Source organism: Pelobates fuscus, chromosome 5 (genome assembly GCF_036172605.1).
Source record: "Pelobates fuscus isolate aPelFus1 chromosome 5, aPelFus1.pri, whole genome shotgun sequence".
NCBI lineage: Eukaryota > Metazoa > Chordata > Amphibia > Anura > Pelobatidae > Pelobates > Pelobates fuscus.
The window spans coordinates 227,511,894-227,583,982 of NC_086321.1; the positions used below are offsets into that span (position 1 = coordinate 227,511,894).

Sequence of the window (72,089 nt, forward strand, 5' to 3'; positions counted from 1 at the left end):
GTAGGGACCAGGTTGATGACCCATGGCTTAAACCAACCAATCAGAGCACTCTGAGCCTAATTGCAGGGTGTGGGAAGGCTTTATACGATCATTCTGCGCCAAGCCCTCACTGTGTCTGCATATTTTTATTGTTTTTTTTTTATTTTAGCATTTGCGACAGGTATTATGGATTTTTATATGGCCTTTTTTGGGGCTGAAGAAAGAAAAGAAAAGAAGAAAGAAGATATCTAATGGTAAGTATGACATTTTATTTTACAGGGTTAGTTTATTGCCCCCCCTCACTATTATTAGGGTAGGTAGGGTATTTTAATTATGGGAGGGAGTGACTAGGGACTTGGGGATGCCTAGTCACTTTATTATTTGTGGTCCCCACCTGCCGGCCTAATGTCCCCCCCCCCATTAGTTATTTAATTAGGGTCCCCACCTGCCGCTCATATTTATTTAGGGGTCTGCAACCACCGCTTATGGGTGGGGACATTAGGTCCCCCCTTTAATTAATTAGGGTCCACACCCACTGCTCATGGGATTGGGACCCGGGGGGGACATTTGGACCCCCCATTATTTTTTAAGGGTCCCCACCTGCCACTCATGGGTGGGGATTAGGGAGGACATTAGGTTCCCCCTTTAATTAATTAGGGTCCACACCCACCGCTCATGGGTGGGGACCTGGGGGGGACATTAGGTGTGTCCCCCATTATTTATTTAATTAAGGTCCCCACCTGACGGTCATGGGTGAGGACAGTAGGTCCCCCCTGTTTATATTAATAGCCTCCACCCCGCGGGTCACAGGTGGGGGTACTATGTCCTCCCCATTTTAGTTATTTGTGTTCCCCACCATGGGGGGACCTGTGCCAGGTCCCCACTCATTGCACTAGCAACTGGGCAGCACTAGTAGCTTTACATTTATTTAGGCGACATGCCGCAAGTAGGGGCATGTGGGAGGATTTAACCTACCTTTTATTACTATGGGGGTCATAGTGACCCCCATAGATTTTAATGAGGAGGGGGGCTAGGAATTAATATTATTACAAGAAGGGAGCTGGTAGCGCTGCCGGCTCCCTCCTATTTTTTTGTGGGGGGGGGGGGTTCGTGCATGCGCAGTGTTATTTCCTCCGTGCTGTGGGGGTTAATTCCCCTGCAGCACGGAGTCTATTAAAGGAACAAACATTGTGGATATTGATTAAGTGTTTCTAGTTCAGTATGCTTGCTTTTGATTTAAGGGTGCAAAGGCTATACTGGACTACAAAATACATTGCAAAGGAGTACCACATTAAAATACGAGGATGTGACCTCATTCAACAACACATTTCAGACACACAAAACATATTTACAAAATGCACATAAAACTATGATCCCTAAATTATACTATTAAAAATTAAAGTTAGCTTAGCCCCATAAATGGTTTAATTAGTCATTGGACATAATACAAGATTGAAAAAGAGAAGTTGATTACCAGGAGCAGGGTATTGTGAGGTTTTTTCTAAACTTTTGAAAATTTTATTTCAAATCAAAGGTTCTGTCCTAGTGTACTTAAAGGGTTATGATGCTAGGAATACACAGGCACTCTTGCCCGGTAAAAAACATTCAGTCCTCTTACCACCTGGTGCTGAAGCCCCTGCTGTTCTGCCGGGTGACATGCATTCAGCTTCTGTAGACCAGTGGCTCAACCAGTGGCAAAACTAACAAAGAAAGAGCCCTGTTGCAAGAAAATTTTTGGGTCCCCTAATCTCAAGGGTGGTCAAAATGTAGATCATGTATCGTACAACGCTTTCAATGCTTTGCCAGTTGGGTCTCTACCATTTACCCATCCTTGCAGGGTTATATTTAGCACAGAGTATTGGAGAAGTTAAATGTAAGCATGTTTTTGTAAGGGGTGTGTGTTAATGTAGCGTGTTTGTATGTAGTGTTGGCATTTGAATGAAATCATGCCTTTTTGTGTATTGTTAGTGTCTTAATACAGACGTGTACATTATTATTATTATTATATTTATAAAGCGCCATCAAATTCTGCAGCGCTTTACAATGGGTGGAGGAACAGACATGCAGTTGTAACCAGACAAGTTGGACACACAGGAACAGAGGGGTTGATGGCCCTGCTCAATGAGCTTACATGCTATAGGGAGTGGGGTAAAATGACACAAAAGGTAAGGATAGTATTAGACTAGTGACAGTTGCAGAAGAGGAATCAGTCAGGAGCTAGTAACAGTTTAATTGATACGCTTTTATGAAGAAGTGGGTTTTTAACAATTTTTTGAAGGAGTGGAGACTGGGTGAGCATCTAACAGAGGAGGGAAGCAAGTTCCACAGGAACGGTGCAGCCCTCGAGAAATCTTGAAGGCGAGCATCAGAGGTGGGAGTACGGACAGAAGATAGACGTAAGTCTTCAGCAGATCGTAAGGGCCTAGACGGGACATACTTGTGTATAAGGGAGGATAGATAGGTGGGAGCAGTACATGTATGTAACATTGATGTTTAGATGCAGGGATGTATTTGTGTGTAATATGGGCATTTGAATATAGAGATGTATGCACATATACGCATACACTATGATACACATACACACACAGATATACAGGCACAAAGATACACAGGCACACATACTGACACATGCAGAGACACACACTTTTAACAATTAATATTTCCACCTATCCTCAATGGCCAAGCTCCTCCCCCTTCCTCTGATCACCGGAACCTGGTGGTTCAGCTTTTGCATTCAGTTAAAGAAAAGCCCCGAGTGGGCTGCAGACATTGGTGCATAATTCACCGGGATGGTGGAGTTGTGGGATCTTGGAACGCTCCACTGTGGCGAGTCAATCAGACCTCATCGTGGCCCATGCATCATTCTCTGAGAGAAAAAAAAAGGAAGCAGGAGCCCCCGACCGACGACCCACTTCTGTGTACAGTTGCAGCACCATCCACATGGCCCATCAGGCCAGTGGGTGTATAAATCAGTAGTGGAACTCCAGGCCCTGTGCTGAGCCCTCCTATGGCTCTAGGCCCTGGTGCTATTGCACCAGCTTCGCCACTGCTCATAACAAATGCAGGGCCGCCACCAGAAATTTTGGGGCCCCTAACTCAGCTCAGGGTCTGGGCCCCCGGTGACCCACATCCAAACCCCGCCCACAAGAATACACACACACACACAGACACAAACACACGCACTAATACAAAAGGACACAGATACACACACAGACATACATACTGAAACAGATATACACGCATATAGGCATACATAGTGACAGACAAACATACTAACATACATACAGACACACACGCATACACACATACATTCATTCATTCATACATACATGCATGCATGCATACAGACACCGACAGACATTGATACTGGCATACATACATACTGACATACATACACTGACATTCATACAGACAGAGCACTTGAGATGCAGCTGCATTTTTTTTGTTTAAAGGGGCCAGGTCGCGCTCTTACACGGCCACTGCGCTGACTGGACCCCTGAAGATATAGACACGTGGGGCCCTGTTTCTATGCACAGAATTTAAACTTTTGTTCTGGGATGGTAAATGACACCTCAGTGGAGTTACAGCTCCAGCAGCAAAGGGGCTTAAACTCTGTATGAACAACGTTCCATAGTGAAATGCTGCACGTACAGACTTCAAGCACCATGACCACTTCAAAACACAGGTGATAACCCTTTAATATATTGATTTGTAATTTATTTTCAACCGAATGCAGTGAAAAACTGCTCTCTAGTCCTAGAAAGAATCCGTGCAATTTCAATTATTTAAAAAAAAATACTGAAAGACAATTTATTAAGCTATTGATGAGCACAAATACAATTGAATACATACATTTGGCTAGTATAAATATTTTACAAAGGGCTTCCTGTCATACAAAGTGTCATACAATCACGGCCTGCCGGTATGGCAAAGCGCCCCCTTGCTTCCCCACACCTCCAGTACCCTTGCCTTGAAGCCCAGAACCCAGTCAGTAGAGAAGATAGTGACAGGGGAAACACAGGGCAAGCAGAAAAACACAGATAAAGCAATATTAAACCAACATAACGGGTAAAGCAGGGAGAAGGGGAGCAGGGGATAAATAATACACAAATGTTCAAATAAAGTGCCAATAGCTATTACAATAAATGAACAGTGTGGAGCAAATTACTCTGACCTGTGCCTTGGCTGGAGCAGCAAAGAAAGAGGAAGTGATACAGGGGGAGGGGCCTTTTATACCTTGTCGCAATGTTTTTTCCATTAAACTTTATTGTTAAATCTGTGCTGTGCTGCTGGTGTTTTAGGAAAGAGATTATGCAAAATACTCGCCTCCTATCCTTAAAAAAATTTAAGATTATAGGTACACTGCGTTAGCATAATCTACAATTATAACCAAGGCGCAGTAATATTCCATTTCAGGTTGGGCTTTATGTTGAGTATTATCCGCTTGCTGTGACTCACCTTATTAACTACTAGTGGTTTGGTCAGTGACTTTCTGTGCAAGCATTCTTACAGAAAGGATTACAAGAACACATGCTAGTAAACTATTTCTTGATGCTCCATGTGAAATACCCAGTTGCCGAAAGTTTGAAATGACAAAATAAATAAATAAATAAATGGCTTTCCTGGGGAGCATGATCATTTTGGTCACATACTAAAACAGAGCAGTGTAAAGGGACACTCCCATCTTCTAAAGCAGTTTTCACCATTCCGTGTGAGGAATCAGAAGCTCGGTCAGTGTATGGATGGAGAGACACATTTATCCATATAGCTAAACATGTAATATAGTAATAATAATAGGGGTAGTAAACACAGGAAACGGTCTTTCAGCATTTCAGAAGATGGCTGTGGCGGAACATGCCTTTCCTTTCGACTGATTTAACTTTTCATACGTTCGGGAGTTATTGTACCTGAACCCACTTAGTTCAACTCACGAACGAGGACCACCCCTGTACCTCATTAGAACCTTGGAACAGCAGTTAACATACGTGCAAAACCGCAAGGGAAATAATTAATGAGTGCTTCCCTCGGTCGAGAAAAGGATGGCGACCATTTTGTCTCCCGAACAAAGGCAGCGGTACTTGGTCATCGAGTGCCTGGAACTCTTTTTGGCTATGTACCCACACGAACCCCGGCAAAGTGCCCGTCTAGCTATACAAATGATGTTCGGAGACAAGAACTTCCGACTGGCGGGGAGCATTCTAATGAAAGTATTTAGAAAAATGGGCCGAATGGTTCTTATCTGCCGTCACATTCTATGTTTCTATGTTACATACACACACACTCAGTCATAGAGATACATCGTAAACAGACAGCTATACAGGCACACATGCACACTCATACAGACACACTAGCACATTCAGACACAATCATGCAGAAACAAACATCTTTATGAACTACCATGCTATTGCCATGGCACCTGTTCCTATGAGGTCCGTATATACACCACAAGCACTGCCAATGTCCTTCAGGCATCCTACCAAAACCGGCTGCTTCACGCTAGAGCCTTTTAAAGTCTTCCGTCCACTCAGACAGAGTTAATTGCAAAAATGTGCGTGCATCATCACGCCAGAGACACACGCACATCCTGGTATCACATGGGTCAAAGTGAACAATGGCTGCTTTCTCAAAGCTATACAATATCTTTTTTGGTTTAGTACTGTGCCCTGGTTATTCAGAGAGCATATTATCCTTGTATATCTTTGGCTTTTATGACCTTTGCTTGCTCTTGACCATCTATCGATTGTCCCTGACCTTTGGCTAGTTCTCTCGTTTATGCTACTGTCTTCCTGACCTTGTCTTGTACTGCAAATTTATTTTTTTTGCGTTAATTCTGGCCACTATAAGGCACATATGCTTTAATCCAATAACATACATATCATTGTTTACTTAAGTTCTGCGTGTCAGGTTAGTGAATCGTGACAGCTAAGCATTGCCAGCAGGGCTCTGATCTTTTGTAGAGCGTGGGCAGGATGGCTAGCATTTTATAAATAAGGTGATGGGGTTGGTGTATTGCCAGGGTCTGGCCTGGTGCTGCTGGTAGGCCTTTGGTTAGCTCTCCTTGCTGGAAAGCATTCTTTACCAAATTAGAATTCGTACTGATGGTGGAGGCCATAAAACGGTAAACTTGGGCCCTTAATATAATATTTTTGTCTGAGCTTTTCAAATGTTTAAAATCTGTTATCTTAATTCTAGCTATTTAGTCTAGATGTTCACCAGCAATCTTCAAGTTGCATCATATACTGCAAGAACAAATTCTTTCTGGGTTGTATTGCCTAGCATTCATCTTTAACTCAAAAATACAGTTGTCCAGTGGTAACGGCCAGTATCTGAACACTGGCTATAATATTCTTAATACCAGCACTCACAATTATCTTTAAAGTAATTCTGCACCAAAAAAAACCTCAGGGGTTGAGTTTTAGGGCAGAATGCTGGTCTTAGTAAAAAGTAGAAAGTAAAAACAAAACAATTTACAACCAGGAAATGACTGCCTATTTCAAGTACAGAAAGCTTTCTGTAATTAAGTTGTTCCTTAGAGTTCTGCATGCGTGCATATGGGTAGAAATAGAATATGCCATGTAACAGTTAGGACATGCACTGGGTGTGTCCCCACAGCATACTCACAACCATTATGATAATTGTAGTAACAAAGCTGTGCACTTTTGCTAATCTTTCTGACATTTTTTTTAAAGTAATACTTATCCCGATCCTGTAAGTTGCATCATACTGAAGAAATATTGCCACTGGGTTGGTAGAGGCGTTTTATTTATACATATAAAACATTATTACAGTCTTTCTCTGGGTACATGGGAAAGGTTAACACTTTCCCTGCCAAGGTGGTTGTGCAATGCATTGGTATTACATACTCCTGGGGTACAAAAAGGGATAAAATCTTAACAAGACATAAAACAAGCAATCACTAGGGAGAATTCAACTTTTCTATTAAGGCATCAATTGCTTTTGTATTTATAGAGTCTTTTGTTTTCGACACCAAATTCTTGAGTCCAGTTTTTACTTTACAGGAAAGTTCTTCATCACAGCTCTCAAGAAGGCTAAAGGAGATTTAAAAAAAATATATAAACTGTATGTAAATAAAATCAAATACAGTATTAACACTAGTAAAAATGACGGTATCATAATAATGAACAAGCCGTGTCCTTTTCATAAATGGGTTAAAAATAAAACTCAAGGATAAGACGAGATTTTCAATATAAAATACAGTTTTGTTTAAGTCAATTTGTCCAACAATGCCATGTTGTGTTATCAATAATGGAGCACAAGTATTGCCTCCAACACTACCAATTTGCATCTAGTTCAGCTAAAGACTAAAATGTGGTACACACACCATGCCAATATCGACAGATTGGGAGGAAAAGAGAGAGAAAACACACATTTAATCCTACTCTGGCTATTTTGCTTTTCTGCAAGTGTGACAAGCAAACACAGCTGAACAGAAAGCAGAGCAAACAGTTACTGGATATGAGGAATGAGAAAACTAGCATGAGTGAACAAGAATCATCAGGGTCTGTCTGACCGTGTGTGCTTCACCAGACATATGGTGCATTAAAGTGACAGCAGAAAAAAAGGATATCTAGAAATATCTACATAAATAATATAAAGACTCTCTCCAATTTCTGATCTCCTATTCAACCATATTGGGAGGAGGAGAGGGGGATTTACATGAACGTTTGGGAATTCCTCACAAAAATTAATACAATAAGAGCCCAAACACGTTGGCAAAGATGAATGAGCCAAAGAAAAAAAAAAAAAAAAGAAATAAAAAAAGTTACCTGCGCTCTCTCCTTAATTTCCATGTATATTTAGACAAATGGAGGTCATTTAGTTACTCCAATGGCCATTGGAGGGAAGGCCCGCCTGCCAACGTCAAGGCAGACCCCCTAAGCAAGTCCTACACTGACCCTTCAGCCTGCTTCCTTGAGATAGATAGGGGTATTTTTTATATACACCCCTATATACTTATCAACCCTTAATAGTAACATATGTGTTCCCTATGAAGGGTTAATAAGTATATAGGGGTGTTTATTAAAAATACCCCTCTCTGTCTCATTAGAGACATCTTTGCCAGAAGCTCAAGGAAGCAAGGTGAAGGGTGAGAGTAGGACCCGCTTAGGGGGGGGTCTGCCTTGACGTTGGCAGGTGGGCATTCCCGCCATTGGAGTAACTAAATGACCTCCATTTGTCTAAATATACATAGGGATTGATTAAGGAGAGAGAGCAGGTAGCTTTTTTCCCCCTTTGGTTCATTCATTTTTTACTATATATTGGGGCTGATGTGTACTGTGGTTGTTTGCTGCCGCCCAGGAGTGATGGGAGTGAGCGAATTACTTTTCCTTTTTTTTTTAAAAAGATGAATGAACACCTGGGTACAAGATACTGGAAACCGCTTCAGCTAACATTCACTTATGCATGCAGTTCTCACTTTAAGGCCTGCATCATACTTTAAAAAGCGTAGCTGTCCATGGTAAAATATGTCACAGTGCCACAAAATAGTAAGTAATTCCCTTTATTCTTCAGATGTCGGTACTACTTAATATTGTAATATCTGTAACTGTTCACAGTGCTTTTGCTGCAGTTCAAGGTACTATATAGTTATTGCGCCGTTTTCTATACCTAATATTACTTTCACTTATCTTTACAATAAAGTGATAGTTGTATATGACCTCTTTTACAATTATATGCCTAGTGTACATCTCTAGGGTATTGCTCATGATCAACCCTTTAAAAAGTGCAGCATTCTCAACATGTCCTGTTTATTTTTATTAATCTCCTCTCTGACCACTATGCAAGATATTGTTACTCTTCGCATGTTTTTACTAAGTTACTTAAAAAAATGCAGTCACTCTCTATTATGCTTATTGTTACTCTGTATATGTATGTTATCTACTGAGTTACTAACTCATATCAAATCTCTCTGTGATGTAATATATATATATAAAATACAGTTTAATATAAAAAAAATCTATACACTGTGGTCATGGCACCCACATATTAAAACATCCATTTATTATATTTGATACAGCACCAATATATTATTCAGCTATTTAGAAAAGGCATGTTAACTCACTAAATAAACAACACATTGATAGGGCATACAAACAATCTATTTCAAGCAAAATAATGAACAACAACGTTTTCCTTACCAGCACAGGACGATTGCTCCTCTGTTAACCTTGGCCCAACAGCTGAGGTTTTCTATGCCTACATGTTCCACCAGCGTTCTGGAAAAACAGCCTGTGTTGGATAGAAAGCATCAAATGAATTATATACTAAGCAGGTTGCCCATAGACTTACTCATACTGTAGAAACATAATGACTGAAATATGCCTTAAACAAATATAGTCAAATATAGATTGGAACTGTAAACAGACAGCAGATTTAGTCAGTGACACATAGAAATCCAATAGTTATGTGAGCGGTAGAACACAGTTTGGCACATAAAAAAAACCCCTGTAATTTCCTTGAATAAGTCAGGCTGAGTCCAACATGACCCATAGTGTCTTATCAGAGAGCAAAGCAATATATGACAATTGTCAGGAAGCCAGGTAACTGCATGTTTCAACAAATACACACAATGTAACTCGGGCAACTTCAGACATGTAAATGGACATAATGAATGTTATGTTAAGAAGGAGCATTCACACTTGAGATAAGAGTACAACTGAGGCCAGAGAGAGAAACTTTTTTTTTTTTTTTTTAAACTTTATTTTTAGATGAACAGGTCCACATAGTTTATCATTACGATACGATACAATTCTGCAAATGGCCAACACAAGGCAATAAATGTCAATTACGTTTGTTTACTCCAATGATCATCTGGTATAATAAAATTGTGTCAGTATATGTGATTTGCTCATTTTTGAATTTATAAACAGCTTTCTCAAAATACTCAATGGGAGGACCAACTTGGAAATTAGCAAAATAAACACACTGATACAATGTGATTGTACCAGGGATTGTGGGAAATCTAATTTTCAGGAAATGCCTCACGGCTTATTCGGAAGGGAAAATCTGATATATAAAATTATTTCTTAAAAGGACAATAAAGCTGTGTTGGTAACTCTGAAGCTGCTCATTTCTGTGGTTGTCATTTTGTTCCAACAGTTAAGCGGTTAATTGGCTGCCAACACAATTAAGACAGAATGACTGCAATGCATATTTTTGAAAGATATTTTTCGTCATGGACTGTGTTTTACATCACCTCTTTAAAAAGCTATTAAAGCAAATACTGTCAAAAACGGTGTAGCTAAGGCAAGTGGCATGATGACACTTTCATTCACTGCCTATCCAAATGGTCAGCCAGTTTCTACCATGTGACATGCACACACATGAAATTTTGAGACATGCAATTTAAATCTAGGTCAAGCTATGTCAGGGCAGCCTTTCATTTTATATAATTGCAACAAGAAAACAGAGGCTTTGTGAAGAAATAATTGCAAAGACGGATCAACATGTACCATACCTTCTTTGCCGTTTTCTTTCATGTCTTTATCTTGCTTTATCAACCATTTCAACACCAGGTGACCTGCAGGATGTTCTGCAATGTGAAGCTTTAAAGAAAAAGAATCAGGACAGTATCAGTCTCATGTTTTGTAAATGAAGCACCCATTATACAATCGCATTCTAACAGAACACCCCCTCAGCGAAACTTGCATCACAATAATGCTGAGAATTGGCAAGGAATCTTGTAAACCTCTTATGTCCTACTGTGCACCATTCTGAATATAGGTACAGAGCAGACGTTTTTCTCCTTAGGGAACCACAGATAGATACACCAGTTATCCAACTTCCACAAAGATCAGTGGCTGTATATATGAATAAGCCAGGTGTGTGAGATGGGAAACAATACAGTAGGCAACCGCCAATTGTAAAGTAAATAATCCACAATTCCCTGTTTAGCAAATAACCCCTTATGTGAAGGGTTTTATGGAAAAAAAGGATGCAGTGAACATAATAATGACAATGTTTAACGAGTGACATTACCTCTCCATTCTTGCCCCCAGCAACAAACTCCTCTGCTGCCATATTGGCTATGGCAGACATGGCAGGCTCTGGATCCCCTGCTGCGTACAGCACAATGCTCGTGACCAAAGCACATAAGGCATTCTGGAATACCAAATCTTGTGTGTTCTCCTCAAGATGTTTAAGTAGAGGTGGAGAAATTACATCCAGCAATTCACGCTGCCTAACTGCTGTATTTTTCTTGCTAAAAAGAGAAAAAAATAATAATAAAAATCTTATGCAAAAGTGTTGTACGATCAAAGCAACAAGTAACATTTCTCACAACACTAACTGAAAGCTTAAACAACAGTTTAAAATTGAGTTGCAATATTACAAATTCCAAACTGTTAAACATGGACATTTAATTCCGATTTCCTGAAATTGTAAGAAACTCAGCAGGCAATATGATGAAATTTGGCGTAGTAGTACTCATTGTGATGTCATGTGCTTGATTTGTTGCTCACAACATAATACATAATACACTTGGAATACAAGACATAGGAAACTATGAAAAACTGCCTTGCAGGAAAATATTCTGAAAACCGACAGCAACACACATACTTCTGCAAGAAAATAATCACATTTAAAAAAATAAAAATAAAAAAGGTAAATACAATTCTGAGAAGTGTTATGCATCAATAATGCTTTATCATTTATGAATGTTGCATGCTTCTGGTCTGCTAAGGAGCAAACTTTCTGCCAAGCACATGATAAATCATGGATGTTTGCCACCATCCCCACCCAGCATGTTAATTCTATTATTGTTACATGCTGCTGTAAGTGAATAGTATTAAAATACTTGTGGCAAGCACAGGTGGAGCAGTAACAAACAATATGATAATTGCTGCCGGTGTTTTACCTTTGACAGGTCTGTCACAAAGAAATAGGATACTTGCATTAAGGTAAACACACAAATCTCTTGTATAAGTTTTACAGTACAGAACCCCTGTCAAAACTTCAAAAGCCACAAGGGATCAATGTGTGGAGGAGAGATTGATTTGTAGCCTCCTTATTTAGTCTCCAGTCATTGGAACAAGTACTGTATTTTTCCATGTATAAGACACGTTTTTTTTTCTAAATTTTATTAGTCAGAAAATTGGGGGTCATCTTGCACACGAAATCTCACTACAGGAGTTTAAAAATACACTTGTGCGCAGACCTAAGTTAAAATGGCACCTGCCGCATTTGAGTGTGCCACAGCCCACACACATACCTGGCCTTCCTCCTGCCGAACAACTTCTGAATGTTATGACAAGGAGGAAGAGATCCCTTAATGCATGGGAGCTGCAGCAGACATCGGCATTTACCACCAACGGAGCTCAAGAGACATGCCACACCATTAAAGGAGCAGCCATATTAAAGGGACACTATAGTTACCAGAACACCTACAGCTTATTGAATTTGTTCTGGTGAGTAGAATCATTACCTTAAGGCTTTTTATTGCTGTAAACACTGTCTTTTCAGAGAAAATGCAGTGTTTACATTACTGGCCACTCCTCAGACAGCTGTTAAGAGATCCTTCCAGGGTCATGGCTGCCTAAAAGGCATCCAAACATTCAGCATCTCCTCCCTCTGCATGCAGACACCGAACTTTCCTCATAGAGATTCATTGATTTAATTCATCTCAATGAGGAGATGCTGATTGGCCAGGGCTGTGTTTGAATCATGCTGGCTCTGCCCCTGATCTGCCTCCTTGTCAGTCTCAGCCAATCCTATGGGGAAGCATTGTGATTGGATCAGACTACCACTTCTGATGATGTCAGCAGACTGCTTGTTTTTTTTTTTTTAGGCAAACAGCATGCAGATCTACAGCTTCTGGCTTGAATACAGTAAGATTTTGCTATGTGTATGGAGGCATGAGGGACCCAGGGGGGCTAGATGGTGGTTTTAACACTATAGGGTCAGGAATACATGTTTGTGTTCCTGACCCTATAGTGATCCTTTAAGGTTTGATCCACCTCAGGTAGGTCTTGCTTTCGGATTTATATTTAATCGGGAATAAAATGGGGATCAGGGAGCAGAGGGAATACTACTGTGATGTCCCAGCATGCCCTCACACCACCTGCTGTATTGTGGGAGCTGTAGTCTCCCAGCATGTACTATGGAGCCATTATCTTCACAGAGAACAGTAGCACAGGGGAGGCATGATAATCAGAAGTGTGTTGTTTTCCTCAGAAGTCACCTCTAAAATATCAAAGTTGTTCAATTTGATGTTTAAAATATTGATTTCTTAATTTTGGGCTCATAAAATAGGAGTCGTCTTATACATGGGGGCATCTTATACATAGAATAATACGGTAAGTAGCAAGCAAGAGAACAGTAAGAATCAGCAGCAAAATGTAACAACTACGCAGTCAAGCATAACCAGGTCATATCAAGCAGCTACGAAAAACATGAAAGGACGATATATTATTTGTATAATAGTTTAATATTTAACTATCATAACTGTATTGTTCCTAAGATCCAAGATAGTATGGAGTGTCCTGCTTACTGTGCATTAAATGCTGCATACAGAAAATTTAAATGAGTAAGAAATTCTAGGAACGTTAAGTAGTACTTACGATGTACATTATTCTGACATTGTTAACACTGAAAATAATAATAGTTGCATGTGATACAACCTTGATGTATATTATTTTGTAATAAATACTCTTCTGTTCATCTCCTGGCTTACCCGTACTATGTGGAGATGGCAATCTTTAGTCCACTATGGGTCAGAAGCAGTTTATCAGAAACCAGGAACCCTCTCACAGGTTTGTAAAAAGGTGGATATCAAAACCAAGCTTGTCTGATGCAGAAGGGACAATAATGCATTCTCTTTCTCATGAACGGCAAGTTCTACATACCTGTTTGCATTTTCATCACCTTGCTTAAGCACCTCAATGATCTCTGGCAGGAAATGTGCGGGACGACGCCAACTCAGCAAATACAGTAACACCTTTCTTCCATATTTGTTATCGATAATGTTTGGCAAGCAGCTGACAAGTTCCTAAAAAGATAGGGGGGGGGGGATCTAGGTTAGCCAGTAATGTCTAATAAGAGGAGCATTATTTACCATGTTTGTATGTGTCCCACCTGCCGGATTGGCAGTAACATGAAATAAATATCTGTAGCAAATCAATACTTTCAATTAATTACTCCATCTTTATGATTAAATATAAATCAGGAATACTTAGTGGTGACTGAGCTACTGAATTTTTCATGGATCAATCGCTCTTTTGCAGAGAAGGAAAGGAGAGGCTTCATTGTAATAAAGACAGACAAAAAAGCACATTGTAACAGATTATTCACTAAAGTGGATCATTTAAAGTGAACATCAAATTTAAGGCTAAATAGCCAAACTGGAAAAAAGTGTCTAAGTCAGCTATGCTTTCGGTTCAGCTAGTCTGGCCTTAAAATTTGAAATTCACTTTGAATCTTTTATTAAATAACTTTGTATGTGTTTCAACTCAAACATGTTTGAGGATTATGCATGGGCACCAGCAAAACTTTCTCTTGAGACAGATAGGTTACCAAAGGATATGTTTACTATAGAAGGAAGTTCGTAGCCAAATTATTTAACCTGAGCCTTATCTGCTGCATTTTGAATACATTCAATTTATATCATGCAGTCAATTCACTTTGATAATAAGGTAGACTGATAATTTAAATAAAAAGCATACAATGTGTTTTGTTTAAACAATAAAATACTGAAAGCGCTAGCTCTGTAATAACAAGGATTAACTCTATAGATCAGATTGCCTGCACCCACCAGCAGGCTATATATATATATATATATATATATATAAACACAGGCACTGTAGTAAACAAGAGAACTTGTACCAAGTATATGGAGAACAAACACACACAACATTAAGTTTGGTTCTACTGATACAGACATCTGTGAGGCCCAGGGTTAAGACGTCCATCATGATTAGGTACAGGAAAAGTGCTAGGAAAGGGGTGTGTGGGGGATTTCAATGTCAGCATTCCCAGTGATTCCTCTGCATATGACAATCTGCTAGTACAACAGGCAGGTCAGGTGTTCAAATCTTGTACTTAATAGTGAGTGATATGGCAGTGTTCAATAGAAAGAAAAAACAAAACACACACTGTACAGAGGACGGATACCTAATGATACCCTGGCCTGCCAGAGATTAGTGAGAGTTACATAAGGAGGCAGCAGCTACAGCCCTGAGCCCTTAATTCAGTTTTGATTTGGAAGGATAAATATTTCTATTTTACTAGATCTGAAAAAGAAAGTGCTTTAGACTCAACGGCAACTTTCACCAAAAAACAGAACATGAACCATCCAACTGTATAAACTCCTGCAGTGTGATTCCCTACCAAGCTGAGTCAGAAGAAGGGGCCTCTAGCACACTATGGTCTATATACTCTTCGCTCACATACACAATTAAAATGTGTAGGGTCACAGCTGCTCAACAATAGATTGTTCTACTTTATGTCACATCAGCGAGGTCTTTTGAAACATAATACACTAAGTGAATTGAATTCAGGCATGTTATCTACACAGACAGCAATCTTTTGACTGTTAAGTGTCGCACTCAAGCATTTTGAGTGAAGGTCACCTTTATAGAGTTGTGTGTGTAGATACTTCGATTGAATGCAAACATTCGTATGTAACAAAAGAAGCGTAAAGAAGAACTAAAAAGGAGTATTCATTGTGCTTTGTAAATACAGTATTCACATTTTGTGAACTACTTCAAGACTATAATGAACAAGTTACAATAAAAAATAATTTTTTTTACCCTACATAGAATAAATATTTATTTGTAAAGCGTAAAATATAAAATTAAATGTAGATATCCTCTTTATTCTGCAACTGGGCACCGCCATCTTAACTCCTTTGCACAGGGCAGTCAGCACAGGGAAAACCTACAATGTTTCTATTTCCTCTCTTCATTTGCAATATCTGCACTGGTTGTGCCACATGTAATCCTGACCCTATAGTGTTAAAACCACCATCTAGCCCCCCTGGGCCCCTCATGCCTACATAAATATAGCAAAATCTTACTTGTATTCAAGCCTGAAGCTGTAGCTCTGCATGTTTGCCTCAGAAAAACAAGCTGTCTGCTGACATCATCAGAAGTGGTGGCCTGAACCAATCACAATGCTTCTCTATAGGATTGGCGGAGACTCACAAGGAGGCAGATCTGGGGCAGAGCCAGCACAATTCAAACAGCCCTGGCCAATCAGCATCTCCTCATAGAGATTAATTGAATCAATGAATCTCTATGAGGAAAGTTCAGTGTCTGCATGCAGAGGGAGAAGACACTGAATGTTTGGATGCATTTTAGGCAGCCATGACCCAGGAAGGATCTCTAAAAGCCATCTGAGGAGTGGCCAGTGACTGAAAAGGGAGTGCAGAAAACAGGCCCCTCTGCTCTCCACCCATAGCAACCACAGCGCATACGCTGTGGTTGCTATAGAAATGCCGTGCCGGCCAGGGAGTGTAGAAACAGAGTGACAAGATGTCACTCTATCCAATGGCGGCCATGTAGCCAGCATACAGACATCACTGAGGAGATCTGCCCTGCTTGGGACACATTGCTAAGCAGGGCAAATCTCTTTAGTCAAGTTGTCACACTGGCTTAGTTGCCAATGTTGGAATGGAGTGATGTCTCGTCACTCTGTTCCTATACTCCCTAGCCAGTGCTAAGAAGACTATAGGTGGAGCGGAGGAAGACACAGAGGTGGATGTTACACAAAGTAACATCCACAAAGCGGCGCTGGAACTGAGGAAAGGTATGTAAATCTCTATAGTTTACCAGGCATCTTCAACTATAGGGGAACAATTTCAGGTAAGAGAAGTTATAGGTGATTTTCAATAGTTTTTAAATGGTGTAAATTCCAGAAGTGATAGTTCCATAATTTTAAATCAATGAAAGCTGTGACATATTTGTCTAGTTTTATACCTAAGTCAAAAAACTTTACTTTTAAATAAATAATGGAATAGCTTTCAAAGAAAACCACTTGCAAATAGTTCAGAAAGCAATACAAAGTTTATAGGTTGAATGTGAAGATTACTAGAGTAATAGTCCTGTAAAGAAACACCCAATTATATCATTACATTAAAGGAACACTGTAGTCACCAGAACAACTACAGATTACTGTATTTGTTCTGGTGAGTATAATCATTCCCTGCAGGCTTTTTGCAGTAAACACGGTTTTCAGAGAAAAGACATTACAACCTAGGGATACCTCCATTGGTCACTCCTCTCAGATGGCTGCTAGAGGTGCTTCCTGGGGCACTGACATTCACTGTCTCTACCCTCTGCATGGAGACACTGAACTTTCCTCATAGAGATGCATTGACTCAATGCATTTCTATGAGGAGATGCGGATTGGTCATGGTTGTGTTTGGCTTGTGCTGGCTCTGCCCCTGATCTGTCGCCCTTGACCGTCTCAGCCAACCCAATGTTTTCCTATGTGATAGCATTGTGATTGGCTCAGAACACCACTTCTGATTAAGACAGCCAAGCAGGCAGATCAGGGACGGAGCCAGCAACAGCAAACTGGAATAAAGGTAATATTTTGCTATATTTAGGTAGGGCAAGAGGTGGTGGTGGGGGGAGAGAGTGGGGAAAGATAGATGGTGGTTTTAACACTACAGGCTCAGGAATACAGGTTTGTGTTCATGACCCTAAAACCCTTTAAGTTGTAGAGCGAGAACATTTACACGGATCAATAAACAAAGCATAATGTCAAATATTATTGTGCCAGAAGTAGAATAAATGAAATACTTTCCAACACAACTATACCAATGAGATTTTACTTAATGTCCAACAGGGAGGGAAAGGGGTTGTTTCTTTTCCACGTGGTTAATCACGTAATTATTCCAAGACTATGGTGCCAGAATAAATAAAAGTATTCCGTAATAACACACGAGGAACCAGTTACAATGTATTATGTGACCGTGTATGACGCTGGTGAGTTAAGTAAATATGCGGCTTTCTTTAACTAATCTCTTCTTAATCCCACGTTTCCATTACACTGACCTGGTAACAGTTGGTAAAAGGATAAAGAGACTTACTTAAAGACAACAGCATTTTAAAAGTTCAGAGTCAGTAAAGGACAGAAGAGATAAAGTGGACAGTAGACAACATATACATGCAATACAGAGAAGCAACAAACTACTCTTTGCAAAATTTTAATAAATGTGCAAACTCCTTTGCATTTCCCAAAACTTTCTAAGTAAAATCACTAAATTCTAACCTTTAACTCCAAAAGGCAATGGATGACAACCAGGCAAGCTGAGCTGTGTAAGTGGATCATTTTCCACTTTGACATCTGGCCTCAAAAAAATGCATGATATGACAAAATGAGCTGAATATAGGAAAGGGGTTAGAGGGAGGGGAGACAGCCACTATCACATGCCCACAAGACCTGGATGCATTTTGGGTTAACTACAAACGCTTTCTCAACAGCTGGGATGCCAACCATTTAAACATTTTGTAAACTGCCAGATAAAGGTGGTGTCAACTATACGGCTTTAAAATTCTGAAGAGGTCACGTGACCGAAACCATGATCATGTAACAAAACAGACAATGTTTTAAGTGCTCTACATTGTTATAGATTTTGAAAATAGAAGCACGTTGTTATACGTGTGCTCGGACTTTAAAATAGATGAAGTTTCTATAGCACTGTGTTCCTAGCATAACCAAGTATGCCTAAGTTACAAATCATAAACAATCAAAATGTTGTGGTAAAGATGAAAAATAAAAAATATAAAAGTATACAAATCACATGGTCAAAGGCAGTCAGTCCAGTGGCTTAAAATGCTTGTGTGTAACCACGAAACTGGAGGCCTGGCAGAATCCGTACAGATTCCCCATCGAAATTAGGATGCTATGTGCTGGATTACAACTAGGCTGCAAAACCATCAGGATTTGTGGCATGAAAGAGGCAGGATCTTGCCAATAATAAGCCGTAGACTTGCATGAAAGGTGCTTTGTAGAGATTCTGTTGTCAAGTTAATCAGGCACAGCTGATGTGACAGGCTGGCAAGCAAACGTACACCAGCAGACTGCCTGGCCTAGGCCATTCCTGCTGGGAAGCCAAATACTTCAAAAGGAGCAAAAAAGCAAGCAAAATAAAACAGTCATTTTAATCTATACATTGTGCCAACCATCTGGAAGTGTATAATGAAATAAACTATATCTCTGGCCTCTGTACCACTCATCAGGGTGCATGCTATCCCCAGTAAGCAGTGTGTAATTTAGACAGATGCTCATGTATCCAGTGCAGGCTCCATCATAGATGGAGATCAGATTAGTGTCTAGTTTTAATGCACTGGGGTATATCCACTAAAAGGAAACATTGCCACTGAAATAGGGATGTTAACATTCAGATTCTGTGCATTTTTTTTTACTTTTGCAATACTTTTGTATTGAAAAGAGACAAATTATTACAGAAAGAATGCTTCCATTGAATATCAGACAATGAGGAGTTAAACAACTTTAAGCATTAACTGCGGTGTTTAAAATGCACATTTAAGCTTCATAGAAGGAGTGGGGGGAAAGGTTATCTGCCAGGATTAAATAAACATCGGGATAATGTTTCTTTTGTCCCATGAGGGATGAACCCCAGCTACACTTGAAAACAAAAATGTAATGTTTACTGGATTGTTTCTGGGTTTGTTGCTTTTTTTTTTATTTTTTTTTTTAAATAGTCAAGCTGCCACACTTCACATTAGTCCAGCAAATATTTCAATTGATGTGAACAAAGTGCATGAATAGTAAACTGAGTTACATGTAGTGTACCGTATTTTTCCATGTATAAGACGTCCCATATTTCTTGAGCCCAAAATTAAGAAAAACATTTTAACATCAAATATGGCAACTTTTATATTTTAGTGACTTCTGAGGAGAACAACACTTCTGATTCTCATGCCTCCCCTCTGCTAAGGTACTCTGTGATGTTTTTGGCTCTATAGTGCAAGACTACAGCTAACGCAATACAGTAGGTGGTGTGAGGGCATGCTGGGACATCACAGCAGAATTCCCCGATACCCATTTCCTCCCCATAATATAAATCCAAAAGAAAGTGCCACCTGAGGTGGAGCAAACCTTAATATGGCTGCTCCTTTTATGGTGTGGCATGTCTCTAGAGCTCAGTTGGTGGTAAGTGCTGATGTCTACTGCAGCTCCCACACATATAGGGACCTCTTCCTCCTTGCCACAGCATTCAGAAGTGGATCGGCGGGAGGGGAGCCAGATATATGTGTGGGCTGTGGCACACAAAAGCGACAGGTGCCATCTTGACTTAGGTCCCGCGCACAAGTGTTTTTTTTTTTTTTACCCTTGCAGTGATATTCCATGAATAAGACGACCCCCAATTTTAGACAAAAAATTTTTAGAAAAAAAAATAGTCTGATAAATGGAAAAATACTGTAAATAGTTGATATTTGTCCAATTACCATACTGTAACCAATCTCAGCAATTTGCATGGGAGCTTTCATCAGGAATATAAAAATACTGAAATTAAAAGATTTAATTTTCCAACTTTTCTACAAAAGTCATACATTTCAGGAATGCCTACCATGTAGAAACACATTAAGAGAAGAAAAGATTAACTTAAAAAGTACTTTTTATCTTTGTGGTGGTGACTGCTCATCTTTCATGTAAACTAGTTTAGAAACAGATTTAAGGGAGCCCAGTCCCCCATGTGCACATTAAAAATTAGATTTAAAAAAAAAAAAAAAAAAAAAAAATGTTAATCTCATCTTTTTCCCAGCACCAAGACTCGCTTGATTCGACTGCCCGATCCACCTCTTGTGACATCAGATGGAGGTGATGATCTAATCAGTTATGCGTTTGTACGGCAAGTGTGTCAAATCAAATGCTTTTCGTATGAAAGTCACATGACCCTGACTCAGTTGTAATAGCATCTCTAGTGGCTGTTCGTATGACAACTACCTGTGTTTAATCCTGCAATGTTAAAACTATAGGACCACTACACACAGACCACTTCATTAAGATGGTCCTCTAATTTTATGTTTACCAAATCCCTATATTTGACAAATATGTCAATCATCGTAACTGTTGCTCATTTCTGTTTGCTGCCAAGGAACGTAGTTATTGGAAGAGACCCACATTTTCTGCTGATCTTCTCATTTGCCTTTTGTGCTTTAGCGGTTATTGGACTTAACTGAAGAGTGATGTCACTTGCTGAAGCTTTAATATACATTTTAAAATAAACAGAGCACCATATGGAAAAATGGTCGAAGTTAATGGTGATATTCCGTATTTTATTAAATGGTGGAATTTCTACAGAAGGAACTATGGAAAGTCAGAGGCTGTGAATTTATATTTTCTTCAAACTGGTTTTCCCAAAATATGTTTTATGAAAAATATTTGCATGTTTTAATATTGTTATAACGTGAGCTGTTGCATGCCCTAATATAATGTAATACACTCCATACCACGTATATTATATTCTCAAAAATTAACAGATGACAAATATATTTTGTGATAGAGGTGAGTTATGTAGTAGTAAACACCAATTTACGTACTACATTACAAAAACATGATTTTCCAGTGACAAAAGAATTAAATTCAAACATGACAAAATACCTGTAGCTCTAAAAGGTGGATGGCTGGAGAGGATAATAGAAAACGTTAGTGATTCACTACACTATAATCACTCATTTAACAAGGTTTTGTTAATGCACAGAGGCAGAAAAACAACACAAAAAATAAAGTACTTACAGATATGATTATCTGCTTTACAAGCTTGGTGTCATCAATAGAATCGAACATTGCCAGCAGGACCAAATGTGAAAATTCTCCCTGAGAGAAAGAAAAAATACATACAATGATTATGCCCTATTAAGAAAATAAAAGATATATCCGTGAATGTTTTTATAAGTCATATCTACTAAAATAAATATATGCATGTACATAAAGTCAAAATGGGAAATGATGTTGTCCTTACAAAAAAGATTATTTAGTTTCCATTTTTACTTTTGTTTTTTTTTTGCCAAGGCCTGTATGAGAATGATAATACTGCACAGGTTACCTTATATCACTTTAAAGCCAAACCAGAAGAAAAAGCAAAACAAAAACCAAGACCTTTATAGATATGCGATCATTGTAATATATTTCTGTCTTACACTTTACACAAATAAATTGGCTTCTGAAAGCTCCAGGACAATTGTGTTTGGTAAAGTAACACTCCAAACTTTCTAAAATGAGGAAAAACTCATCCCTACCTTTAGTATATGACATGATCATTCAGCCGTATACATGCACCTTGGGTCACACTGTTTGAATACAGATCATCTTCCCTGTCTGCACAGTGCAGGGACAGACTAACCAAGTGCCAAATTCAAACGTCTGATCCAAAGTGCATGTATATGGCTAAAGAATCCATTCATATACTAATCCCCGAGTCTTTCAACGTTTTGTTTTTTTCTTTCTAAATATACTTAATTTAACCCCTTAAGGACCAAACTTCTGAAATAAAAGGGAATCGTGACATGTCACACGTCATATGTCCTTAAGGGGTTAAGAAAGAATCCATTTCCTTTGAAATAGGGTTATTACATTAAAGGAACACGCCAGTGCCAGGAAAACAAACCGTTTTCCTGGCACTGCAGGTACCCTCTCCCTCCCACCACCTATCCCATGTTGCTGAAGGGGTGAAAACCCTTCAGTGACTTACTAGAGATCCCCGCCGATGTCCCTCGGCGGTGGTTTCGGGTCCGCCCACGCTCCTCCCGCCGGCGGGGGAGACCTAATGCGCACCTCTCCATAGGAAAGCATTGAAAATGCTTTTTAATGCTTTCCTATAGGGAATTGAGAGACGTGGGAGGTCCTCACACAGCATTAGGACGTCCAGCGACGCACACGGACCTGTGCTAGAAACCAGGAAGTGCCCTCTAGTGGCTGTCTAGAAGACAGTCACTAGAGGAGGAGTTAACCCTGCAATGTAATTATTGCAGTTTATGAAAACTGCACTATTTACAGCTGCAGGGGTTAAGGGTAGTGGGAGTTGGCACCCAGACCACTCCAATGGGCAGAAGTGGTCTGGGTGCCTGGAGTGTCCCTTTAAAATATAGTGTTGAGGTGACAGTTCTCCTTTAAAAGGACACTACTGTACAAGTACCAAATAAAATCTGTAGAGTTACGCCCAATGAAAACATATATGCATTTAATTATCCTTTTTTTCCCCCATTGGGCAAATATCTAAAAATAGCTTGCAAAACCTGCAGGTCTCTAGTCTGCAGCCTTTGCAAGCCCTCCCCTTCTTCCCAGGTCCACACTTTCTGTGGCTGTCCAATCACAGACTTCCCAATACAGTTAATTGAGAAGTCTTTGCAAGGCAAGTGCTCTGGGTAATTGCTACTGCCTCTCGAGTTCAGCTCAACTGAGCTAACCAAACTAGGAAAGAACAGGACTTGCTGTCTCACTGAAAGCTAGAGGGTGTAAAAAAGTCAATTTATAAAAGTGCCAATTTCTATTGAAATCTGCACGTTTTTATTTTGTTGTTGTGTCTTTTCTGAATCAGTGTTAGATATACATCTCTTTATGGTTTGTGATATACACATTTGTTTGACAGGATTTGAAAATCGAAACTCTCTATGACCTTCCCTGCACAGAAGCAGGCAAGACACAAAGACTATCAAGAGTATTTATTAATATTATAATTAAATAGAGGATTCAAAGTGAATTTCAAATTTAAGGTCAAAATAGCTAACCTGGAAATTTTCTCTAATTCAGCTATGATATCCATTCCACCTTATTCTTGCCTGAAATTTAAATTTACTTTTAATTCTGACTTAAATAACCCTATAACAGTCGGTTTTGAAACACTTTCTGACAAAAAGTTAATGTATATGGGTCTAACTGTAGGGATGAGTTTCTCATTTTTTTTTTTACATATACTACTAAAGTCGATGAAAGGATTATTCTTCTAAAAATATTTTTGAAGTGACAGTTGTCCTTTAAGCCCCATTTATTACCAAAGATCACGCTCCCCATAAGAAAAAGTAGCCCTTATTTATTCTCGTGAATAATCTAAAATTAAAACAATTGGTAATAGAGGGACAGAAAATTATGCATTCAAAAACAATGCCTGCAAAGTAACCGAGCCTCTTTAAACAATCCTTGTCCAATTATTCTCCAAGCGTGAAACGCATTAGACTAACAATGCATTAGCCGTGACTGTGACTTTATGGAAGCCATCACTAACTCTAAATAGATATATATCTAACATATTGATTTAGGAAAAACACAACAACAAAACTAATCATTTCCAGGAGGATCATCTTTTTCTTGTGGCAATCCTGCAATAAGGTGACCTTTTATATTATCTTCAAATCGAAAATGTGGCTTAGTCTGTTTCTTAGAACACTTTTACAGGTTTAAATCAATAATTTCCTGTAAGGAGAAAAATAAAGCTAATGCTTAATATAACAAAGAGCTGGATAAATGTAATTAACCCGTTGAATTCAAAATGGAGGATGACATGGTTCAATAGCTCTGAAACCCAAAAAGTTGAAATTTTCTAATACAATTAAATAATTCAAAACAATCACCACATATGGCAGTTGATCAATTTACCTATTCTACCAACCACACCCATAATTATATCTAACTCTGGTTATAAAAATGCAGGCTAAAACATTAAAACACCAGCAGAAAACTTTGAATATATACATTTTAGTTTTTCCCTAACATTTACCTCAAGGATTTAAACCATTCTCGAACAATTTAACCCCAAAGTTGCCACCAGCAGTGATGTCCACTCCTTCCCTGGTGGCATCTGGCCTCTGAATTTTCAGATTCAGGAAAAGCGGTGTGCCACCAGGCAGGAGTGCCGCTGATTGGCTGAGAGTGGGAAGTAACTCTCTATTCACTAAATTGGCTTGAAAAAGGTACATTTCTTTCCAAGCCAGTTAAGTGAAAGTGGAGTTACTTATTGGCGGAGAGAACCAGTTGACCGCTCTCAGCTAATAAGCGGTGCCCCAATCAGAAGCCAAAATTCAGAAGCCAATGCCACTAGGGGAGGGGTGGACATCACCGCTGAAAGGCAACTTTGGGGTTAAACCATCCGAGAACGTTTTAACCCCTTGAGGTATTCGTGCCAACAGGCACCATAATAAGCGTTTACCTGTATATAACAGATTTTTATTTGTAAAAGTGAGTATTTCTTGCATTAGATTCTTCGCCAGGGACGGTTCACACACAGAGATAAATATTCAACTAAATCACTGCTAGACTAGTCTAGAACAGCAGCAGTATTTGTTAGAATATTAACGGTGGCTGACAGTTCCTCATGAAAACGTTCAATAACTGAAAATGTTCATGTGATGCACTGCTTAAATACTTCAAAGGGTTTCTCATAGGGTAGCAATGGATTTAACATAGTTGTCAGAAAACTAGAACTCACTATTTAGCAAATTAACCTTCTACAGTTATTTCTGTTCACCACATATGGAAAAGAAATACAGTGTAATTCAAAGTACAGTAATGATTTCAACTACTCCAATTTACTAGGAAGTAGTATCCGGACAAGAGCAGATAGTCAGAAAATATTTAACTCTGACCCAAAGATATTCATGAATACTGTGGGGGATTAAAAAAAAAAAAAAAAAAAAAAAAAAGAAAGGTATTTTCTTTTTTTGTCCTCTCAACTGAAGTTAAGTTAATCAAGAAACACTGCCCCAATTTAAGTGTTACACAATCTACAAAACAGCAGAAAATGAATTACCCATGGCGCAAAATATACAACTAAAATCAGTAAACAGAGATCTGTAAAATACATACATAATCAGTTGCAAACTTAAAAAGCCTTATCTGACACTAAAGAGGTTTTCAACAAACTAAACATGTCAGGTGCAGACATTATGGCATTTTATATAATTATATTATATTTTTGTATATTAAAGGCTGCTTTATGCGACACATCAATTTTACAGTAAAGACTGCAGTAATTGCTGAAACATTGAGCACTTGGCTATGCTGATGTGTTTTGCTCAGAAAACATTTCTATTCAGTACTTAAACGTCCATATGAACTTACTTGTATTATTCATAATCAATAAGCCCCTATGTTGTGCACTATAGGTTGTACATCTTTTTTTATGCACTGTGTTAAACATAACAAACCACTGTTAAGAGTTATGCCTTACCGTGGCAATTTTTTCAACAAAGGATTTCAAGGTTTTCACAAACACTTTTCTGTCCTGGGGAAAAAAAGAAAAAACAAGCTATAATCGTGTATTCAGAAAGTCACATAATGAAAACCACAAATAAAATAGGATAGAAATTGTTACAGCCCACCCTTGGAAATCATGCTGCTCCATCTGTACATATATTAAATCAAAATAATGTTTAGGAAGATTGTTAAAGGGACACTTTCGTCACCAAAACGACTCTAGCTTAATGAAGTTTTGGTGTATAGATCGTGCCTATGAAGTCTCACTGCTTTTTTTTCCTCTGCCATTTAGGAATTAAATCACTTTTGTTTCCGTCCATGCAGCCCTAGCCACACCTCCACTGGCTGTGACTGGCACAGCCTGCATGAAAACAAAATGGTTTAATTTTAAGTCAGATGTAACATACGCCAGATATTTTATCTCCTGCTCTGTAAATGTAACTTTAATTACATATAGGCTCCTGTAAGGTCTAGCAAGCTTTTAACAGAACAAGAGATAGGAAATTATAAATTAAACAGACTGTGCTATAAACGAAGTGTAAACATTAGATGGTTGTTTACAGGATATATTTAGGTATGCTGTGCAAGTCACATGCAAGGAGGTGTGACTAGTGTACATAAACAAAGTGATTGAACTCCTAAATGGCAGAGAATTGCAATTCAGACTGCAGGGAAATGATCAAAACACTAAAGCTGTGTAAACTGAACTTAAATTACAGGAGGTTCCTGCAATGTCTAGGAGGCTATTTGCAGTGAAGGAGATAAGAAATTAAAAAAATTACATAGACTGTGTAAAAAAGAATGTACAAACATAGAATCACACTTTACATGAAGGCTGTGCACATTACAACCAGGGAGGTGTGACTAGGGCTGTATAAACAAAGTGGCAGGTAATTGAGCAGTAAAACTGCAGGGACATGATATATACACCAAACCTGCTTCATTAAAGGGACACTATAGTCACCAGAACAACTGCAGCTTAATGTAGTTGTTCTGGTGAGTATAATCATTCCCTGCAGGTATTTTCATGTAAACACTGTCTTTTCAGAAACAAGGCAGTGTTTACATTGCCCCCTAGGGATATCTCCAGTGGCCACTCAGTTCCTGGGATAGTGCTGCACAGTGTCCAGCACTGCCGTTCAGCATCTCCACGCTCTGCATGGAGACACTGAACTCTGATCATAGAGATGCATCGATTCAATGCATCTCTATGAGGAGGTGCTAATTGGCCAAGCCAGCATATGGCCCTGCCCCTGTCCTTGCAGATTTTAGCCAATCCTCAATTGGCTAAAAATCTTAAATTGTTATCATGTCAGCAAGGAGGTGGATTGGGGACAGGCCAGCACTAGCGGATCCGCGCGTCGCGTGAAATAAGGCACATTTTTTTTAATTTTTTTTAACTGGGCTATAGTGGGTGGGGGAGCCACCTAATTGGTAATTTTAACACATGTTTGTGTTCCTGACCCTTTAGTGTTCATTTAATCTAAAGCTGTTTTGGTGACTATAGTATCCTTCTAAAACCAATACTAAGAACTGCATTAAAATTGTCACATTTACTAATGTTGGCACTTAAAAAAAAAAAAAAGAAAAAAAAACGCATTGTATAAAATATATATAAAAAAATCCTACTGCAAATGGGATTAAAACACTTCTAGAGTGAAAATAGAGTCAGGTGTCTGCTTTGATGAAACTTGTCATTGAAGTATGAGGTAGTTCTGCTCTTAAGATAAAAAAATAAAAAAATAATCAAAGTCTATGAGCTATGAGGGATTTCCTCAAGCAATATACAATGCTTGCCTGTTACGTTCAGTTGGTAAGTGCAGACAGGGAAAACAGCCAGGACACCAGAGGAGTAAAATAGGTTATGATTTATCTTCAAACACGTAGTGAATACTTCAAAATCATATTAGAAATAGATCATAAACTGCCTGGAGATTCCCAAGGGCCTCCCAGGAGCAAATAAAGGAATTAAACACTTGGCTGACTTTAGGTTTTTTTCCACTTTAACTATTCTTGACTCATAAATAAATCAGGATCACTCTCAGGTAAGTTTTCTATTTAAGAAATTGCTTTAGATCAAGTGCCACTTTATTATACATCATACAAAAAATAACTTCTACTGAAGTGATGCACATTCTCAGAATAAATAATTAAGCAGTTGAATGATCAAACTAGAAAATGGGGATAAAGTATAATCTATTCATTAGAGCTGATGCTTAACTACAAGAATAAATTATGGCATTTGTGTCGGTAAATAGATATAAAATAGGAAACATAACAATGAAAAAAGTATTATAAACAAACCATCACACAAAAATAAATTCAGTGCGGAAGCAAAGTGATAATAGTCCAAAAGCAGCTGGAACACCAATACGTAGTCTCTTTTCCGATCAGAAAATTGGATAAAAACAGGGGGTAGGTGCAGCGCTTCAGTAATCCTTGACAAGGTATATGTGAAGATAACCAGAGAAGGAATAATAGTGTAGTATTTAAAACTGTAGTGGTGAGTAAAATAAAAGATGTGCACTCACACTTTCCTGGAGCTTCAATACAGCTCCAGTGTATGCGCCTGGGCGGAAAAATCCCCGCCTATAGATCAAGTGCAGAGGCAACTCTTCAAGTTAAAGGTGTGGTAGGGGGAATCCTCATTTAAAAAAAAAAAAAAAAAATAATCGTATATGGTGAAGTATGTAGAGCTATGAAGCAAGGGTAGGTAAAAACTATAAAATATGCACCCACGTGTAATGGAGCTGTAAAACCTGGCTCCTCTGATAGCGCTTGAAGTGGTATGATCCCCACTCAAGGATACCGGTGTAAATTCAAATTCTTCCCTCCATGTATATGTGTCGATAAACAAACAGAACGGGAGTGTAAGCAGAAATAAATAATTTAAGCCTACTCACATGCTAATGAGCAAGTTCCGGTTTGCTCAATCCAAAGCGCTTGGGTGGTACCGTAAAACACTTTTGATAAAGCCTATCTAAGGAGAAACGCGTTAAGTGTATTGTTTATAACTTTTATCGCTTATTATTATATATTGTATTTCTTTTAATATATTTTTTTAACATTAAAGTACTTTTTTTAATTTGACCTAACTTTGCTGCTGTCGGATTGTTTGGAGCTATATCCCTGGTGGGGATCATACCACCCAAGCGCTTTGGATTGAGCAAACCGGAACTTGCTCATTAGCATGTGAGTATGCTTAAATTATTTATTTCTGCTTACACTCCCTTTTTTACGGTGTACACTATTGTCGTTCTGTTTGTTTATCTCCACATATACACAGAGGGAAGAATTTTCATTTACACCGGTATCCTTGAGTGGGGATCATACCACTTCAAGCGCTATCAGAGGAGCCAGGATTTACGGCTCCATTACACATGAGTGCATATTTTATAGTTTTTACCTACCCTTGCTTCCTAGCTCTACATACTTCACCATATACGATTTTTTTTTTATGAGGATACCCCCTACCACACCTATAACTTGAAGAATTGCCTCTGCACTTGATCTTTAGGCGGGAATTTTTCCGCCCAGGCGCATACACTGGAGCTGTATTGAAGCTCCAGGAAAGTGTGAGTGCACATCTTTTGTTTTACATATCACCACTACAGTTTTAAATACTACACTATTATTCCTTCCCTGGTTCTCTTCACATATACCTTGTCAAGGATTATTGAAGCGCTGCACTTACACCCCTGTTTTTAAACATAATAAACCGCAAGAATAATTGGAAGTGGTTTACGAACATCTCCAGAATTTAATGGTGGCATGATTTTCACATAATAAAGACTTCACTAAAATATCTTTAAAATGTTTTGTGTTCATAGTAAAAAATGAATATGGGGGCGGGGCCTGGCCGCCGAGCTGGCCGGTCGCACGGCATTACAGCTCCAGTAAACCTTGTTTAAAAATCTTAAAATATAGACCTATTGGATTCACCTGTCGACCTACCGCGGTGGACCGGCACCTGTGGAGACACTGGACCTGGGGTGAGGCTTGCAGCGGCTGTTTTAGTCCCCCGGGAGGGTACGCATTGCTCCCTCTGGATGAGGCCTACTCGGGTGGTGAGTGAAGCGGACGGCCGCCGCCCACTATCCTGCCCGAAGCTATCCAGCCAGACTCCCTCGGCTGGGCGGACCGGGCCCTGTTCCCCCCCCCCCCCCCCCCTCGGGGCCGGTGGGGGTGATCCCGGCCCGCATTTAATACGCCCTGTGGCCCCGGCTACACTGAAGCTTTTGAGGCCCGACGGGCCATTAAAACGCAGCCCAGATCGCAACTAAGATGGCGGCACTGCGACCCTGCTGGTACACATGAGCACTTCAGGCTTCCAAGGGGATGTTACCCTCCGGAATCCCACGTAGGCACTGAGCGCCTACATGAAATAACTCAGTACCTAATAACCCAAAGCAACCGCCGGATAAGCACTACTAAGGCCTGGAGCCCACCCTCGACAAAAAGGCGGGAGCGTTTGCCTGCTGACCAGCGAGTACAGACCCATCAACCTACCCTCAGCAGTCGACCCCTCGGGCCTGTCCAGATGACTGGCGCAGAGTGCACACCCTAACTCCGCTCCGAGGAGCGGGCCTGCACCGCCTTCACAATGGCACAGCGACACCTACCAGCCGGACTGCAGAGAAGGGGCACCAAACAGCCAGAGGAAAGCGGCGGAAAAAGGCTCCACATCACAGGGGGACTCACGGGCCTTCAGCACCCAAGCTCTGACCAAAGGCAGCAACGACAGAACGGAACAGCTCTGGACTCATTGGGGGCGCAGAACCTGCATGACATCCCTCCTTGGAGTGCAGGTGCTTGATGACCAGCCACTGGGGTGCCGGGGTGCTCTTACAGCATAAGCGAGTGATCTCAGGACTCTTACTGTATTTCATGCTTACATGTCTGCAGCATGCTAAAATATAAGAATGTGCAATACATACATTTATAAGCTATGACAGATCATCTTTTCCCTTTTCCTAATTTTTTTTTTTTCTCTTCTTCCTCTGTTTTTCCCTAGTGATATAAAGCAGAGTTACCAACATATCCTGCCCACTAGATGAAGTTCAGCAGTTTTTGTCAGCTCAGGCTTTTATTTAGCAATGCACAAACTAGCACACCGTAACCATATAGCAGCATGACTTAACGTGACAAACATAATTAACACAGTGAGAACCTGATCTGCCGTAATGGTGATCTGGGTATAAACATTTAATCAATTAACCTTATAACATGCAGGGCGGCATACCTGATCATACCACTAAGCGAGAATAATTTTGTCGTATACACATGTAACTTAGCATGATTACTGCAAACTGCAAATGTCTTATAGCCTGTTATTTTCATGAAAAAAAAACAAAAATGTGCTGTCTAAACTGCCACACTGTGAAATGATGTGAAACTGCTTGCAGCGCCTGTCGTGGCTCTGTACGCTTCTTGTTACTTCAAGCACAAATAAAATAAAGAATTAAAAAAAAAAAAAAAAAAATGAATATGTGGTGTTGACAGATCATTTTATGGAGATTGAGTAGTTACTGAGGCTAGGGACTAAATGGTTTGAGTTACTAGTATCCATTTAAATGTTGAATAAGAAAATGTGTGCTACAATGTTGGGAAAGAAAATCAAATGATGGAACAATGAACATACCAACATACAAACATACTATACCTTGGCAGTGCCATGCCACACGCAGTGCATGCCTACTCTGGCTCCATCATGTGTATGGATCATGTAGATTACAGACTCTCTGATTGCCTCAATCACTTCCTGAAAAAAACAGTCAAAAATCAATAAACTTTAAAATAATATAAAGACTAAGCATGGGAAATAAGCTTCAAGCTACCTTGAGCCAAAAATGTATTAGGTAGGTTACCTTTTCAATTGCTTGGAGTGCCATTCTCAATAGTTACAAAAACAGCCCCTCTCCCGCATAATTGTGCAGTATAACCCCCCCCCCCCCTTACTTTATCTAATTTTTGCATATATTCTGTTTAACTCTTTGCAGCTCACTGTTCAAATTCTTCTCTCCTTGAAATACCCCTTTTGACACTATAATGGTTAATTGTTCTAAAATATTTATTAACACTAACTTTGTGCACATCACTTCTAATGTTTGCGTGAACATCTTGACTGTTCAATGTAAGTTATATCAGCATTAACATCATCCCCCTTGTGACTATTTGTATACATTACACAGTGTATTCATTCTGATGCAGCCCAAGTCCTGTTTCTCCAATGTAGCAACCTTTGTCACGCTGATCATCATTATGTACACCACTTTTGGAGAAACTGGCCTTAAGCTGCATCTCACAATGAACCTACATAGACACTCAATCAAGAACCACAAGGAAAACAAATACTGTACCCCTGTTGAGAATCACTTGTGAGAATAGATAAACAGATATAGAGATGGAAAATTGAAATTTGAAAGAGGAGCTAGAAAAAAAAAAAAAGGAAAAAAGAAAGAAAATGAAGGCAATAGTAGTCCCAGTTGTGATAGGAGCAAAAGTGTCTGTAAGTGCCACGTTGGCAGAGCCTCAGCACATTCGAGGTGGGATATCGGAGATCTCTGACTAGAAGAGTGCAGTTCTAGGGGCAGGTAAGATACTAAGCAGAACCCTAGGACTCCCAGAGCTCTGACAGAGTACCCGAGTAGAAGGAATACACAAAATACTAACTGGAGGGGTGAGAAAAAAAAAAAAAATATATATATATAATATATATATATATAACCTTAAACTGAAAACACAGAGAGAAATAAACAAGAATGAGTACCAATAAGATGTCCATATTGACTTACAGATCTTATTTTTGGAGTTGCATAAGTAAAAAAGTCCAAGAATACTTTGTGCACCAGTGAATGCTTAACTACAGATTCTCTGTAAAGAAAGAAGCAGAAACAATTCTTTAGCACAGTGCCTATACTGTTATGTACATACGGGTTCTCTTTTTTTTTTTATACAAATAAAAGGATTATAACAAACAAGCTTGTTCAGTACATGCCTGTCAAAACCACATTTTTTATTCCCACAAACAGTTGTTTTACAATTTGCAGCAGTGTCCAAATTTTATCAAGCTTGACTAGTTTGTTGCCGTGGTCATTTAAAAGTTTGAGCGTCACGTCACGTAAAGGTAAGACAAGGAAAAAGGGGTTAGTCACTGGCCATTCTACAGGACACTATTCTGGTTGCACATACAGGATCGCCAAATTCCTGGTGATTTGCAGACAGAAAGGATCAGACACTGTCAAATACAGTTTATGGTCACATAAGCTGCACCGTGATAAGTAAAAAAAAATCTGCCTTTAAACACTGCCTGTGCAATGCACTAATGCAATCAAAAGGCGTGCATAAATACACAGATGCACAAACACATATTATGTACTCTAAAGCTATGGGCCCCATCTGAAAATGTCACACTTTTCAAAACAAAAATAGGCTTCATCTGCTGGACCAGGCTTTTTTTCCTCTGAATGAGCAATGAAATGCAAATGAACGGCCATGCATACCTGGCTCTCAATGGTGTAGCTTTAAGTATTACCGTATCTTATGATGCAACAGATAAAGATCCCTATATTTTTCTGAAATTTAAATTTTGAGAAACCCTTTTCATGGCAAGTTATTGCTTTTCCTATTGTATTGTTTTTTTCAAACTATATGTGGGTTATTCATTTAATGTACTGTAATGAGTTGAAAAGTGAATTGCAAAATATAGGTCAAATAGCAGTGTTTTAACAATTCTCTAACTCAGCAATTTTTTTTTTACTTGATCTCTGTTCCAAAATTCACTATTAAATGGACCATTTAGGCACCACAACAACGTCATCTATATAAAGCTGCCCAAAAAGTAGATCCTCAGATGTTATAGAACTACAACTCCAATGAATGCTTTGCATGTCTTTAGAATGACATAGCATCAAGGAAGCTGCCGTTCTTTTTAATTTTTATATTCTTTATTTTTGTTATGATTAAAATTACATACAGGCTCACAACGCCACAACAGCAGAACCCCAGAAGGCTCCCTCAGCGGTGAGGATAAAAGAAAGGAGCTGTGTGAGGTGGGGGAACATTGTATCATTGTAAGCCATGGTTTTGGGATTTTAAGAGGTATCATGCGGAATATATAGCTCCATTTGGGCATTAAATATGATTTTACAACATTTATTCTCCCAATCCATGATATCTCTGCAGTTCTTAGGTCTTTAAGTTGTTTATTTATTTGTTTCATCATAGGGAGAATATTGTTCTCTATGATTTTACTTGGGTTACTTGTAATTTTGATACCTAAATATTGCAAATGTTTCTTAGCCCAAGCGAAGTCATATTTATTCCCAATCTTCCCTCTATCTTCCTTACTTAGATTTTTTGCTAATATAGTTGTTTTATCTACATTCAGCTTGAGATTGGAATAATTTCCAAATTCAGTTATAACTTTCATCAATTCATCCAATGATGGTACAGGATCTGTAATGGAGATTAGGACATTGTCCGCATATAGTGATAATTTATAAACTTCCTGACCGATTCTGACACCTTTAATCTTTAAGTTTTCCCTAATTTCACAGGCTAGAGGTTCGATATATAACAAGTAGAGCAGCGGCGAGAGAGGGCACCCCTGTCTCGTCCCGTTGCTTATTTTAAACCAGTCGGATGTTATACCTCTCCCTATAGTTCTAGCCCTTGGGAAAGAATATAAAGCCATTACAGCGTCCATTAGCCATCCACCGAAACCAAAAGCCCTCATAGCTGCTATCAGGAAGTCCCACCTGACCCTATCAAAGGCCTTCTCTGCATCCAATGATAGGGCCAGAAATGGGACTCCCAAATCGTTAGTGCTATCTAGGATATCAATTATTTTTCTCACACTATTACTGGATAGTCTACCTTTTATGAAACCGACCTGATCTTTATGAATTATAAAAGGTAAGACGGTTTGCAACCTGTTCGCTAGAATGCTAGCATATATCTTTATATCCAAATTTAGCAGGGAAATAGGCCTATAGCTTCTTACTTGATCTGGTGGTTTTTCTGGCTTATGTATAGGGATAATGTTTGCGTATAGCATTTCCTCCGGAATGACCTTTTCCTCCACAATTTTATTAAATACATTTTTCAAATGGAGCGCCAATTCTTCCTTAAATTGCTTATAAAATATGTTAGGATAGCCATCCGGGCCTGGAGTTTTATTCTTTTTTAACGTATCTATTGCCTCCTTAATCTCTAATTCAGTGAAAGGTTTGTTGATACTATTAACCTGTTCTGCTGATAGCCGTTTCATCTTTTTATTTTTAAAATATGTTTCTGGATTGTTGGGTTGGTTAGGCAAGTTATATAGCTCTTGATAAAAAGAGTTAAATGCTTTACCCAACTTTTTCAGGGGTTAGTTGTGGCCCTTCCTCAGTTGTAATTTTTCTGTATCCTCGTGGCCATTCTAAATCCTTTAACTTTATTTGTAAGCATTTTATTTGCCCGGTTGCCTCTGTAATACCATTTTATTCTTAAGCGTTCCAATTTTTTGGCGGTTTGCTGCCATAGAATTTCATTAATATTTTCTTTAATTTTATCTATATTCTCACTCATTTGTTTGGAGGGGTTATTTTTATTAAGCCTTGTTAGAGCATTTAGCGAAATATATAGGTCTGTCCAGGAGGAACTTCTACTATTATTTCTTATTGAACCCATTTTGATAAAGTGCCCTCTCAGGACTGCCTTATAGGTGCACCAAACTACTACATCTGATGTACCTTTGTTTTGGTTATCTTCAAAGAAACATTTAGTTAATTCTTTCACTTTCTCTATTTCTTGAGAATTTTTTAATAAAAGATCATTTAGTCTCCAACGGTTCCTTATTTTATTATCTGGGCTTATATTAAGGTCTAATATAACCGGGTTATGGTCTGACCAAGTAACTTCCTGAATTATGACCTTCTTTATCTTAAGTGATGTCTCTACTGTACCCAAGAATAGATCTAACCTTGAATATGTATAATGAACTTTTGAAAAGCACGTAAAGTCCCTTTCTTGGGGGTGATAGATTCTCCATATATCTAACAAACCATGTCTACCTACTGAAAGTTTAAGCTGGTTTGATGTTTTTTTGTTTTGGATAACCCCTTTAAGTGAGTTTCTATCTAGCGTTTCGTCCATAATGCAATTAAAGTCTCCCCCTATAAGGACTTTTCCCTTTTTAATATTATCTATTTTGTTTAGTACCGTTTGTATAAAGCCAATAGGTTTAACATTAGGTGCATATAAATTCGCTATTGTATATATTTCATTTTGTATTTTACATATTACTATAGTGTATCTTCCGTTTTTATCTATTTCCTGGTACATAATCTGTATATCTATGTCACTGGTTACAAGGAAGGCAACCCCACATTTTCTTTTATCCTCTAGTGAAGAACATATTTTGATATTAAAAGTATTAGGAATAAATCTTTTTGTATCTTTCCTTAACCAATGAGTTTCTTGCAACAAAACTATTTTTGCACCTTCTTTTTTAATATATTCAAATACCATGGATCTTTTATGTGGATTATTTAAACCCTGTACATTAAGTGTCAGAATTTTAACCATTCGGAGAAAGTAGAAGAATAGGACATAGTCTCGGCACAGTCAACACAACAACAAAAGAAAAAAGAAAAAAAAGAAAAAACAACAACAAATAAAACATGGTAAAAACCATGGTCCCTCATGTAAAAAATACATGAAGCATCCCGTCTCCAACCCCCTTTGTTGGGGACAGGAATCCACACCCTATTCCCTATGGTGTGGCATCCAAACTCCATCTAATATTGGAGTAATATGGGGATTAAGCCTCGCCTCAGTCTAGCGAGATGCAGTGTATCAGAGTTCAGAAGAGGGTATCACAATGTAACGAATAGGGATACTAAAGGGGATATGGAGAGGGTAGGGGAAAAATAAGTTCTTTATACGTTATATATTATTCGGCTTTATTGACTTATCTTTTTATATGCTATGGATCTTTTCTTAACTTCAGAGTGAACTATTTTATGATACTTGCTGTGTATTATCATTAACGATAACTTTTATTGTGACTATTTTCTTCTCCCTTTACACCACCTCTAATTCCCTTTTATATCTAATTCCTTAATTTAGTGTCAAACAATTTATTATTTCACAAGTTAAACACGCATATTTGAATGGAAAAAGAAAAAAAAATATTATGAATAAAAATATTCACCCCTTTCACAATCTTCCTTAGTAGGTAAATGTTGTGCAAATTTATTAAACGTATTATAGTGTCTAAGTGTTAATTATTATTTCCTTTATTTCAAAGGATATTATTATATTAAAAGTGTTATATCTTTTCTTTTGTACATTTATATAGTGTTAGATTTCCTCCCCTTTCTCCCCCATTTCTCAAATTTTTACAAATGTTCTCTTATGTTCTTATTCTACTAAGAGAGTTAAACCACCAATTTGTGATATTTTAAACTAGAACAAGAAAAAAAAAAAAAAAAAAAAAAGGGGGTAAGTAGAAAAATAAATAGATAAAGAGACAGCGTCCAAATCACCCAAGAAAATAAACTCTGTGAGTTTATAAGAATCAAATAATTTAAACTAAAAATAAATAAATAGATAAATATATATATATATATAAAAAAAAATCCTAAAACATCTAAGTGCCTTTAATCTATTTATTCCTTCTGTATTTCTTTCTGTATCTATTAACTATTTCATTCTCTATTGATTATCAAAACCAAGCATATAATGTTCTCATCAATTTTCCCTCTGTTCTCTTTACTTTTCCCCCTTTAAAGGTTTGGCATTTCTAATTGGTAGATTATTCCATTATCTATCATCAATCTTTTTAATTTTTATATTCTTTATTTTTGTTATGATTAAAATTACATACAGGCTCACAACGCCACAACAGCAGAACCCCAGAAGGCTCCCTCAGCGGTGAGGATAAAAGAAAGGAGCTGTGTGAGGTGGGGGAACCAGGTCATCCTATACCCTCCAGGGACTGAGCAGGGTCCCCCCCCAGAGAGGGGCACCGCAAGCATCCGGGTCCGTCAGGCAGAGTGATGCATGTATGTGTCAGGATCCGGATTCTCCAAGGCTTTTCAATGTCATCTCCAGCTTCAGCCACGGACTGGAACCGAGCCCGTCTCCGTGTTGCTGCACAAGCACTGTGCCGCCATCTTGGGGCCTGCTGAACAGCCAAAGGCAGAGCTTCTGGATTGTGGGATAGAGGTGGGACTTCGAAGTGAGACATCACTCTTCTGTGGTGGGGCAGGTTGGTACAGCCTGTGCCAGAAGGCATTAAATAGCTTGTCCAGTTTTGCCAGGATATCAATGTGTTTGGCAGTGGGGCAATGGGCATGTGTTGCGTCCGCCATTTTAGGTGAGTCACTGCACCAGCTCTCCTCCAGCGTTTTTCCACCCCACACTCCTGCAGTATCCAGGGCATTCCCGAGCCAGGAGAGAAGCCGCCTCTCCCGCCCCAGGTGCACCAGGCCGAACGGCCCAACCAGCGGTAGGAGCGCCTTGTTTAGGTTGCCTGTCACCCCGTTGCATGTCCTCCGATGTAAGGATCAGGTGAGTAGGTGATGCGCGCCCCCCCGACCCCCCCCCCCCCCCCCCGACGTCTCACTTTTGGCTGTATTAAGCTTTTAAGATCAGGCTGGTGTGGGAGCTCATGCACAACACGTATCTCCACCATGATTGTCAGGCCCCGCCCCCGGAGCCTGTAGTTTTAAAACATCTGGAGATCTTCCTTTTTGGCACCTCTGCCGTAAGCGGTTAAGCCATTCTTGAGTGGTTTAAACCCAAAGTGAGCCTCCAGCGTAGATCCTCAGGTCCCCCAGACATCCTCCATCTTCTGAAATCTCATAAGTGCAGAGTGTCGCTGGGCAGGGGCACCCTGAATAGCAGTGAGTGGTCAGCTGGCGCTCTCAGCCAATCAGTGACTCCACAAGGCAGACAGCTTTCTGCATCTTCATTTAAATTGTCGGTTATCTCACCCAATGCTCACTAAATATGCAAACGTCCATTGCTTTTCGAAATTAGTGTGCTATTTCTGGTCCAGCTAATTTTGAAAAGCAAAGGACGGTTACAAAGTATTGAGCATCAGATATCCAACAACTGAAAATGCATACATTTGTTAGGTTTCAGATGTGGAGGTAAAATATACTGTATCAGAAGACTGTGTTCAAAATTTGTAACTAAACTAACACACACACACACACACACCAGGAGTAAATAAATTCATGTTTTTAAAGCAGCTAACAGTGTTATGTTGACTTACGTTACATTACATTTTGTTAAGGAAAATGAGAGCTTACTTTTGAGCCAAAGGTAAAAGGATCTGCTTCATTTCCTCCAAGATGGCTTCCTTCTTCTCAGGCTGTGCTTCTAATACCTGGCCTAGAGAAGGATGAACAGCTGACTGCAGAAATAAAAATTATGAAAAATTTGAATATAAAAGGAAAGATAGAAAAGGACAGAGCTGGCAAGGCGATATCAGTGTGTACTTTTTTTTTATATAGTTTGATGCTTACCTTAAAGAAGCGGAATGTGTTTCCATACAGTTCCTCACACAGCCTGTTCCTCTGCTCTAGAATGGCTTTGTGATTGTAAGCATATTCCACAATGTAAGATGCCTCTGAATGGCGCAAGAGTTTTTTTACTTGCCCTTTAAAACTTTTAATTATTTCTGCCACTTGTGATTTGGACCTATAATGCATTTAAAAACATGAGAGAAATTGCCAATTTACACTAGATGAATCTGTTATTTAAAATCAGACACCGTATATTGATGTATACAGGTCTTCTTACTAAACTGTACAACACCACTATACTATTCACAGAGCCTCCAGTAAAAATAGAAGGTGAAGCATAAACAGTGATTTTATTCCTAAATGTCAGAAAATTGAGCAGTGAGACTGCAGGGTCATGATCTATACATCAAAACTGCTTTATTAAGTTGAATAGCTGAATTCACAACAATTTTAACTTTAGTAAAGAACACCAAGCAACAACTGGAAAGAATGGAAAACTAACATGTTTGGTTATTAATTACCATTATTTCCCCTCCCCTTTCCTATGGACTGGCTGAATGCGCGCTCATGCGCATTCAGCCGATGACTGGGAAAGGAGGCGGAGAGTCCCTACTGCAGAGGGAGCCCGGCGGTGGAGAAAAGGTATGTGTTTAACCCCTTCCTCACCCTATAGCCTGGCGGGAGGGAGGCCATAAGGGTGGGGGGGACCTAGGGACCCTAAAGTGCCAGGAAAACGACTGTGTTTTCCTGGCACTATAGTGGTCCTTTAACCAAGTTCGATAACTCAGTCAACTAAGACGTTCCAAGTCACACCCATTAAACTCAATGGCTAAACCACTATGGTTAGCGAGCACAGCCAGAGAGTTTTAATCAGCAGCATGTGACGATCACAACCAAAACTATATTTGCATTTGAGATAAGGTCACAAAATATGAGCGAATACTACAAAGCAAAATGCAAAAAAGCTCTCTGTACTTAGCAAGCCTAGGGATAGGTTTTAAGTTAAGAACAAAAAGCTGGGACCACTTGGCTTGACCCCACTTAGACCTAGGAAATCAAGATCATATGGATAAAACAGAAGTAAAACTGGAATCTAATCTAAGCAGCCGCACAGGGGCTAAATTCTTCGGTTGCTAGGAGAGCCTCAAACTGCAATACTCTTGCAACATAACCAATACAGTAAGCTCTAGTGGTTATGGTGATCAAAAAATGACCCCCCCCCCCTTCATGTATAAAATACATGTACAAAAACTCAAGTGGAAGTTTAATAATTTATTTTGTATTTCACAAATTAAGGTAGGTGTGCTGTAGGGTGTGGAACATTACTGTGTGTGTATGTTCTAGTTAAATTTTGTTATTTTAACATTGCTGATATAATTGTGGGAATTTATGATTGCTGCTTTTTGCATTATTTAGAATTTCACTACATTAATAAGAATCTCACCAGCTCATGGGACACAGATACAAATGAGTTTTGTGCAGCATACACAATGCTTCCCTGAGCTCAGGGCAGGACTGCAACATTAACGGTAAAAGCGACAAAGTGGACAAGAGACTGTGCCATTGCCAGGTTTGCTTACGCAGTACTGCAGTCATATAATGCAAGATAATTAGTGTTGACATTTGGAGATGAGTGAATAAAGCTCACAGTTTGCCAATCCCACGCACATAGCCAAACAACATCCTTTTATTAATCACTTCCCAACACTCTTTCCTAATCCAATAAACTCTGTTTTACACAAATGCACACACATATATGTATACATCTATGGAGTAGTGTTCATATAATGATCAGGGTAAAGGTGATCACAAATTACAGTACACATGTCAAAAATGCTTTTCTGTTCCTTGTTCTGGAAAACTTTACTCCTGCATCAAAAAGGCATTGCCTTGCCACTTTCTATTTTATTTTTAAGTGTTTTAATTTACAGTTGCATAATGCACGGAGAGTAATAAAACATGATCATGTTTAACTACTTGTACCATTTCAGGATGCATTAGATAGGGTAAACACAATGGTATGTGTGGGTGATTTATATATGGCAAAATAAAAACCAACAATAGCCTGTTCTTAAGAATTCCAGATCATGGGAATAAATTTAGAGAAAACAGAAAATGCATAGAATGGTTTCATGGTAGATGGGGGAAAACCTTCCCTGTTTGACCTGCCTGAAACAGGAATGAATGGGATGACAATAAACAAGTAACAAGTCTGTATGTAATGGACGGGTTATATTTCATTGCCTACTCATAGGTCAAATGTAAAGTATCTGATGAGAATCTAATGTCAAAATTTAGTTAAAAACAAAATGTGAAATGGTGAACATCAGATAGGGAGGGGGTGGGGGAGATATATTCAGTCTGTCCAAACTTCATAATATAGCTGTTTTTCAAACTTACCCATACATAAGGAATTTCCTGACAATGTTTCTGGCATATTTAGACTTACTTAAGTCTACTATATGTTCTGTAAAGTAAAAAGAAATCTGTAAAATTATATATACACAAAAGGTAGGCGATATAAGGATCATATAGTCTGTAACCAAGGAGTTTAAAGGGCTAATGATCAATGAATTTGACAGTGTGCCATTACAAGCAGGTTATAGCAAATTACAATATATTTTGGCAGATGTATACCATAAAGATAAAGGCATTTAAGGCCTCAATTTAATATTGCTGGGTAACATTTCCAAATCATTTACAATTTTTTGATAACATTTTTTAACAATGTTTCAATATATTAAAACATCTCCCCCATATTATCAAAACATTACAAAAACAGATTTGTGTTTCATAATACTAAATCTTAAAAAAAAAAAAAAAAATCATCTAAAAATATTAAATCATTTGGAAAATGTAACCAACAATATTAAATAGAGGGATTAGCTGGAAAGTTATCTACTTGCTGAGAGAAAAAATAAATACCTTTTAGTTCTTCAAAAACATCGTCCCTTCTTTTCTCATCTGCATGTTTTATATAACACTGAATAACACGAGTTGTATCATGAGCAAAAGCAATCTGTCAGAGAAAACAAATGGAAAACAAATGAAATTTAAGACCAAAAAAAAACAAAAAAAAACACATGGATCCAGTTCATCACATATTCAGCAATTACTCTGGGAGATATGATTGAGAACAAGATACTCATGAATTTTCAAAGCTCTGACTTGCTTGCCTCTGCTTCAACCCACACAATGTGTACACAAAGCAATAGAAAAGGATTCATTTAAAACACACATCTAACATTTAGTCATAAACAGGAGCGAGTTTATTTCAATCGTTTGCATAATCAGGAGACAGCAAGAATATCAGCGAAACATACTATGTGTAAACATTTAATTTTCTGCACCCATCAGAAAATATAAACCTGGTTGTAATTTAAAGAAACTTCTAATAAAAAAGGAACCCCTGCTATAGTCAAAAAATTATATGGCAGTACTCTAGAGTGCATACAATGGCAGTTTAAGTCCCAGCATGTAAATTAAGAATTGTGGAATTACGCTCTTATGAGAAGGCCCCAAATTGTTATAGCTATAGCAAGTGCTATTAAAATAAAACAGATTTTTCATTTATATATCTGTTGGTGATGGCAACAATATAGACTATAACTGTTAAGGTTATCAGCAGTGTGAATAGCTACAAAACATGCTCTGTTTCATACAGTTTTCAGTTTGAAAGAATAGAAGATACTTTATGCAAAACAAATCCTATTCAATATCTTTTTATTCACCTTTAATGTTCCCATTTTGCTTCAGGAACATGTGATCTGAAAGGAACACAGACGGAGTACAGGTTTTATCATTGTACACGTCTACCCTCTACTGTCTGCCGTCGGTATAGCATCTGTTCTCAAATATTATGACCCATGGTATAAAGGGCTTACTGGGTGTATGCTGATAAACAAGGGCCTGTCTTTAATTATGAGAAATCCAATAGTAATCTAATAGTAGGGAATATGTAAATAATTATTTAAAAACAATTCAGTTTTGATAAAACACTGTCCTACCAGCCTGTGAAATGGTGAAAAAGCTCTTTCATAGGTCAGTCACATCTTTAGAATTAAATTATTTTGCACTTTGAAGACATTTTTACCCCCCAATAACGACTCATACTAGCACCAATAGGTGGTGCAACTAACCCATTTAATCTGTTCAATCCCACCCCTTTAGACTCCAAACTATTTTGGCCTGGTGCACAATATATAAATAAACCAAGCATATCTAGTATTAAGATTCCTTCACTTATTTGGATTCATAAACATATTTACCAAGAAGGTATTTAATACATTATTGTTTTGCTATACTGTATTATGTGACTGTGTTTGGGAAAACAAGGAGGCACTAAGACATTTGGAGACAGCACAAGCCTAATTTATTGGTATGTCAAAAATAATGTTTGCTAATGCTGTCTGTAGGATTGTGGTCATCAAGCCACCTCAAAGTCTGTAGCAAACACCAAATGATAGGTGAGTGTGTGTCCGTGTATATAGTTAACTTGTTGTTATAATGAGCCACTGCTTGGAACACTCTTCAACTAATGGACTTTGGAATTATTTTACTAAAAAATAGTTTCAATATGTATAGATTTTGTATTCTGTCCCCAAAGTGATGAAATTAGTACTGTGACTACTTTTGTATTTTTTTTTTCTCTGCATTCCACAGTGAAATGATTGTATTTTCATCAATGTAAAATTGTTATAACCTTTAAAAATGTATTAGGGTGATAAACAGGGTAATTCACTTAAGTGATAATCGCTAGGCAATTTAGATAAATTCTTCAAGTGTATTCTGTTTTCACTTTGAATTCTCACTTTAGTAAACGACCCAGAAAAAGGAATTATACACGAAATTGCTTAACCCCTTAAGGACACATGACATGTGTGACATGTCATGATTCCCTTTTATTCCAGAAGTTTGGTCCTTAAGGGGTTAAAGGGAACACTATAATAAGTAAAACAACTTTAGCTTAATAAAACAGTTTTGGTGTACAGATGCCACTGCAGTGTCACTGCTCAAGTCTCTGCCATTTAGGAGTTAACTCACTTTGTTTATGCAGTTCTAGTCACACCTCCTATGCATGTAACTTACACAGCTTTCCTAAACACTTCCTGTAAAGAGTCTGTTTAATTCAGAATTTACGATTTACTGCACTGTTAATAGCTTGCTAGACCTTGCAGGAGCCTCGTGTGTGTGATTAAAGTTCCATTTAAAGAGCAGGAGATAAAAACGTATAAAGTAAATTAACATCTGATTGAAAGTGAAACTTTTTTTTCCGTGCTGTGTGAGTCTAGGGCTGCATGGACGGAAAAAAAAGTAAATTAACTCCTAATTGGCAGATAATTGAGCATGAGACTTGATCTATACACCAAAACTGCTTCACTAAAGTAAAGTTGTTTCAGCGACTAGTGTCCCTTTAAGTGTGATTTAACTGTTTTCACCGTATAAGAACTACAAAAGTACTACGTGTTTAGAATAAAATACCTTTTTCAGTAAACCAATTTAAAGACTATTGCTTGATGATATGGGACATTAAACAGACAATATGGCTACCGAAAAGAGTCAGAAAACATACAGCTACGCGTATATGTTCATATATCACGTTTCTCTATGGGTTGAAGATATAAAAGAAAGAATCAAGTTTTGGGAGATGCTAGAGGTATTGTAAAAGCAATACATATTGACCTACCAGAAATGCGATCTAATTAAACTGATTAATTCTCCACAAGAGCCACACAGATCACATTGATTATAGGCTAAATTAAAGTCAAGAGACTGACTGAGCACCATATTATTGAAGACAGATTTTCTCAGGATTACATTAGCTCCAACTTTACTCACACTTTTCACATTGCCTTTAAGCAATTTCTGCAGGTCATTCATCAGCTTAGATCTCTTCGTTGCATCACAATCCTTTCTACAAGCACAGGAGAAATAGGACAGATTATTAGAATGCATAGAAATAAGCATGCTGCATTTCTCCCCAGTGGATTATCAGACAGGACAGCATACCTATACTAAAATATGACCATGCATAATTTAGGAGATATACCAAAAAATAAAGAGCCATTTTAGAAGTACAAACACAAAGTACTAATTAGTAACCAGTCGACGTTGGAGATCTGCCGCACTCGCTTTAGTATTACCCCACAGGAAAGCATTATTCAATCTGACGCTGGAGGTCGTCATGCAGAGCGTGATGAAGTCCAGCATCAGATACCAGACCAAAGGTTTTTCCCCAATAACTGCAATTAATACTATAGCAGGGCTAAGGGACATTGGAGTGTTCTGGGTGCCTACAGTGTCCCTTTAACCACTTAAGGACACATGACATGTCATGATTCTCTTTTATTCCAGAAGTTTTGTCCTTGAAGAAATTGTTTTTTGTTTTATTTTTTCAAAACTACGAACTATGAGTAAGACTCTGGCATGCACTGCGACTGATTGTGGAATCGGTTCTGGCATCGGGGTATGGCAATTTGGCTTCTCTTCAATCCTACTAGGAACATAATTGAAACTATGAACTGCTTGGTTACTTTAAAATTAATACTACCTTACAAAACTCCCCCCCCCCCCCCCAGAATTAATAGTACATACCTTCTTATATTCTCCCAGATCTGCTTGGATTTTGTCATGACATCATAGTTGCTCTTCTCATTCAGCTGCCGTGTCTGCTTCAGTTCTTTTTTTTCCTTTTTGATGTCTTCCCACTTGGGTTTCTTGGCTTCCGAACCTGTGGTAAAATGAAATATATAAAAAAATATAACCGCCTACTATTTTTTTCTGATAAATAAAATGTGGCATTTGACATAACATTTCAAGGACCGAAAAAAGCAATATGTATGTAGACATTAAATATACAGCAAAATGAAATCTGAAGTTTAGTACATCTGAAAATCATCTCAGACTCACAACTCTTACACTTTTGAAGTTTGGTGAATAAACCCTAAATGTTCAGGGTTGCCTGAACTTATTGAAGTCACACCCCCAGAGCGCAGTTGCCACAAATAAATTCAGTCACTCTTCCAAAACAGATATGGCAGCAGAGGACGTAAGCCTATGTTCCTCTTCCAGTATAACACAACATAAAAAGCTGCAGACAGCACCACACAAACACACATATAGAGATATATTATTTTCCCCTCTACAAACCTCATTCAGTATTTTTTTGGATATCTCTATGAAAAACAAGGACCGTGTAAGTCCTGGAGAAATCAAATAATCACCATATTGCTAATTATCTGTAAGTGCAAAAAATAAAAACAAGCTTCACATAGTCAGTGAAAGGTTACAAGTTCACTTTTTGTTATTTGCAATGGTAAAAGGAGTCACAAAAAAAAAACACGTTGCCTCAAAGTCAAAGAAAATGAGGATTCAAAATTCTCTGGATTTTGACGTGCTTAAATGATTACTCTGAGAAGCAGAATCACTAAAGTCCACATGCCCTTTGCCGGATTCCTTAATTTTTTGACACCATGTATGGATAGTCTGACATAAATTGAAGGTTTAACCGAGCAGACGTTATATTCCCATTTTTGCCCAAATTTAGGCATATTTAGCCAGTGAATGCTGCTTAAAATATGGATGGAACGGATATTACAAATATATATGGGTAACTTCCAGAAAAAAAAAAATATATATACATACACATATATATATATATATATATATATATATATATATATATATATATACACACACACATACATATATATATATATATACATACACATATATACATACATACATATACATACATACATACTGAGCATTGGATCGGGCCACATGCACCCAGGGAGACCTATTTTTAATTAAAGTCACACAGTTACTGCCTGGAGCCTTTGCATAATTTGCAAAGACCTCAGAGAGTGACTAAGCTGCTGGGGATCTGGTTTACATGAGGAGCAGGAGAAGGAGAGAAGGAGAGTTATACTTACCTGAATCTGTCCATCGTGACCATTGCCATGCCTTTTCTGCTCCTGATGCTTCAGCTGCTAGGAGACAATGTTTTCTCCTGGAGGATCCCACAGGACACTTTATAAAAAGAGCCTTTCCCCTCTATTGTCACTGGGTAGCTCAGTCTTTTTATCAAGCGTAGAAATAAAAAAACGAAGATAAAGTATTCCCTACTTTATCTTCGTATATCTTTGGCTGGGCTGGCATTTCAATGAGCCGCTTTAAATCACTCAAAAACAGTTTTTTTACTTCCCGGGACCAGAGATCTAAGCACCATAAACACTACAGCTGGCACCATAAAACACTACAGCTGCTATTTGTAACCATTGTAAACCACCTAAAATTAAAAGTAAGACCAATTCCTTGGTTTCTTTTAGAACAATTTGTTTCAAACAAACTGATGCAACACTAACCTCCATCATTGTTCCCTGTTTGGCGTTTTCTCTTCTGTGTGAAACCATCACCCTGTTTTGTATTTTTAGCTGTAAACTGTTTCACGCCTGCTTTTCCTCCTGCCCTATCAGGCATCTTTTTGCCCTTTTCAAATTTGTTTGGTTTGATATTTCGGGTTTTCTTGGGGCTGTTGCTTGTGCCTTGTTTTTGAGAGCCTGGCGCTGCACCTAAACGGGTAAAACAATGAGTGAGCCTTACATATAAAATTTCAGCATAATCTAATTTGAGACATTTATAGTAAGAAGCAGATTTATGTACAGAGAAAAAAAAAAGTTATTACTACCAGTATTCTCTAGGAATAAATGTTACCATATGTAGCCAGTTTACGTTACAGATTCTCATGGCCAACCCATGAACACAATTCTAATAGTAAGGCAGTAGACACATTTGACCCTTGATATGGAATCTGACAATTTTAGAAAATGTAAATGATTGTTTCAAATGTTTCAACATGGATATCTTTAAATGGATATTATACACACCAAAATCACTACATAGCACTGCCCCCCTGTGTCATCCCACAATAAACTGTTAAACCTAAATGGTTTGACACTTAGCTCGCTCTGTCTGGCTTCCACGGTTCTTTCTGGTCTACAGTGATATGTAAAATGGAAGTTCATACTGACATTACTCATAGACTAAGAGTAATAAGCTATTGTTATCAGGCTTTGAGTTTCAAAACACAGTATACATAAGAAAGGGGAACTGTCAGATCTGAGATTTGTGCACAGCATTGTAGCTGAATGTTATGTCTAGGTTGTGCCACTTTTCAATTTGAATGGTTTCTACATTTTTTATTTTTTGACAGTTCGAGAGAATACCATGCAAATTAATTTAACTACCATCGTGCCACGCGCATATACTGCACCCTGGAAGTTATGTCTGAGCGCATTATGATTGGCCCTGGACACAGAAGCGCTGTGGAGGTCCCCAGAAAGCACTTTTTTTTATCTTGAAGAATACACATTACCTTTATTTCTAAATTTGGTGCCCTTTGTCATATTTTGTTTTTTCCCCCGTGCCTTTAATGGTCCTTTATTCTTTGCTTCCATGGTGTTAAAGCTAAACAAAATTAAAAACAGAAAATAGAAAACAACTTAAAAAAACAAAACAAGATGCAATATAGTAAGTGGATTTTAAAAGAGACTGCACACCATAACTATTTCATCTTATTGATGGGGGTATAGTACACATATTAAAGGAGCACTATAGGGTCAGGAACACAAACGTGTACTCCTGACCCAATAGGGTTAAAACCACCATCTAGCCACACTGGTCCCCTCATGCCTCCATAAATATAGTAAAATCTTACTTGTTTTCAAGTCTGCAGCTATTTACTTTGTCCCGGTTTCCTTTTGACCTACCCACTGCCTGCTGACACCAAGTAGTTGCCTACTCCTGCAAGACTACAACTCCTATAATGTTCAAGGAGATTTTGGCTGAATCGGGTGAGAGTTAGAGTACACATCTGATGTAGAAGGACAGTAAAGCAACCATTTGCTGAACACCTTTTGTGGACGTTTAACTCCAATCAACCTTATCCAGCGGCTGACAGTCTGTTAAGAATTTAGTCCACAACAGCTTTGTATAGTGAGTCAATAAAATATGTCCCCATTACAAAACACTTGAACTGACAAAGTATTAAATGATTTATTTTAATACAAGTTTCCAAATCTATCTCTATGTGAAGGTTTCTACTAGAGATCTTTCATCAATGCTTCACTATAAGACACATCTGATTGGCAATCTCTATCAGAAGCAAGGAAATCAGTGATTCGCAAAAATTGGTATTTATTAAAGGACCACTATAGGCACCCAGACCACTTCAGCTCAATGAAGTGGTCTGTGTGCCAGGTCCCTTTAGTGTTAACCCTGCAGCTGTAAACATAGCAGTTTCAGAGAAACTGCTATGTTTCACTGAGGGTTAATCCAGCCGCTAGTGGCTCTCACTGACAGCCGCGAGAGGCGCTTCCGTGCTTCTCACTGTGAAAATCACAGTGAGAAGACGCTGGATGTCCACAGGAAATTATTGAGGCTATGCTTTCCTATGGGCTGTTTGAATTCCGCGCGGCTCTTGCCACGCATGCGCATTCGGAGCAGACGTCGGAGAGTTCCCCAGCATCGAAGGAGCCCGGCGCTGGAGAAAGGCAAGTGTTTTAACCCCTTCAGCCTAGCGGGAGTGGGACCCTGATGGTGGAGGGGGGATGGGAACCTAAAGACCCTATAGTGCCAGGAAAACGATTTTGTTTTCCTGGCACTGTAGTGGTCCTTTAACTTGCAGAAGCCATTCTGCAACTAATAAAAATAAAGGTTGCAGAAATATCTGTACAAATTTCAGTAAATTTAGAAATGTATCCAATTAGTCTAGTTTGGCTAAACTGTACAAAGAGGTAATAATGGTTGCAAGTTTTAATCGATCAGTTTGGAGAAAATATATAATAATTTAAAGGGACTTGAAAGGCCCCAAAACAACTTTAGGTTAATAAAGCCGTTTTGGTGTATAGGCCATGCCATGCAGTCTCACTGCTCAATCCTCTGCCATTTAGGAGTTAAATAACTTGGTTTATGAAAGCCAAGTCACAACCTACATGTATGTTACTTGCACAGCCTTCCTAAACACTTCCTGTAAAGAGAGATCTAATTTTTAAAAGTACACTATAGTCACCCAGACCACTTCAGCTCAATGAAGTGGTCTGGGTGCCAGGTCCCCCAGGTTTTAACCCTTCAGATGTAAACATAGCAGTTTCAGAGAAACTGCTACATTTACATAGCAGGGTTAATCCAGCCTGACAGCCGCTAGAGGCGCATCTGCGATGCTGGATGCTAAATTCGCATCCAGCATGCATAACGTCCATAGGAAAGCATTCCGCTCCACTCAGGAGCTGACATCGGTGGGGGAGGAGGGGTCGCCCGGCGCTGGATTAAGGTAAGTAGCTGCGGGGGTATTAACCCCTTCAGCGCCAAGGGAGGGGAGCCCTGAGGAGTTTGTTTTCCTGACACTATAGTGATCCTTTAACCCCTTAAGGACACATGACATGTCATGATTCCCTTTTATTCCAGAAGTTTGGTCCTTAAGGGGTTAAACTGCCTTTATTATAGTCTGTTTAAATTAGAATGTATCTCCTGCTCTGATATTAGCCCTCTAGAACCTGCGGGAGACTCATGTATGTGATTAAAGTATAACTTACAATGCAAGAGTTAAAAACAGCGAATTAATACCTGACTAAAAATGCCAGAGAATTGAGCAGTGAGATTGCATGGGCATGATCTATAAACCAAAACTGCTTCAATAAGCTAAAGTAGTTTAGATGCCTATAGTATTCCTTTAACCAGGAAGGTACATGCATCACACTTCAAATCTGTTTGGTTGCAATGGAGTATTATTAGCAAAATTAATGGTAGCCTCATTATCAATATATCAGAAATTGAACCTGTGGGTTAAACAAGTACTAGAAATAATGCAATTGGCACACTAACTACAGGGCTATTTTATTGGATCATGTGCATAATTAACATTCAGCTACGGGGGGTTGGCCAAAATGCTCAACACATTTTAAAATCAAGGAAAGCACATGTGGCTGGCTGAACATTAGTTATAGATTCCCAATAAAATATTCCCTTCTCTGATGTACACACTAAACGTCATCCATCTAATCTAAATGTACAGCTCAGCGGTGAAAAAAAAAAGTTACCAAATGTAAATTGCTCTTTTATACACAACTCTCAGTTAAGCTTATATAAGACATAACACGTACTGTCCACAAGATGAACTAATCTTTATAAACTAGAAAACGCTGTGTGAGTCAAATAGACCGCTAAAACAGCTAAACACCGAGGCAGCAGCTTGCTCGCAGAGCTTACAATCTAATAGAAGCTATGTCTGCTCTGCAGTGTGACTTCGGAATGCAGACTGAGCATTGAATGCTGTCAGAGATTAAAAGCCTAGTTAACCTACCGCGGTATAAAACTAACCTGACTCTTCCCGTGCCAGGACCCTCCGATCAGCCCACAGTTAGCACCGACACACGTGGGACAGGCAAAGGAATGGCAGCGAACTTGCTACTGCGCATGCGCACTATCCTCACTTTACGGCTGCAAGGAAAACAGTCGTCAAGTGATGCTCGCCAAGCGCGACATTGCCTACCACTAAACATACAATACTGTACCGTGTCAATAAAGCTTGGTGAATGTTGGATTTATTAAAAAAAAAAAAAAAAAAAAGCTTCATTGGATAATGGAGGTGTTTGTTTTCCTGCCCTTATTACACAACTTCACTAGTGATACACAATGCATGTGTTCTAGAATCTAAATGGTGTAAAATGTTTCCTGTAACTTTGTAAGCAAGATCTATTGCTCAAAATATTTTATAGGTGTAAAGAAAATACCCCTCTCTGTCTCATTAAAGATTTCTTTGCCTGAAGCAAGGTGAATTGTAAGCGTAGGACCCACATAAGAGGTTTGCCTTGACGCGGCAGGTGGGCTCACATCTAATGGCCATTGGAGTTACAAAATAACCTCCATTTATGTAAATATGCATAGGGATTTGGGCTAGTTCTCAGGTAACTTTTTTTTTTATTTTTATTGTTTGTATTACGGCTGATGTGTGCTATGGTCATTGCTGCCGCCCAGGAGTAGTGGGAGTTTGAGCGCAGGACTTATTTTCTTGTATTTGTATTCAAAATACTTTATATCTGTGTTCTTGCATTTGGCACTATCTGAGAATTCTTTTTCTTTCATAAAACCATCCCAACACACGCAAGCTAACTCTCATGGAAGGGAAAAGGAACCCCTGACAAAAGGACTCCAAGGCGACAACACTGAGCCACATTCTTCGCTCCTCTTTTCTGAGTTAGCATTTTAACGGTTTAGGGAATTTCTCCCTATTTTTTTACTTTTTATGCACTATTATTGTTTTCTATGTTTTGTTTTTTAGGTTTTATCCCTGCAAGAGCTGTGCAACAATATTGTGGACATAACAGAAAGCAAAAAAACAAAGTTTTAAAAATCTAATTATAAACACTGTAAATTCCACAAAATACAAATAATTTTAATGTTTTTTTTTATGCACTTGATTTTATAGTAGTTCAAATAAATTGTGAAGGGATGTATACAAATATATATTAACAAAGACCTCTTGGGTCGAAACGTTGATCACTTTGAACCATATATAAAATTTATTGAACAAATCCTCTGGAGTGCTCTCTTGTCGTCTTGCATGTCTATCCACGCTGTGCAGCACCGGGGTCTATTTCATCAGATTCTTAAAGGTAGAGTGCCTGACTTTCACACACATATACATATATATATATTTATTTTATATATATTATGAGTACTGGAATTGCACCTTTCAAGATTTTAAGACTGACACTTTAAGAAGTTTTTTTTTTTTTTTTTTTTTTAAATATATCCTGTAACTGTGAAAAATTTTTTCTCTAGTCTCTTGTTTCGATAAGAGAAATCCGTAGGAAAAGAGTGACCTCTTCTGGACATGTTTGATTTTCTCACTCTTTTCCTTAAAACAAAATCTGCATTCAGAAAATATGATTTATTATTTTTATTATTAGCAATTATATAGGGCCAACTTATTTCGCAGCACTTTACAATATTATGGGGGGGGGGGGAGGGTTTAACAAAAAAAGAAAAAAAGAGACTATTACAAATGTTACAGGAACCCGGCTCAAATGAGCTTACAATCTAGAGGTATAATATTACAATATTATAAATCTTAAACTGTAAAGAAGATTGCCATAGCAGTTTTTTTTTTTTTTTAATTCTTTATTTTTGTAGTGCATATAGTTGGAACAGACGTACATGCGGTACCCCAACGGCAATCCACATGCTTATTTCAACAATAGATACAGTAGGGAATGGTTAAACAATGCACATTTTTGAATATGTTATAGAATGATGCGTTAATCTGAGAAAGCAACAATAAAAGATAGGGCAACATAAAACAAAATAACGTAAGAGTAGGTCTGGAGATTAGAGTATGTCCGCGCAGGCGTATAGTATTAACATTGCTTGGGTGAGCCATTAGTCTAGCATGGCCTCACGTTCGGTATGTTTTAAATAGTGCTGCACCCGTTGCATTTGCTTTGATATTGCTGTTCAGGCCCCTTCTCCTTTTTATCAGGACAAGAGTGGTACACGCTTAAATAGGACAGTGTGCCATACAACAACTGTCGATCTATGCTATGAGTTATGGTCATCAAAAAGTAATCCCTCAGTGTAGTGCCAATTATATGCAGGCTTGGATTTCAGCCGTAAGTTATGTTGGCGGGCGGCTTAATGCCATGCTAGGTTATCACCTAGAAAGAAAACAATAACAAAGGCAAAAGCTCCATAGGAATTAAAGTAAAACATTATAACATAACATAAGAGCATGTTAAAGCCTCTCGCTGTATACCTATCTAGCATATGAACATGACATGCAAATAAGTGAAAAGTATACCCTTTGCCTCTAGAAAAAAACACAAATAAAACGTCAATAAAATTACTCATGTAATAAATGCAACAGACTAAATAATAAAGTCCAATAATAGTCTGTGCAAGTCCCTTTGTTCCCGATGTTTTCTTTTATGGTGTTACTCCATGATCAAATAGATATGAAAATGCAAAGAAAAAAAGGGTAAATTAGTGATATACTATTTCACTACAAAAAGGGAATCCTTTGTAAAAATAAATTGACTTTATTAGAATCTTAGCTGAAAGCTAAGTATCAATGTAAAAAACTTCACATAAATTAAAATTGGAATTAAAACAAACTCCAGATATCTTTAAATGAATAATAGTAAGGCTTCGTTATGATATGCCTACTAGTTAGTACAGAAAGTACTGGGTGCAGACCTTATGCTGTTCTCGGCGTCCCGAAATCAGCAGTTCAGATGTTAGTTTGATGGTAACAGTGAAGGTGAATGCTCCCCAGGCGCTGGCTTTCTGTGATGTGAGTTGTGTCCCTCCAAACGCGTTTCTCCGTTCCAACGGCTTTATCAATGGATGCGGACTTTTCAGGTAATTGCCGCTTTTATAGCGGACTCTGATTTTCATTTAACACTTAATCATAAACGGTGTTTCAAACTTCTGGAATTCCATAACAATCATTAATAGTACAATGTGAATAGTCTAACACATATTTTCAAATTCTTATTTGCGATCATGCTCACAATGTTACATTTTTGTTACTATGTGTCGCCATGGTTACTCCCGCTGGATACAAATTTAAACGTAACTGTCTTTCTTTCAACTATCATTATATAGACATAATTCACAGGGCATTTCTCCAATATACAGTCATGTATTGGTACACTTTTTATTGTTAGTGCTTTCTAAACAAGGGAGTAATACCAGTGCACTAGAAATTAAATGTATAAAAATAAATGTATTAAAAAATAAATGTATTAAAAAATAGTATTCACAATCCGATGTTTTGCAGTGAATACTATACAAGTAGGTATAACTCTCTTCCAATTATTAATATTAATTCACAACAATATAGCTCCACAAAATACAAAAATGCTCAACAATAAAATAATAATAATCAAAATAATGTTAATATGAGAAAGAGAAGTAGTTTACTAGATACAATTACAAATCTATATTCTCTGATTTAAAGGTGTATACATATTGGAAAGTTGTGTTTTGTCACTGGAATGCGGGATGGGGTTATAAAGTGAGATCACCTATCACATAGGGAATCTAACAGCTTATAAGACTAAAGATCATGGAAAATAGATAGAGTTATGCCATTATTAATGCAAAAGGATAAATTGCATGAGGGGAGATAAGTATGATGTTATACCTCTTAATTATATATTATTATTGTACTCCTATGAGGCACTATCATTATTATTATGATTCGAGATGAATACGATTTTGGATCAGTAAGTGACTGAATTACTATTCTCTAGGAAGTGATAGGTTATTATCTATCGCTATTTATCCTAAAAAATGGCATAATTCAAATTCTGCATTCAAGCCATTTGGTTGTAGTGTATTTAGATTGTATATCCATTTCATCTCTTGTATGCCTAGCTGTTTCGTGTGGTCTCCACCTCTCCAGTGTTTCTTTACTTTGCATATGGCTTTAAAGTTCAAGAGGCTCATATCTGCTCCATGATACTGTGCAAAATGTGCCGATACTGTATGTTGCATAAATTTCTTTTTGATATTTAGCATATGCTCTCTGATTCTTATATACAACTGTCTTTTTGTTCTGCCCACGTACTGGAGTCCACATGGGCATTCCAGTACGTAGATTAAATTCACACTTTGACACGTGATGAAGTCCTTAATTTTAAATACTTCATTACGATTATTGACTTTTCTATTAGAGATTTCATGTACTCCTTTCAATGAAGTGTTTCTGCTGGTTTTGCAAGCAATACACTCATTGCAGTAGAAGAAACCTTTTTTTGTTCTTTTTTCTTCCTTCTTGTTTACTTTCAGATGATTATTTGTCAATTTGTTTTTGAGGTTCCTAACTCCTCTAAATATTATCCTGGGTTTTTCCGGTATGGTACTAGTCAAAGATCTGTCTCTTTTTAGTAGGTGCCAGTGTTTCATCAGGATCTTTTTGAGTTGTATATTCTCTTTGCTATAATCCAGAATGATGGGTGGAAAAAGGTTAGTTTGCTGTGGTGTTACTCTGTCATTTCTTTCCTTTTCTCTTAGCAGGTTACTGCGTTCTATATCCTTCACTCTCAGTAAGTCATGTTCTACTTCCTTAGGATCATAGTTTTTAGCCAGAAAATTTTCTTTTATTTTCTCTGCCTGTTCTGTATATACTTGTTGGTCTGTACAATTGCGCCTTAATCTTCTAAATTCATTGTATGGTACATTTTTCAGCCATGCTGGAAGATGGCAACTTTCCTTTAAGATGAAACTGTTGACATCAACATCCTTGAAATGTGTCTTTGTTTTCAGGATACCTGACTCAATATAGATGGTAAGATCAAGGAAATCCACAGATGTAGTGCTGTGGATTGTATTGAGTGCTACTCGCCAGGTATTATTGTTGATGTATACAAGAAATTTATCCAGTTCTTCTATGCTCCCTTCCCATACAAGAAAGATGTCATCAATATACCTCTTGTACCTATGGATATTTTTATTCCATGAATGGGTGTTCCAGATATAGTTGTTTTCCCATTCGCCCATGAATATATTGGCAAAACTGGGAGCAAATTTTGTCACAAATCACGTTCATCATCGAAAGCATTGAATTTATACTTAAGAACAATTACTTCCTTTTTGAAGACCAATTTTTCTTACAGAAGAGAGGGACTGCAATGGGGACAAAATTTGCCCCCAGTTTTGCCAATATATTCATAGGCGAATGGGAAAACAACTATAACAAAACTGGGAGCAATTTTTGAGCAGTGTATTGCTTGAAATCTCTAATAGAAAAGTCAATAATCATAATGAAGTATTTAAAATTAAGGACTTCATCACGTGTCAAAGTGTGAATTTAATCTACGTACTGGAATGCCCATGTGGACTCCAGTACGTGGGCAGAACAAAAAGACAGTTGTATATAAGAATCAGAGAGCATATGCTAAATATCAAAAAGAAATTTATGCAACATACAGTATCGGCACATTTTGCACAGTATCATGGAGCAGATATGAGCCTCTTGAACTTTAAAGCCATATGCAAAGTAAAGAAACACTGGAGAGGTGGAGACCACACGAAACAGCTAGGCATACAAGAGATGAAATGGATATACAATCTAAATACACTACAACCAAATGGCTTGAATGCAGAATTTGAATTATGCCATTTTTTAGGATAAATAGCGATAGATAATAACCTATCACTTCCTAGAGAATAGTAATTCAGTCACTTACTGATCCAAAATCGTATTCATCTCGAATCATAATAATAATGATAGTGCCTCATAGGAGTACAATAATAATATATAATTAAGAGGTATAACATCATACTTATCTCCCCTCATGCAATTTATCCTTTTGCATTAATAATGGCATAACTCTATCTATTTTCCATGATCTTTAGTCTTATAAGCTGTTAGATTCCCTATGTGATAGGTGATCTCACTTTATAACCCCATCCCGCATTCCAGTGACAAAACACAACTTTCCAATATGTATACACCTTTAAATCAGAGAATATAGATTTGTAATTGTATCTAGTAAACTACTTCTCTTTCTCATATTAACATTATTTTGATTATTATTATTTTATTGTTGAGCATTTTTGTATTTTGTGGAGCTATATTGTTGTGAATTAATATTAATAATTGGAAGAGAGTTATACCTACTTGTATAGTATTCACTGCAAAACATCGGATTGTGAATACTATTTTTTAATACATTTATTTTTTAATACATTTATTTTTATACATTTAATTTCTAGTGCACTGGTATTACTCCCTTGTTTAGAAAGCACTAACAATAAAAAGTGTACCAATACATGACTGTATATTGGAGAAATGCCCTGTGAATTATGTCTATATAATGATAGTTGAAAGAAAGACAGTTACGTTTAAATTTGTATCCAGCGGGAGTAACCATGGCGACACATAGTAACAAAAATGTAACATTGTGAGCATGATCGCAAATAAGAATTTGAAAATATGTGTTAGACTATTCACATTGTACTATTAATGATTGTTATGGAATTCCAGAAGTTTGAAACACCGTTTATGATTAAGTGTTAAATGAAAATCAGAGTCCGCTATAAAAGCGGCAATTACCTGAAAAGTCCGCATCCATTGATAAAGCCGTTGGAACGGAGAAACGCGTTTGGAGGGACACAACTCACATCACAGAAAGCCAGCGCCTGGGGAGCATTCACCTTCACTGTTACCATCAAACTAACATCTGAACTGCTGATTTCGGGACGCCGAGAACAGCATAAGGTCTGCACCCAGTACTTTCTGTACTAACTAGTAGGCATATCATAACGAAGCCTTACTATTATTCATTTAAAGATATCTGGAGTTTGTTTTAATTCCAATTTTAATTTATGTGAAGTTTTTTACATTGATACTTAGCTTTCAGCTAAGATTCTAATAAAGTCAATTTATTTTTACAAAGGATTCCCTTTTTGTAGTGAAATAGTATATCACTAATTTACCCTTTTTTTCCTTTGCATTTTCATATCTATTTGATCATGGAGTAACACCATAAAAGAAAACATCGGGAACAAAGGGACTTGCACAGACTATTATTGGACTTTATTATTTAGTCTGTTGCATTTATTACATGAGTAATTTTATTGACGTTTTATTTGTGTTTTTTTCTAGAGGCAAAGGGTATACTTTTCACTTATTTGCATATCATTTACTCAATAGGTTGTCAGGTTTCCTATTATATATACCCTCCTCCTTAGAAAATTAAGTAGCGCTCCACTTTTTGCACACTATATGAACATGACAGTCTGATCTTGGCACAATTTTTAAGGTAAATTTGTGATTCGCTTAATGTAAACTGCACATAAAGCAAAAATGGGTGATACATTTATAGATTTGTGTTTTCTAACATGTTAACATGCAGGTAGACCAACAGCCACCTAGTGACTTGCAAACATGCCTAGGATGCCACATTAGATTGATTTAGCTAGCGCTTATAATAGTGCTTGTGAATCACATAGCCAAGGGTTAATGGTCGTTAGAGAGATAGCAACAAAAAGGAAAATCATACGATAAATCATAAAAGAAAAGTCAGTGCGTGGTACTTAAGGCATATCGAATGTTCATCTTGTTGTCGGAGAGGGTGTTTGGTCAGATGGCAGTCTCTAGGGAAAGTTCAGCCAACCCCTGTCAGCGGCAAAGCCGTTGCCCCGCCGGGTATCAAGCTTCTGGGTGCCAATGTGGGTGTGTGGTCAGGCCATGCTGGTGCTGTGCCCTGGGTCCTCCAGCCCGATTCATGGGTGCGTCTCTGCTTGGAGCGGACCGGGCACTCCCTCGGACCAGGATAGTGGTGGGAGGCTGGTAAGACTGTGGGCTGTAGAGCAGTGGGCCCTGGAGGGGTGAGTACCCACCGTGCTTGTGTTCCACTGGTTCGTGGCTTGTGTTTGAGTGGCTGTGCCTTGCGGGCTGCTCTCAGCCGGTGTGCTGGGTATTTCCCGCCTCGCGGCCATTTTGGGCTCTTCATCCGTGCCAGGATTGCTGGTGTCTGTCTTCTTTGTAGTCGCTTGTTTGGTGGCGCCGGTGAAGGTGAGTGCTTGCTTGGGTGCTGTTGGGCCTGGAGCTCAAGCCTCTCTTCTAGTTTATTCCAGAACGTTGTGAAGGCTCTGGTCAGTCTGACCTCTATGTCCGCCCACATGGCTGTGGTTTCTGGGTTCCTCGTGGCGTCCGCCATGTTGGCTGGGTCGGCAGAGGTGCTCTTTGTTATAGCTCCACTGTTCCTCGTTTGGTGTAGGTCAGAGTAGTCCCCCAGAGTTAGACCGGGATTACCCCCACCGGTCCAGAGGGGGGGGTTGCAGGGTACCTGCTGTACATTATGTGCATCCGTGTCTCTTGGGGCTGGGAGGTCGGCCGTCCCTCCCGCCCGGTGGTCAGCAGGCCGCATGGCTCCGAGTGTGCCGCCCGTTGGCTTCGGTGCAGCTCCCGTCCTCGGTGATGCCTCGTAGCTCTGTGCTAATTTAGGTGTTGTCGGGTTAATTTAGTTTAAAAGTCGCTTTTAAACTAAATTAACCCGACAACACCTAAATTAGCACAGAGCTACGAGGCATCACAGAGGACGGAAGCTTTTACCTACCTTACTCACAAACCATAGCCAATACCCTGATCAGCAGACACTGTCAGCTTAGACCAAGGGACCTAAAGTCGACCGAGCTCCTTTATACGACTCGACTACACAGCGACATACCAAGGACCCCCAGCCCATATATAGACGCCAAATCCAACAAACCGACTACTCTGATACAGGCTGGGAGCCCATAAGCCAATCCTCTATGCCAGGGCCACACAACTACCCAACACTGTCACTAGTGGCACAGACAATACATGCGCTACGACCGACTAGCCCAGTACCTCCCCCAAAAAAAAGTGCAGACCACACTACAGCCCGACGCACAAGCTGCCTGCGGAATAGAGGTAGCTTAGGCATATGCTACAATAGCAGACTTATCCATGAGTCAAGATCGTATTTTTATTGATTATTTTTATTGATATACATGTTACATGATGTGTTTACTAATACTTGTGAAACCAATGCTAACATTGCCTACGTTACAAAATTGTACAAAATGTTATAATTATGCCTGCAGAAGCTGTTGGGGCTAAAGAGGCAACGTTGACGATTATCGCACAATGAAAATAAAGAATTAAAAAAAAAAAAAAAAGTCGCTTTTTCGGTGATAAAATTGAGGAGCAGCTCATGCGAGATGCGTCTTTGCTGCTCGGCGGTCAGGCCCCGCCCCCGCCATAGCAGTTTTAAATACCTTTGTTTTAGAAATATATGCTTTAACTGTCTGTATTTACAATATGTTGACATTATGCTTAAATGCAGACATTCTTTTTACTTTCTGTTGCTATTTTCAGTAAGATGTACTGCTAGTAATGCTTTCAGTGTCCTTCTAGCAATGTATTTGACTATTTTTAGTTATCTAATTTTGTCACATCTACTGTATATGAGAAAAATACAGTGAGAGAAAAAAAGTATTTGATCCCCTGCTGATTTTGAACGTTTGCCCATGGACAAACAAAGGATCAATCTATAACTTTAATGGTAGGTGTATTTTAACAGTGAGAGACAGAATAACAAAAAAAAAAATCCAGAAAAATGCATGTCAAAAAAGTTATAAATTGATTTGCATGTCAATGAGTGAAATAATTATTTGATCCCCTATCAATCAGCAATATTTCTGGCTCCCAGGTGTTTTTTATACAGGTCTCTTTTATAGTTAGTGCTCCTAATCTCAGCTCGTTACCTCTATAAAAGATATCTGTCCACAGAAGCAATCAATCAAATTTCAAACTCTCCACCATGGCCAAGACCAAAGAGCTGTCCAAGGATGCCAGGGACAGGATTGTAGACCTACACAAGACTGAAATGGGCTACAAGACCATCACCAAGCAGCTTGGTGAGAAGGTGACAACAGTTGGTGCAATTATTTGCAAATGGAAGAAACACAAAATAACTGTCAGTCTCCCTCGGTCTGGTGCTCCATGTAAAATCTCACCTCATGGAGTTTCAATGATCATGATAATGGTGATGAATCAGCCCAGAACTACACTGGAGGATCTTGTTAATGATCAAGGCAGTTGGGACCATAGTCACCAAGAAAACAATTGGTAGCACACTGCGCCGTAAAGGACTGAAATCCTGCAGTGCCCGCAAAGTCCCCCTGCACAAGAAAGCACATGTACAGGCAGGGGCAGACTGACCGGTCGGGCACTTCGGACATGGTCCGAGGGCCCGGCCGGGAGGGGGGCCCGCCATCAGGGGGCCCGGCCGCCCCTTTAAATGCTGCAGCCGCCTGAGCGCTCTCTTAAGAGCGCTTAGGCGGCTGCAGCTTCTCACCTCCCCTCCCCGTAGCGTGGCCGAGCTGCTCTGCGTCCGCGGTGCCGGCCGGAGTGATAGGAAGGTGCACACACACTGAGTGTGCACCTTCCTGTCAGTCCGGCCGGGTACAGGTAACAGAAACTCCTGTTCCGCGCGGAACAGGAGTTTCTGTTTCCTGTACCCGGCCGGACTGACAGGAAGGTGCACACTCAGTGTGTGTGCACCTTCCTATCAATCCGGCCGGCACCGCGGACGCAGAGCAGCTCGGCCACGCTACAGGGAGGGGGTAAAAAGAGAGAGGGAGGGAGGGGGGGAGGGAGGGAGTTAAAAGAGAGAGAGGGGGGGTTAAAAGAGAGAGACGGGGGGTTAAAAGAGAGAGGGAGGGGGGGTTAAAAGAGAGAGGGGGGTTAAAAGAGAGAGGGGGTTAAAAGAGAGAGGGAGGGGGGTTAAAAGGGAGGGGGGGTTAAAAGAGAGAGGGGGGTTGTTAAAAGAGATGGGTTAAAAGAGAGAGGGAGGGGGTTTAAAAGAGGGAGGGGGGTTAAAAGAGAGAGGGGGGTTGTTAAAAGAGAGAGGGAGGGGAGGTTAAAAGAGAGAGGGGGGTTAAAAGAGAGAGGGAGGGGGGTAAAAAGAGAGAGGGAGGGGGGTAAAAAGAGAGAGGGGAGTAGGGGGGGTAAAAAGAGAGAGGGAGGGGGTAAGAAGAGAGGGGGTAAGAAGAGAGAGGGAGGGGGTAAGAAGAGAGAGGGAGGGGGTAAGAGGAGGGAGGGGGGTAAGAAGAGAGGGGGGTAAGAAGAGGGAGGGGGGTAAGATGAGGGGGGGGTAAGAAGAGGGAGGGGGTAAGAAGGGAGGGGGGAGTAAGAAGGGGGTAAGAAGAGGGGGAGGGGGAGTAAAAGAGGAAGGGGGAGTAAGAAGAGGGGGAGGGGAGAGTAAGAAGAGGGGGGAGGGGGTAAGAAGAGGGGAGAGTAAGAAGAGAGGGGGGAGTAAAGGGAGTAAGAAGAGGGGAGGGGGGAGTAAAAAGAGGAAGGGGGAGTAAGAAGAGGGGGGAGGGGGGTAAGAAGAGCGGGGAGGGGGTAAGAAGAGGGGGGAGGGGGTAAGAAGAGGGGGGAGTAAGAAGAGGGAGGAGTAAGAAGAGGTGGGAGTAAGAAGAGGGGGAGGGGGGAGTAAGAAGAGGGGGAGAGTAAGAAGGGGGAGTAAGGAGAGGGGGAGGGGGGAGTAAGAAGAGGGGGAGAGTAAGAAGGGGGGTAAGAAGAGAGTGGGAGTAAGAAGGGGGTAAGAAGAGGGGGAGTAAGAGGAGGGCAATTGCCCCCTCCCCTGTCCACAGGCACCGTGCGGGCAGCCGGCAGGGGAGGGAGGAAGAGAGGACCCGGGAGCTCAGCCTGCAGCTCCTCTGGGTCCTTCTTGCGCGAGCACAGATCGTTGCCGCGTTTACCACGGCAACGTTACGGCTTTTGCGAGAGTAAACTCTAGCCCTGGAGCTACGGGCTAGAGTTCACTCTCAACACTGCGACCACCAGGTATTCCTGGTGGTCGCAGTGGTGAGAGTGAACTTTAGCCCCATAAACACACTGCCCCCACACACCATACACATTCACACACTGCCCCCCATACACACACACTGCCCCCACACACACCATACACATTTACACACATTGCCTCACACACACATCACTTCTTCACGAGCACCAGAGAAACCTGTAACTCCCACAGAACCTATGGAAATAGGGGTTTTGAGAAGTCCTCTTACTCCAGAAGAGAGAACCAGAAGAAGACAAATGAACCTCTGCATGTACTGTGCTTCACAAGAACATGTGGTCCCAGAATGTCCTCTATTGAAACGTCCTAGAGGCGGTAAGCATGGTTCTACTACGAATGTAATGAGTGTACTTCCTCCTAAAACTACCTCTCATCTCTCCTCTGTTTCTCTCATATTACAGTGGGACAAAGAAAGGATTACCACTGATGCCATTATCGATTCCGGTGCTAATGGGGTTTTCCTGGACTCATCCTTTGTTACAAAAAATAAAATTCCTTGTGTTCAAAAACGTAATTCCGTCTCTGTCAGAGTTATTGATGGCTCCTTAATATCCTCGGGGCCCATTCGTTCTGAAACTATCCCTTTAAGAACTACTACCAATCATATCCATTCTGAATTTCTTGTTTTTGATGTTATAAATTCTCCTCTTTATCCAATTATATTAGGAATCGACTGGTTGCGGACTCACAACCCATATATTACATGGGCTCCTTTCTCTCTCACCTTTAACTCTGCATATTGTAAGGGAACATGTCTACAACACATCCCCATTCTACAAGTTACTGAAGAAACCCCCATACCTTCCATCTATTCTGAGTTCGCCGATGTATTCAGTAAAAAGGAAGCGGAGACACTTCCTCCTCATCGACCTTATGATTGTCCGATTGACCTTGTTCCTGGTGCTCCTATCCCTTTTGGACACATTTACCCTCTCTCTGAATCAGAGTTAAAAACCCTCAAAGAATACCTGGATGAGAACCTCCGTAAAGGGTTCATTAGACCTTCCTGTTCACCAGCCGCTTCCAGCATGTTTTTCGTAAGGAACAAGGATCAGACTATACGCCCAATCATCGACTACAGGTCATTAAATAAAATAACTATCAAGAATCGTTACCCTCTTCCCCTGATCAATGAGTTGATCGAAAGATTAAGAACAGCTACCATCTACACTAAACTTGACCTTCGTGGGGCATATAACCTTGTTAGAATCAAGGCCAATGATGAATGGAAAACGGCGTTCAGGACCCGATATGGCCTTTACGAATATCTTGTCATGCCCTTCGGGCTCTGTAACGCCCCTGCAACCTTTCAGCATTTCATAAACGATATCTTCAGAGATCTCCTAGATGTTTGTGTCATTATCTACTTAGATGATATTCTCATCTACTCCAACAACCTTGAGGAACACAGAAAACATGTGAGATGGGTATTATCCAGATTAAGAACACACAAATTATATGCTAAACCTGAAAAATGTATTTTTGAAGTCAATGAAATCACTTTTTTGGGATACGTTATCTCCCCTCATTCCATAAGTATGGATACCTCAAAAATAGATTGTATTGTCAATTGGTCTACTCCTGCTAATATTAAGGACTTACAACGTTTTTTGGGATTTGCCAACTTCTACAGGAAGTTCATTAAAAATTACTCCAATGTAGCTCATCCGCTTAACCTGCTCAATAGCAGTAAACGTTCCTTTGCTTGGAACGAAGAGGCTCAAGCAGCCTTTGATGAATTAAAACGGAGATTTACAAGTGCTCCCATTCTCCAACTCCCTAATCCTGATTTTCTCTACGTCATGGAAACAGATGCTTCTGACGCAGCTATCGGGGCTGTCCTTTCTCAGCAACGATCGCCTCAAGATCCTCTCCATCCAGTGGCTTTTTTCTCACGATCTATGTCTCCTGCTGAACGAAATTATCCTATAGGAGAAAAAGAATTGTTAAGTATTAAAGCAGCATTCGAAAACTGGCGACACATACTTGAAGACTCACGCACTCCTGTAATTGTTTACACTGACCACAGGAACCTTGAATATCTTCATTCGAACAAAACTCTCTCTGCCAGACAAGTAAGATGGAATCTTTTCTTTGCCCGATTCAATTTTCAAATTATTTACAGACCTGGATCCAGAAACAAAAAAGCAGATGCTCTGTCCAGAATTCAACAAGATCTTCCTGTGATTGGAACTCCCCCACCTAAAATCATAGGTATCATTTCGTCATTAATAGATGATATTAAACATCTTAAAGAAGAAGATCTTGAGCTTCCCAAACAAAAGAAACTATCAAAAAAGGACGGTCTCTACTACTTCAAAAACAGGTTATACATTCCTCCCTTGTTTAGGAATAAAATTCTCACCTTAATACATGATTCCCCTCTGGCTGGTCATCCGGGTACAAGGAAAACACTGGAGCTGTCTAAAAGATATTACTGGTGGCCTCGCCAGGACAGAACCATAGAATCTTATGTCAAAACCTGTCCAACCTGTCTGAGATCAAAATCTGACCATCATCCACCATTCGGTCAACTATTAAGCCTACCGATCCCAGAAAGACCTTGGCAGTCCATTTCAATGGATTTCTTGGTGGAACTCCCTCCTTCGCAACATCATAACACCATTCTAGTAGTGGTAGACCGTTTCACCAAAATGTCTCATTTTATTCCTTTAAGGAAATTACCCTCTTCATCTGAGCTTGCAAAAATATTCATCGACAACATAGTGAAACTCCATGGACTTCCTGAAGAAATCATTTCAGACAGGGGAACACAGTTCACCTCCAAGTTCTGGAATGAGATGTGTTCCTCTCTCAGTATTCAACGTAAATTGTCTTCAGCCTATCATCCCCAAACCAACGGACAAACAGAGAGAGTTAACCAGTGTGTTGAACAATACTTGAGGTGTTATTGCTCTCACTTACAAGACGATTGGATCACATGGTTACCTATGGCAGAATTCTCATATAACAACTCTGTACACGCTAGCAGTAAAATGACTCCATTCTTTTCAAATTACGGATTCCATCCCTCTTCGATTCCTGATCAGGGACTCCCTTCTTCTAATCCATACGTCTCCAACCACAACGCTTTCATGTCTGCCCTCTTCCTCAAGTTGCGTGATAACCTCAAAAATGCATCATCTGCTCAGAAAAAGTTTTTCGATACTGGCAGACGACCTTCCCCTGCTTACAACGTTGGTGATCTCGTATGGCTCTCTTCAAAGAACATTGTCACAAACCGTCCCTCAAAGAAACTGAGTTCTCTCTTCCTTGGCCCTTTTCGTATATTGTCTCTTATCAACGAAAACGTGGTCAGATTGAAACTTCCACCTACCATGAAACTTCATCCTGTCTTTCATGTGTCTCTGCTTAAACCACACCGCTCTGAACCTTTTCTAAGGGATGCTCTTACCACTCCTGATCCCCTTCTGGTACAAGGTGAGGAAGAATACGAGGTCCAGAGGATCCTGGATTCGCGAATCCATCGTGGTTCCTTACAGTATCTTATCCGGTGGAAAGGCTACGGAGTTGACGAGGATTCCTGGGTGTCGTCCTCCGCGGTGCATGCTCGTCGACTCATCAACGCGTTCCATGCTCGCTACCCTTCCAGACCTCGTTGACAGCATCCGGTGGCTGCTTCTTATGGGGGGGGTTCTGTCAGACCTTCCGGCATCCGTACTCCGGGGACTTCCGGGTAGACGGAGCGCGGCCACTCCCCCTCCTCTGACGCGGTCACTCCCAGGATACAAAGGGAGACCGCGGCAACACCTCAGTGCTGGATCAATTTGAAAGCCTCCCGCGAAAACTTCAAGCTAAGTGTATCTGTGTTTACCTCTCCTGTGTATCGGACCCGGACTGTTTATCGTTTACCTGCCTTCTCCTCTCCTCGACCACGGACTTGCCTTTGGATACTCTTTTGTCTGCAGCCAACTTAATCCTCTCTGAGAAACATCTCTCATCAAACCGGATTACCACCCCTACAAAGCTAAGTAGAACTCATCTGCCTAAACAGGAGTATTGTTATCCTGCATCTCTGCTTACCTTCTTTTGCTTCACCCTAACTAATTGTTCTGCTGCCATTTAACAATTCTACATTGGAATCTCATCTCTGTTCAGACTAAAATATTGCCTCACCCTAATCTTCTCTGCAAATCCTGCTGCTGCTTAATTTTCTGACAAGGAATTAAAGAGACAGTTCAACTTGAATTTTACTTTATTTCAATTATAACAATTTAATAAACAATTTCAGTTATCTACAGTTGTGATCCATATTGTCAATAAGTGACCATTACAGATACACACACAGCCCCCCATACTAACATTGCCGCACACATACACAGCCCCCTAGTACACACATTGCCCCACACACCCTACACATTCACACACTACACCCCCTCACACACACTGAACCTTTCACACACACTGCACCCCTTACACATTGCACCACTGCTCCTATACCCTACTACAGCCTCATATCCCAGCAGACCCCAGGTAAGTTGTCAAACTGTTCTTAAACGGTTTGACTACTTACTCTGGGAGGGGGGCCCGGCCCTCCTGGCACCATAATGACTACACAGAGTAGTAGTGGTTATTGTGCATGGATTATTTCTTTAAATAATCTACGAGTGCCCCAGTAGCCAGTAAGCCAGCCAACCCACAGGCCAGCCAGCCCACAGGCTGGCCAGTAGACAGCCAGCCAGCCTACAGGCCACCAGTTAGGCTTAAAGCCAGCAAACCCACAGCCTGCAAACCGCAGCCAGCAAGCCACAGCCTGCCAGCCAGCAAGCCACAGCCAGCAAGCCACAGCCTGCCAGCCGCAGCCAGCAAGCCCACAGCCTGCCAGCCGCAGCCAGCAAGCCCACAGCCTGCCGGCAGTAGCCAGCAAGCCCACAGCCTGCCAGCAAGCCCACAGCCTGCCAGCCGCAGCCAGTAAGCCCACAGCCTTCCAGCAAGCCCACAGCCTGCCAGCCGCAGCCAGCAAGCCCACAGCCTGCCGGCAGTAGCCAGCAAGCCCACAGCCTGCCAGCAAGCCCACAGCCTGCCAGCCGCAGCCAGTAAGCCCACAGCCTTCCAGCAAGCCCACAGACTGCCAGCCAGCAACAGTAATTAAGGTAAGAGGAGCCAACTTGGCCTAGGTATCAGCTATGTTGTGTTGCTATATTGTGAATAGGAACCAGAGTGTTGGAGAGACCCCCCTCCAGGCCCCATTAGACTCCATTGTAGTCTCTAATGGGACCTGGAGGAAATTCTTTCTAACACACTCTCTAAAGGACACTGAGATAGCCTCTGCAAGAAAGACCCCCTTCCAAGCCTATTAGACTCCATTGTAGTCTCTAATAGGGCCTGGAGGGGATTCTTTCTAACACACTCTCTAAAGGACACTGAGATAGCCTCTGCTAGAAAGACCCCCCTCCATGGCCCATTAGCCCTCAATTGTAGTCTCTACTGGGGCCTTGAAGGGATTATTGCACTTTTGTTCCTTGTGTCTAAAGATTGTGTAGGGTGTGGCTGGAGGCGGTGCATGGAGGCGGGACATGCGTGGCGCTTGCTGCGGAGTATGGGTGGGACCTGTAAGGGGGCCCTTGATTTATTTTGCCCGGGGGCCCTGAGGGTTCTCAGTCCGCCCCTGTGTACAGGCCTGTCTGAAGTTTGACAATGAACATCTGAATGATTCAGAAGAGAACTAGGTGAAAGTGTTGTGGTGAGATGAAACCAAAATCAAGCTTTGGCATCAACTCAACTCGTCGTGTTTGGAGGAGAAGGAATGCTGCCTATGACCCCAAGAACACTATACCTACCGTCAAACATGGAGGTGGAAACATTATCCTTGGGGGGTGTTTTTCTACTAAGGGGACAGGACAACTGCACTGCATCAAAGGGATGATGGACCGGGCCATGTACCATCAAATCTTGGGTGAGAACCTCCTTCCCTCAGCCAGGGCATTGAAAATGGGTCGTGGATAGGTATTCCAACATGACAATGACCCAAAACACACAGCCAAGGCAACAAAGGAGTGGCTCAAGAAGGCCCTAGAGTGTCCTAGCCAGTCTCCAGCCCTTAATCCAATAGAAAATCTGTGGAGAGAGCTGAAGGTTCGAGTTGCAAAACATCAGCCTCAAAACCTTAATGGCTTGGAGAGGATCTGCAAAGAGGAGTGGGACAAAATCCCTCTTGAGATGTGTGCAAACCTGGTGGCCAACTACCAGAAACATCTGACCTCTGTGATTGCCAACAAGGGTTTTGCCACCAAGTCAAAGGGGTCAAATACTTATTTCACTCATTGACATGCAAATCAATTTATAACTTTTTTTGACATGCATTTTTATGGATTTTTAATTTTTGTTATTTTTTATTTTTTTTATTTTTTGTTATTCTGTCTCTCACTGTTAAAATACACCTACCATTAAAATTATAGACTGTTCATTTCTTTGTCAGTGGGCAAAATAAGCAGGGGATCAAATACTTTTTCCCTGAACTGTATCATTTTTTATTTTATACTAACATGTCAAACCCTGTGTGAAATATTGAGATAATAAGATAATAAAAACAGTATACTGTCTAAAGCTTTTCATTTTCTAAATATGTTTCTAAGGGCTAAATTAAAAATTAAAGATTGTGTAACTTGTTTTATTTTTAGTTTATCTGCAAAGCATTCTAAACACAAAATTGCTGTGTTATTTGTTTATATGCTAAGTATGCACCCCTTGCTTCAAATAAATGCTATGCTAATATTTTGTTAATAAAAAATGCTTGCTAGTGAATGAGTTAACTGCTTATTATTTCTTGTAGTGATAATATTTTTAGAAGAAAATATGTCATCACTGTCAGGATCGGGACAGGGATCCAACACGCAGAGTACAAACAGTAGCCAGATACGTATACCGGACCTTAGAATGGCCGGACTAACGTAAGTAGTACAGTATAGAATGGTCAAAGACAAGCCGAGGTCGAGGGTTACAGAAGACAGGTAAGCGAGAGACAAGCCGAATCAAGGGTAACAGAGATAAGCAGAGTAAGGTAAACAAGCCGGGTCAAAACCAAAAGGGATAATAGAATACACAAGCACTGAGTGACTAGAACAAGCTAGAACCACGACAGGGCAATGAGCTAATGAAAGAAGCTCTGTTAAATACCCTGTTCAGAGCAGTTACCACGCCTCCGAGGCGTCCTGATTGGTCCTGCAGCAATTGACTGACAGGTCGTTCCGGGGGAGTGTCCTGATGACTACTTCCTGCCTAGATGCTGTAAAAGGCAGTCACTCCCTCGCGGCCGGCCTAGCATGACCGGATAGACCGCGGGTAAGGGAGCCATCAGACCGTCTGGATGGAGGAACAGCTAAGTCTCTACCTCTTTCGGAGGTAGAGACCACAGGTACCCTGACAATCACAAAATAAAAAAATGAAAGAAAAACCATAAAAACGATTAAGTAGTTTTCAAGGGCGTAACTAGGAACCACAGGACCATGGTGCAAGAATCAAAGAAGGCTCTTATTATTGCCCCTCCTTGCTTCCCATAAGTAATATACCTGAGTATGATTGTGAGGAGTTGTGAGGAGTGTGATTGTATATGGGTTTGGCTGCATGTGATACATTAACCGAAGCAGGACAATCCCTTGTGCTTTAGCTAACATGCTTGCTTCACTGCCAGCAAATTGGCATCAGTACAACCCATACTCCCCCACCAAACGTGAGACAGGCCTGCTGGCTGAGGAACACCGTGACAATAGAACAGCCTATCAATCAATCTATGGCATTAGACCCAGTGTGGCAGCGTCTAATTTTGAGGATTTCATTGACAGGTGGGGAAGGGGCCAGATTTTTAATTAACTTTAAATTCAAATCGATATGTTTTGACAAAGTTTGTGTTTCTTTTATTAACAAACTAAGGAAAATTATTTTTGTCATGACTAGTAATGTGGTCCAGCACGCAGAAACTATGTAAACATATACATAGGTTAGAAAAGGAAAATAACAGGATAGAGCGTAAACCGGACCTTAG

At 39.6% G+C, this 72,089-nt stretch overlaps 1 protein-coding gene across 3 annotated transcripts; it reads right to left on the bottom strand.

Moving 5' to 3' along the window:
* Window positions 1-6,724: 6,724 nt before the first annotated feature.
* On the bottom strand, window positions 6,725-52,153 carry PUM3 (pumilio RNA binding family member 3). Of its 3 annotated transcripts, none has more exons than XM_063455086.1 (18): window positions 52,059-52,153; window positions 49,057-49,148; window positions 48,047-48,253; window positions 46,275-46,410; window positions 45,519-45,594; window positions 42,606-42,699; window positions 42,081-42,147; window positions 39,681-39,855; window positions 39,465-39,568; window positions 32,952-33,030; window positions 31,820-31,918; window positions 26,132-26,185; window positions 21,706-21,786; window positions 13,842-13,984; window positions 10,978-11,200; window positions 10,457-10,544; window positions 9,138-9,228; window positions 6,725-7,028 (listed from the first exon to the last, which is right to left on the bottom strand). In XM_063455086.1, the coding sequence occupies exons 2-18, from the start codon at window positions 49,136-49,138 to the stop codon at window positions 6,896-6,898; spliced, it is 1,932 nt and encodes a 643-aa protein (XP_063311156.1). In that variant the 5' UTR covers window positions 49,139-49,148; window positions 52,059-52,153; the 3' UTR covers window positions 6,725-6,895. The 3 variants fall into 3 exon arrangements, with proteins under 3 accessions (XP_063311156.1, XP_063311159.1, XP_063311158.1); XM_063455089.1 differs by having other exon boundaries at window positions 31,820-31,914; window positions 32,948-33,030; XM_063455088.1 differs by having other exon boundaries at window positions 52,042-52,153.
* Between the last annotated feature and the right edge of the window lie 19,936 nt (window positions 52,154-72,089).

Coding starts and splice junctions, on each gene's coding strand:
- PUM3 (XM_063455086.1), bottom strand. CDS start 49,138: ATGGAAGCAAAGAATAAAGGACCATTAAAGGCACGGGGGAAAAAACAA. Junction 39,569..39,680: donor ACACATTCCGCTTCTTTAAG/GTAAGCATCAAA, acceptor TTATTTCTGCAG/TCAGCTGTTCATCCTTCTCT. Junction 26,186..31,819: donor TGTGGCATGGCACTGCCAAG/GTATAGTATGTT, acceptor TTTTTTCCCCAG/GACAGAAAAGTGTTTGTGAA.